Source organism: Hermetia illucens, chromosome 5, assembly GCF_905115235.1.
Source record: "Hermetia illucens chromosome 5, iHerIll2.2.curated.20191125, whole genome shotgun sequence".
In the NCBI taxonomy this organism is placed as follows: Eukaryota; Metazoa; Arthropoda; class Insecta; order Diptera; family Stratiomyidae; genus Hermetia; species Hermetia illucens.
Genome location: NC_051853.1, coordinates 93,585,038 through 93,657,126, shown reverse-complemented (window position 1 = coordinate 93,657,126; position 72,089 = coordinate 93,585,038). Strand labels below are relative to the sequence as shown.

The following is a 72,089-nucleotide window of genomic DNA, read 5'->3' as shown; positions in this document are numbered from 1 at the left end:
AGGACAGGTGGTGGGCTGCTATTGAGATTCCGTCAAAGATTCTTTTACGTGCTGGGAAGAGCGCAAGGCGTTAACCTCACCAACGAAACCCAACATCTGCCATAATATGGAAACCAATTAACCTCGCAAAATGGCCAAGAGTCTCGCAACTTTGTGCTTTCCACTGTGGCAGCTGCGTCACCGGCAGCTCCAAATTATTTGCGATTTCTGCGAGTGAGCTTGACGCCAACAAACTCAATTTTCGGTCCCCACTTGTTTAAGCGAATTTCTCAAGGGAGCGTGGCCAGGAACGCCTCTGGCACATTGAGCATAAACTAAAAACACAAGAAACGTTTTCCATCCGTTCCCTCAATTCCTTGCGCTAATCACGAACGGCGATGTGAAGACATTCTGTGTCTGCAACAAAAGTTATACTCCCGGAAAACAAAATATGACCGAAAATAAATACAAACTTGGGAAACGTAAGATTAGTGTATGAAATCTCCATTTCTTCCTTAAGTCTCAATTACCCATGCCCCATATCACCACTTTACCTCCATAAAAAGTGATGGCTCCTTAAAGCGTTGTTTTTAGATAATATCGTAATTAATTTTGAATTTTAAATCCATACCTCAGAGAATGAGACGATGGGAAGAATATGTGGGAAGAAGGAGAAGACCTCCTTCTCTAATTGCGTTGAAAAATTTGCGCGACCAGGTATGAAAGGTTTTGTGTATTTCTTTTATAAGGAGATTTGAGTATGCATTTGTCCCATTAGCATGTAGTACGTAAAATATGCATATATTATGTGAAAATAGCCACTTTCAAGTGACATTGACATTCATAGTCTTGAATTTGCAGAGGAGCGATAGCTTTGACCTAGTATAACTTTGTTAGTAATAGTGCGATTTTCACCAAATTTGGTAAGATCATGCTCTATACTGTAGCTTACATTGCTGCAAAATTTTGTGATTCTGAGGTGAACTTAAGGGGGTCTTCCTGTCAATTACTAAAATTTATAGTAATATACTATTATTAACTTTATTTGAATAGGTATCGGTATAGAGGGTATTTCGGAGCCTAGGCACCATATAGTAGCAGTCCTCTGATTTTTTTCAGATTTGTCGGTTTGGCAGTTCCTGAGAATGGGTTCGTTAAAAGAATGACCACTTTCAACCCCCCGCACTCCCCACCTTTTCAACGAAATTCAAAACTAAGGCCGCTTCAAAAAGTACTAACCGAGACCTTTAATTTGATACCCCACATGACTATATTTGATGAAAAAAAATGTACACCCCCCTTTTGCATGTATGGGGACCCCCCCTTAAATTCGTCGTAAAGGGATGTAACTCACTATATGCGTGAGCGTTCATAGTTCCCATCTTTCTACCAAATTTGGTGTCAATCGCTATAACCGTCTCCAGGAAAAATGCGTGTGACGGACAGACAGACAGAGAGACAGACAGACAGACAGACGGACGGACAGACAGACAGTAAACCGATTTTAATAAGGTTTACACAAAACCTTAAAAATGTATGATATTCAAAGTGGGGTTATTTTGATATCTTTACGGCACGAATTTTTTTCTCTTTCTCTTTTTAATATTCTTAAAAAACATGGGCTTTTTCTTTTCAATTACATAGTTCAGACCGGTTTTTTTGTTTACTGTCTATCAGTTAATTCTGATTTCGAGGATACCAGATGCTTCCTTAAGACTTTCCAGAGGTTCAGTACTGAATAAATGGATTGGTGGGTGACAGCTGACGAGCTTTCCCATGGTTGATCTTATTAGCTTTTCGACCTTTTTTATCTCTTATTTATTTGAGATACTTTCTGCGTTTTTAGTGCCCTTTGCACAAATGACTTGTTAAATTTTCCCAAAACGCTGTGATTTCGCAGCTTCATTTGCAATTTTAGCTTTGAACCAATATATCTTTGACTACTGGATTTTTTTTTTGCATTGCCACAAGAATAGGTTTTAGATATTTAAAGTACTTTTTTGATTCATAATATTCTTTGGGCCAGTTTTGCACCATACTGTATATGTATTTTCTTAGGTATGAAATCAGAAAATATATTACAACCCGTTGCTCGCATGTATGTATGTACAAGTCTCACAAATCAACCAGTGCGTCTGGTCTGGACTATATTATCAAAGCACTGTTGAAGTCAATAGGATAAAAGATTCTCTACCTTTTATTATACTGCTCCCTTGAAATGCTACGATTTTTCGATGGAAACTTATTATACTGACCGATATAATATCCTATATATAATTCTTTGGTATGGATCGTATGGATCCTTTGAATATGAAGGATAATTGGCAAAAAAATATTATTTTTCACCATAAATCGTTCTTTAGGAGGGATTACTTACAAAAAGGGTTAGAATTATGTGATTAGTGTAGTCGTAGTACTACATCAATCTAGCCATATCCATGAAAGGTTTGGTACGGAATTGAACAAGAGTTGAAAATGTGAAAAATTGGAAATATTTCTGAGAATATGTACAGTATTGTCAAATTCGTTCTGCTTTAATTAAAGATACTTGTTTATCAATATGTATGTGCCGCCTCGATTTCGTCTCGACTATACATTTAATTGTTTACCAATTTCTTTGAAGGGAATAACATTCAGGAGACTAAATTTCCGTCGTAGGCAGTCCCAAGCCCCATTGTGAAAGGAAGAGGGACAGTTAGCTTCAGTCAAATACTTGAGTTTCGCAGAATACTCACTGAGGAAACTTTCAAGACACATAGCAATTAGGTACAAAATTTGGTTTAATTTAATGACTTTAAATGAGGAGATGGAGGGGGAGTCCTACGACTCGGTGGAGCATGGCGTTGAAACCGCTAATCGTAAGGCGATTCAACCTCTAGGAACCACGATGACTGGAAGCATGGCTTCACCTGCTACAGATGTTTCGCCCCAATTTGTAGCCACCATTTCAGTAGGTTCGCGTAAGTAGCGGATGAGGGCGAACTGAGGAAATGAACCTTTTTATAATCCGCTCCTGCTACGAAATAACGATGGGAGTAGTTACAACACCTCACCGCCCCTTATTGCACCTAAGATTCGCCGGTGACTTCCCGCAATACGTGTACGTGATTGTGCTAATTGATGATGATGATAACCCAACGCCGCACTGAAGACAACAGTTTCTGTACTCGCTGAAATGCACTTCTTCACCGTCCAGCTGAAGTCGACGCTGAACTTCGGGACAAATTCCAAAGAGCGTATATAGAAATGTCGGAATAGGATCCTTTGCTTAGACTACGTATTTCCAGATTCTATGCATCTTCAGCAACTTCAAGAATTCTATCTCAAACCAATAATGAGATCGTATCTCGACTGTGTGTTGATATCTCTCTACTGCAACTACGATTACTTGTGTATTATGGGGCACGACGGTATGGCGAAAGTTACTCCAACCTGTTCAGAATGCAACGAACGCAACCTACTAGGGGAACTTTTTGGATCTTTCAACGAATTCGTGTCGGAAGCGAAAGGACATTACGGAGGACTTTGGGAGTTACCCGCCCAGCATGATGATTATGCTGAGTGGATTTCGATTGAAAGCACCCGCCATGTCACGACGACTGGCATGATTTTTTGGAAGTTACCGAAAAGGAGTTTCGACGACCTACAAGCAGTTCGAAGAACTGGAGGGGTTCTGGTCTGGAAGGGGTGCAGGAGTTTCTGGTATAAGTAAAATACCAGCATATACAGTCGGTTGGCACATAGCATAAATCAGGTCATTAGTCAGCCGGCGGAATTTCCACTTTTTTCACAGCGGGAATTACCAACCTTGTCCCTAGGAGGGGCAAAGTTCAGGATCTCGCAGACATAGGACTGATTACTTGCTTACCAACTATTTATGATAAAATTTTTGGCGACAGTCTTGAATGGATGGCATACCACCTTATCAGTGTGTTCATCTGAGGGTACCAACTCCTCCGAGCCCATCTGCATACAGAGGGGCATCTTCCAGGGGGATTCATTGCTATATGTAGTACTGATGGCCATTTGTGGAATCTCTTGCGAATAGTAGACATGTTCAGCCGTGATATTCGGATGCAATTTGGATTAGACAAGTGGCGAATCCAAGCCATCCGCAAAGGCTATCACGAGTTGCATGCCGCACATAGCATTGGTGACCTCCACATTCATGCTATGATTGAGACAGACTTCTACAAATACCTAGGAATTTTGCGAGGAATCCATGCTCGAATTGGTGATTTGGAAGATGCTCTGCAGACTGAATTCCTGCGACGTGTGGTGCTGAAATCGCATCTCTCGGGGAGAAATAAAGTAAGCACACTGAATGTGTTCACTCTCCCTTCACTGGCTTATGCATTAGAAATACTGCCGTGGGTGAAGATCGGCTTGAAAAACGTCTAGTTGCAGATCCGGACTCCAATGTCGAAATTTCGAATGCAAATTCCAAACTCTGCCGCGGAGCGGATGAACCTGCCTCGTGATATCGGAGGTTGGAGGGTGGTTGTCGTTGCGGAACTTGCTACGCGCTTGTCTTTACAGCAAAGAACAGTCGAGTCCCTTTCATGCAGCTGCTTGTAAGGCAGATTGCGGGGTGATTCTCCTTAACTCGAAAGGATCGATCTTTCAATCCTCTGGGTGGGATTGAGTCAGACTAACAGCGAATCGATGAATGGAAGTCGGAGGCAACAGCTTCATGTGTACCATTCAGGATGGCGTCGTTGCCACCCGAGCTTATAAAAAGGTCATAATGAAAACGCGGTGAAAAGTGGAAAGTGTAGAATTCGTGGTTCGAGAGAAGAACCCTACGAAGAATTTCTGGCCTCCTACATGAAACGAAACGATTCCGTAGCCTATATAAAGACAAAATCTATGAGTTACCATGGCCGCCTAGTTGTGAACAAAATTCGGTTTAACAGATTACAGTTGGCGGGTCATTTAATCCGTATGGATGAAGATGATCTAGCCTGAAAAGTCAATAAGTGCAATGCCTATGGTAGAAAAACCAGACGCGACAGACTCTGCCCCAGATGGAACGATGGCATAGGTCAGGTTGCCAGAAAGCTTTTAGGGAGTCGAATTGGTAGACCTTGACGCAAAATTCGTATGTCTGGAGTTCTTTATTAAGGCAAGTTTAGACCAGATATCGGTTGATTCGCCGTTGATGATGATGAGCTGGCTTGATGAGGTGGCGGAGCCCACAAATTACCACCCGCGAATCATCCATCATTGTTTCGGCAGACTTTTCAGTCATTTCTCATTAACTTTGTTTTAGATTACCTCTCATTGTCTTTTATGGCCGGCCAACACTTATTACAGAGGAAAATATTGCGGACGACACTACGGCCAGTTGCGTAACACCACTTCATACAAATCGCATCGATCTATGAAGCGAGACGTTCTTTTGGTCGCTCATCATCGACTTCGATGTTTAAATCAATCTTGGCAAGTGAATTCTCGTTGGCGCGAATTACGTGACCATACCATCGAAGACCCCTCTCTCGTAGTTTTTCCATGATCGGTGCATATATATATATGCGTATATCCTCATTTCGGTTGGGATTAAAGCGTATCACGCCACTAGTCCAACGGAACATCGTCTCTATTGCCGCAAGATGTTCTTTGCCTTTTATAGGCGGCCAGCGCTGAGAACCGTAGAGGACAACAAGGCAGACGATATTACGGTAAATTTTAGATTTGAGACGTTCGTTGATACGTCGATCACAAAAAACACCAGTTGTGATAGCATTGACCCGAGGTATTTAACTCGCTCAGTTCTGGACAGGTCACTGCTGCTGACAGTGATTGTGCCTGTTTCGTGGGGATTGAACCTTCAGTTTTATTCAGATTCAATCTGAGACCGTATTGCATGAGGCGATCATTCCAGTTTTGGACAAGTTGCCGGGCATCATTTTTGGTGTTAAACGCTGGGAAAACATCATTTGCATAGAGCAGTTTTTAGAGCATTGGACCACATCATAAAATAACTCACAAGTTGGACATAAAGTGGAACGGCCCCTGCGGAAACTGGCCATTCGAAAACAACGCGACTTTTAGCAATTCAGGGAAAAGTCCGATCGGAAGCCCCATGACATTGGAGGAAGACGTTACGATATCCACTGGCGGACAGCTTCACTTTATAGCAAAGTATTGCAGGTAGCGAAGTTTTCTCATCGCCCGGCAAGAACAAAACGGTTCATCTCGAAAATAACCAAGAATACAGCCTATTTAATACCAAAAATAATGAACTTTTTTCTTCAGAAGCAATATGGAGTCAGTTAATGCTCATCACACGTAAATTCGTAATGGTTTCGAACAAAAATTAATATTTTAACATCATTAAAGATGAAGTATAATAGAAGTCGGCAGGGAAATAATAACGAAACTATGATTAAAATAATGTAATTTCCTGAATTTTAGACATAAAAATCAATATAAACCAAACCTGGTTTTCTTATAGAAATTGAAAGTAAGCCGAATCCTTCGAAAATGTACTGTATCTCAGTCATCCCAATAAATTTTGAAAAACTGATGGATTCCTCGTGCGCAGTTTCGGGAAAAATGTGATTAACCGAAAAAAACTTTTTGTGGGCTTTTCGAGTGGTTATAACCAACTACGTGTCCGGATAGCTGAGTGGTTAGAGCGCAAGGCTGTCGTACGGAAGGTCGCGGTTCAAATCTCACTGGTGACAGTGGAATTTGTATCGTGATTTGACGTCGGATACCAGTCGACTCAGCTGTGAATGAGTACCTGAGTCAAATCAGGGTAATAATCTCGGGCAAGCGCAATGCTGACCACATTGGCTCCTAGTGTACCGTTACGGTCTTGAATGAAGTGCTCTAACACACTTCAAGGCCCTGATCCAACATGGATTGTTGCGCCAACGATTATTATTATTATTATTATAACCAACTAACTGAACATAGATATGGCCAGAATAGGAATTCTACAATATGGGACATGTCCATGTAAGAGTTTGAGTGCCTACGGGCGCATATGGCAGTGACGGAGTTCTGGTGCTATTGTACTTCAGTTGCAGAAGGTGGCATCACATCACCAACTGAGATCCTACAAAATATAAACGAATCTGGTATATTTCGATGAATTGTACCAACATGGTTTCAGTGATCAGAGGGTCGGCGCAGCAGAAGAGGGGGAAAACGGAAGTGGTAGGAAAAAGTTCAGACAAACTGTCAAAAAATTCTGCATACAGGTAAGACGGGAAACGCAGGGGAAGTAAAACAAAAGAAACAATTCGCAGTACATAGTTGGTCAAAGAAACACGTAAGGCAACATAATCGCAAAAAGAGCCAGAGGAGAAGAAGCTGGGCCTGGCGTAGACTTCTGTGATGCAGCCCGATCCATGTCACTGCGAGGAGTATTTTTCGTTGAATTTGAACTTGTGTATTTTATCATCAAGCCAGGTTTGTACGTTACGATTTATGAATCGTGATACTCGGTTTTAGAATGAATATGTAGAAATGAAGCATCGTGAAAAAAAGCCTTCACCACAAGTTTCTTCACCATAAAACGCTGGCCATTTGGAAAATTAACAAGAATACGAACCGGGAACCAAAAAAACGATCAGTGTTACCCGAGTGGTCCATTTTAAATATCTTTACGATAAACTGGACAATCGGAATGGCAAAAGAAATCTCTATCAACTTGTCAAAAGCCAACCCACACAGAAAGTTCAGAACTGGGACCCGATACTGTAGCTGAGTGAATTCTTCAATCGGGATATTGAGGAAGATAGAACACCCTCTGATTGACAAGAGAGCACCAATGTTCAAAGATGGAAAAACAAATCCAAATTACCATCCGACCCGGTTGCTGCCCCATATCATGAAAATTTCTGAACCCCTTTTTTGACAACCTTATTCGTGAAATCATTCAAAAAACCCAGCTTAATGGATTTGTCAAAAACTGCGGAACTACCGGCGCAATGTACGCTGCATGGTTACTCATGGAGAAACAGCGTGAGAGGCATCGCCTTTTCAATATTGAAGAACTCGTTCGTGGGTTTAATTCCTCTAGCACAATCTGAAAAGTAAAGTTCGAAGTGTGGCGGGTGTATCAAAACAGCTAGTCTCTGTTGATATTCATCAAGCAAACGCCCTCTCATCATTCCTTTTGGGTTTTGTTATGGACACTGTCACATGGGACATCCAGAGCGCCTGAACTGAATTGTTTACGACCGATCCTCATGAAACAGGTACTAGCATTCTCAGTGCCCAGAATTGGGCGATTTAAATATCTCTAGTCAAAGCTATCGGGCAATAGAGAATTGAGTTTTGAAATTGCTTCACGCAAAACCTCGATGAAGTGACATTTCAAAACTGGTGTTCTTTGTGATCAATGTATCAATGATCGTTTCAAATTTAAAATTTACCGTAGTGTCGTCTGCCCTGTAATGAACAACGTCTTGTGGTAATAGAGACGATGTTTCGCTGGACTAGTGGAGTGATGCGCCTTGATCCAAACCGAAATGAGGATATCCGTAATTGATTTAGGGTTGCACCGATCGTGGAAATATTGTGGAAAAGGCGTCTTCGGTGGTATAGTTACGTAATTCGCGCTAATGAGAGTATTCTTGCTAAGATTGGTCTGAACATCGAAGTCGATGGTGAGCGACCAAAAGATCGCCCGAAACAACGGTTGCTGGATGCTGATTTGGAAGCCAAAATGGAGGCAGATATGTATGTCCGAATGCTGATGGAATAGGCTCAGTTTATAAATTTTGACCATGATGGTTCTTTGCAAATCGTAGATTGGGGAGCAGGTTTAATCTTCACCAGAGAAAAATGGAGATGAGTGTATGCAAAAAAGGGATAATAAAAAATCCAGCGTAATAGTAATTGGAGTTCACTATTAGAGAAATTTGGGCAAAACGCACAGAATAATATACAAAGCCAGCAAGGGATAATGAATGGTTATCCAATAATGTCGACAATAAAATTAATAATATTATAGTTCACTAGTTCACTGCATACACTGGCTCATTGCTGAAAATGATTACATTTGAGTTGGCAGACTACAAGGATTATATTCCACCATATTGATTTCGTATGAAAAATTCGGGCGATAAGGATAAGGATTTAGAGGTAATATCTGTGGAAATCAATAATACTCTGCATACAGGCAACATAATATTTATAGCACTGAGAAGTTAAGAGATATGACACCTACTCAAAAATGTCTCCCTTGGCTGTGGGTCGGTAATGTGGTTACTTATTATTATCGCCAAGTCAAAGTACATTTATTATAAGTCTAGGTAATCTGCCCAGTGAACACGTATTGGAAATAAATGATATGGCTACACAACTTGGTTTCCAAACCTTTCTGTTTGGGAATTGAATTGACAGTAAGTGGAATACCAACTGCTGCTGAAGAATGAATATTCAAATCCAATGTACACTGGAAGAAGAAAATGATAGATGATGAGTATTTAACTGAAATCTCTGTGAAATTGGGCATAATATTATTTCTATATTGTATTATACATATGTTATGTATGTTCAAGGCTTTCATGGATGAAATTTTCAGAACAATAAAACACTTGAATGTTCACGATCTAAGGTAATCTGCGGTTTATCGAAAATGTAGCATGCGATATTACTTGTCCATTTTCATTTGTGGGGCCAGCAATAGGTATGTATCTCATATTCAGCAAAGGTTATGCGTACCTGACGATTGCTTGTGATATCCAAAGCTTACTAGAAGCTTTCAGTGGAAACACAAATTAGCGGTTTTTGAATACATTGCGTTTATAAATGACAGATAAAAGAACCCCCGGTTTTCTTTAATATTTCTTATAATTATTATTTGAAATGTTCAGTTACCTTGAAATTTCTTCTAAAAGTACTTGCAAATATAAGGCATGCATTCGAAATTTTCTTTTTAAATCTGTTAGTTTTTTATTTTTTTTTTAAGATTTGGAAATCTTCAAAAAACTAACCCCAGAGTTTACCATCCCTTAGAGTGTGGGATTTTCACGGACTAAAACCACTTCTCGCCAAGTTACGACTGAAAATATCCCATTCAGAACCTTTCCTTGCATGTCTAATTTTCGTTTTATTTGGAGAGGACCCTGTGGTCTACCCCAGTGCTTTTGTTCTTGTTATGGACGCCGTCACACCGGACATCCAACGTCCAGCGTCCTGCACACTGCATGATGATGTTTTCCTAGCATCTGATAACAAAAATGATCTCGAGCAACTTGTCCAAAAATGGAATGATCGCGTCAGGCAACACGGTCTCAGATTGAATTTAAACAAAACTGAATTTTTCACGACCGGTCCTCATGAAACAGTGATCTGCCCAGAACTGAGCGATTTAAATACCTCGGGTCAACGCTATCAGCCAATGGAGAACTGCGTTATGAAATTGCTTCACGCATTAACGCAATCTGGATGAAGTGGCATTCCACAACTGGTGTTCTTAATGATCGACGTATCAACGAATGTTTCAAATGGAAAATTTTATCGCAATGTGGTCCGTCCTGTCGCCCTCTATGATTCTGAGTGTTGGCCGCCTATAAAAGACAACGAGCGGCGATTTGCGGTAATGGAGACGAAGATGTTGCGTTGGACTAGTGGCGCGACACGTTTTGATCACATCCGAAATGAGGATATCCACGATTGTTATGGGGTTGCATCGATCGTGGAAAAATTGCGAAAGAGGTGTCTTCGAGATTGGTCACGTAATTCGCGCTAACGAGAATTCACTTACCAAGGTTGGTCTGAACATCGTAGTCGATGATAAACGACCAAAAGGCAGTCCGAAACAACGGTGGCTTGATACGCTGGATGGGAATTTAAAAGCCTCGAAATTTCACCCAGATCAGGCATTTGATAGAGTCAAATGGCGAAACCGATCACGACGAGATGACCCCGCTTGAGAACGGGTCAAAGGCTGAAGAAAAGAAGAAGATGTTAGCAAGTCATTTGGCTTTAGTGTTTTCAGTCGTCTCATTATATTAGAAGTATCACTCAATTTTTGGATTTCTTTATTTTCATGTAATCGTACTCATTGGCTATGGTTAATTGCTTGCTCTTTGATAAATCCATTAACCAACTAAACATTTACCAACCAACTCATTACGAACGAACCAGGGAGCGTCTACCATGCCTATAAGCACTTTATTTTGCAAAGTTTATATGACTTTCATGTTTGATTCTTTGGCATAGCCCCAGAGTTGGATGCCATAAGTCAGCTGAGAATTCCTTCCCACCAGCCAGTTCATCTGTCTACATCTGTATTTAGTTCGTCCTTCTTCCTTAGGACGTGTCTTTTCCAGCAGAGCTTAGTATCGAGAAACATATCTAAATATTTGATCTCAATCGCGTGTTTCACATCTCGTCCGTTTATAATGACTTTAGCTAGATGCTCTTTTTGATTGTGAAGTATATCTATTTGTGTATTGATTTACCTTCATTTAATTTAATTTTACATTTCTTGGTCCATTCTAGAATGTTGTCAACAGCTATTTGTAACTTTATTTTTGCTTTTTCCGTAGCTTTACTCGGTGAGGTTAGCAGTGTCATCCGCAAATGTCGCTATTTTGGCTTCTTCCCAGCAAGGTATATGATTAGTATATAAAAGAAACAGTGTTGGGCTCAACGATTTACTGTACACTAGCTGTCATTTTTTTCCGTTCAAAGTAGTTTCCTTAGGGTTGAATGGGTTTAGTTACACAAGGTAACGTTGAACTATAAAAGCAACCAATGAACCGAAAACACCTCAGGAAATGGAAAATGGCGAACTGCGCGAAAAACTTAGCAACTTAGAAAAGCTCACATAACTTACATAACACCTTAGTTCGCAAATTAAAGAATTACGGCAGGAAAACGAAACGCTGAAGTTCACTCCCAATGAAGTGTCCTAGCCTTAGCATAAATGAACCAAAAGGATACCACATAGATGGACAAGAATCGGCCAGAGAAACTAACTGGATCTTGCAACAAGAAGAGTGTCTAAGAAAGAAAGCAGACTTGTCACAGAAAGCACTAGAAAAAGTCCCGCGAAATGTTATTAAGGGAAAAATCTAACGAAATTGAAAATGAAACTTCCTCCGCTGATTAATATTAGCGGAATCGATAAGCATCCGAAAGTTAGAAGCCTCGTATCGGCAGCCATGATAAAGGAGTACTCAATAATTGCTCCTAACAACAATGTTTGGAAAGTATATACTGTAAACGCTGATGGCTACAGAGCCCTCTCAAAAAAAATGAACCTGAAAAAAATCCATATATGGAGATAAAGACAACAGGCCTGTCAAAGTTATGGATTGAGGACTCTACTCAACGTGCCAAAAAGACGACATTCTAGAACACTTAAAGGAAAAGGGTTTTAGGATCCTAGACGCTGTGAATATATTGCAAAAAAAAAATTCATGGAGAAAGAGAATCAACAATCAGTAAACGAGGACTCCAACTGTTCGTGCTTACTTTCGACAATAGCGAAGATCCAAACAAAATTTACAATTTAAGAGCTATCCTTAATATGAAGATCAAAATAGAAGCACTGAGAGAAGTCAGTGACCCAATACCCGAATGCGAAAGGTACCGAGGTTTTAATCACACTAAAAGGTATTGTAATCGAAATCCAAACTATGAAATGTGCTGGTGATCATGAATTTTCAAAATGTTGAATTGTAAGGGCCAACACCCAGCCAGTTACATAGACTGTGAAGTAGCGAAAGAATTACAGAATAATAATAATAATTGAAGAAGAATTGAAGTCTCCCAATAACCTACCACCGGCCACCACCACCAACGCCCCTTTAGTTTTTAATTAGGTCCCGAACCTAAATGCTTGGCACTTAGTCAAGTATTAGGTAAAATGATAACTCGTAAAATAATCTTTAGCGCAACAAACCATATTGGACCAGAGCTAATCATTCAAGACCGTAACGGTACACTACAGTACACTGTAGGAGGTATTGTTCTCGCTCGAGATTATTACCCTGATTTGACTCGAAAAACGACAAACCAACCCACGTAAAATCAACCCAACGCCTGTAGTTAGATCCGAGAAAATAGAATACTCGCAGGTGGTAAGGCACGGTCCACTAACCAAAAAAAACAAGTCGGAATACCGGAAGCTCGCGCTTCGGGTATAAAGGTTTTGTGTTATGTAAGAGACGCACATTTCTCTGTCCGTATATAGCTACAAATCCAACATAATCCTTCATATTTTTCCAAACTACGAGACATACGTACATATTAGAGCCATAGATATCATGCTCACCCTAAACAAACAAACTGCCTATTACCTGCTGTACACATATATGCACATATCTAAATTTATCGTACCCATATTTCCGATTTACGTCTTATATCTATCTGAATTAGGCACTAGCCGCAAAGTTCATTAGCACGCATATATTATATACCTACATATACACATGTCTGATTGACAAATAACTAAAAAACTAAAACAAAATAATTGTCTGCGACCCAATTCATAAAAATTCATTTCGTTGTGGTATTGACGAATTGATATGTGATGATGACGTCATGCGGGTTGTAGAGTGCACGAAATTCACAAAAAATTGTAAAGTTTCACCCCCCATAACTTTGTTAATAATAGTTGGATTTTCTTCAAACTTGACCAAACTGTGCATTATATTCTTCGTTACACTCATGCCAAATCTTGTATTTCTGAGATGAACATAAGGGGGGGTGCCGGGTAAATTTCTAAAATGTGGAAATATACTATTATTAACTTTATTTGTGCAGATATCGGAACCGGATATATTTTGAGGCCTAGATTTCGTAGAGATGCACCACTGTGATTTTTTCCAGATTTTTCGGTTGGATAGGTTCTGAGAACGAGACCTGTTACACTTTTTGTAGGTCATATTTTCAACCCTGACTCCCCTATGTTTCATCTAATATCAAATATTGAACCAGATTCGAAAAGTACTAATTGAGACCTTTCATTTGATACCCTACTTGGCTACATTCTGTGAAAAAAAAATTTGCACCCTCCATTCACATGTACGGAGACCCCCCCTTAAACTTAACGCTAGATGGCGCCACTTACTGCATGTAAAGGGATCACCAGATTACATACTCTCACCAATTTTCGTGACAATCGGTCTAGCCGTTTCCGAATAAATCGGGTGTGACAGACAGACAGACAGACAGACAGACAGACAGACAGACAGACAGACAGACGGACAGACGGACAGACAGACACCGTCACCATTCTAATAAGGTTTTGTTTCACACAAAACCTTAAAAATGATGATGGTAATCAAATACTGAAAACTATTTTAAATAGACTTGACATTTTAAATAGAAGACTTGACGAAAAACAAATGGTAAACAAACAAATGTTTGACAAAACTTAAGCAATATAACGTAAGGAGACAAAAATATAATAAGAAAATCAGATGAGAAATGTACTGAAAATCATAACGTGGAATGCAAATGAACTGCAAACAACTCAACTCACGAAGCCTATGAACGCTAAAGTCTGTGGCTTTTGCTCATATCATGCAACACAAGCCAGTCGACAAGCCACAACTACAATCTTCGTTAAAGAGAATATCATACAGAACGGTGAACAGAAAATTAAAGATTGAAGATGTAGCTTGTAACTATTGGTGTACAACTATTTAACAAAGTTGTGAAGATCTCCTCAATATACTGTCAGCCCCGTTCCGGTGTTAAAACAGAAGATTTCGATTGACTCTTCCAGTTCATCGGGAGCTCCTTCATTTTAGGAGGTGACTTTAACACAAAAAATAGATTCCGGAGATCTAGGTTAACAGCATCCAGAGGAGGGAGCATTGTTTGAAGCAAGAAGAGCACACAAGTGCAATTTCCACTCCAGGGACAAGCCTACATCATGGCCGACTGACGTAACAAAAACACCCGATGTCATTGATTTCTTCGCAACTAAGGGGAGTGGGTGAGGAGAAAGGACTGGCTGACTAATGGACAAAGAAAGTGGGCAGTATTCAAAAAGCAGATCCAAGAAAACGTTTGCATAAATGATCAAATCAACACTGCTTATCAACTCGTGGAGGAGGTCGATCTGCGAACAATGGCTATGAACTTATTAGAAAGATAATACTAAAAGTATTGTCAAACAAGTCGGGAAACCGGAAGCTAAACGCTTCAGGTATGAAAGGTTTTGTGCATTTCTTTTATAAAGAGATTTGGGTGTGCATTTGTCCCATTAGCATGTAGCACGTAAAATATGCATATATTATGTGAAAATAGCCACTTTCAAGTGATGTTGACATTCATAGTCTTGAATTTGCAGAGGAGTGCAGATTTGACCTAGTATAACTTTGTTAGTAATAGTGAGATTTTCACCAAATTTGGCAGGATCATGATTTATACAGTAGCCTACATTGCTGCAAAATTTTGTGATTCTAGGGTGAACTTAAGGGGGGTTTTCCTGTCAATTACTAAAAATTATAGTAATATACTATTGTTAACTTTATTTGAACAGGTATCGATATGGAGGGTATTTCGGAGCCTAGGCACCATATAGTGGCAGCCCCCGAATTTTTTTCAGATTTTTCGATATGGCAGTTTCTGAGAATGGGTTCGTTAAAAAAATGACCACTTTCAACCCCCCGCGATCCCCACCTTTTCAGCAAAAGTCAAAACTAATACCGGCTTCGGAAAGTACTAACCGAGACCTTTAATTTGATATTCCACATGACTATAGTTGATGAAAAAAAAATTTACACCCCCCTTTTGCATGTATGGGGACCCCCCCTTAAATTCGTCGTAAGAGGATGTAACTTACTATATGCGTGAGCGTTCACAGTTCCCACCTTTCTACCAAATTTGGCGTCAATCGCTATAACCGTCTCCGAGAAAAATGCGTGTGACGGACAGACAGACAGACAGACCGACAGACAGACAGACAGACGGACAGACAGTAAACCGATTTTAATAAGGTTTTGTTTTACAAACAAAACCTTAAAAAGGGTCTAGTCAAAGTATTATTATTAATTAATGCAGGAATTAATACGTCCCTCGACAAAGGAAAGTGGCCGAAGTTATAATGATCCCCAAATCAGGGAAGAAGCCAAGTAGAGTCGAATCATATTGAGCAATGTGGCTACTCCTTACTACAGCCAAAATATGTAAGAGGGTTCTCCTTAAGACGCTGAAGCAAATCATTGTGGATCGAAATCTAAACACCACTCCATAAATTCGGTTTCAGCGAAAAGCATTCCACAATCCAACAGGTGCACAGAATCACGAATCCGATTTAAATTGCATTGGAAAAGCAGGAATGCTCAGTGATTTTGTTGCATAAAGGTCCGTTGAATAAATTGCAGAAGAATCTTAAAATCATATGTATCAGAGCGCCTATTCAGAGTAATATACGAAGGAACCTACTCTGAACTGCAAGCTGGTGTACCGCAGAGCAATGTCTTGCGGTCAACACTGTTTCTCCTGTCTACCAATATTATACCTTGCTGGAAAGAAGCCAAAATAGCGGCATTTGCGAGCAACACTGCTATCCTTACCACGGGTAAAACTACGGAAAATGCAAAAATGAGGTCACAAACAGCTATTGACAACCTTGTAGAATGGGCCAAGAAATGTAAAATAAAATTAAATGAAAGCAAATCAATACAATGTGTCCGGATAGCTGAGTGGTTAGAGCACAAGGCTGTCGAACGGAAGGTTGCGGTTTAAATCTCACTGGTGGCAGTGGGATTTGTATCGTGATCGTCGGATACCAGCCGACTCAGCTGCAAATCAGCACCTGAATACAATCAGGATAAGAATTTCAGGCGAGCGCAATGCTGACCACATTGCCTCTTACAGTGTACTGTGGTGTACCGTTACGGTTTTGAATGAAGTGCTCTAATACACTTGGCCCTGATCCAATCGGATTGTTGGGCCTACGATTATTATTATTAGATCAATACATAATACAATATACTTCACAATCAAAAAGAGAATCCAGGTAGGGTCATTATAAACGAACAAAATGTGCCACAGGCGAGTGAGGTCAAATAATTAGGTATGATTCTCGATGCTTAGCTCAGCTGAAAACGAACCGTCAACAAAAATCTATTAGTTCATACGCAAATCCTAATCGGCCATATTGACGTACGGCATCCAGCCCTGGGACTGTGCCAAAGAATCAAATCTGAAGGTCATACAAACGTTCCAAAATAAAGTACTTATAAGCATGGTAGATGCTCCCTGGTTCATTCGTAATGAAAACCTGCATAGGGACCTGAAAGTAAAGTTGGTTAATGAATTCATCAAAGACCAAGAAATTAAACATAGGCAGCGACTGCGGTTCGTGAGAATTACGACTAAAAATATTGAAGCCAAAGGACTTTCATTGAAGCTAACCAAAGTGCTGGGATGCATCACAGGGTCTTCTCCCAATGAAAGCAAAACCTAAATATGTAAAGAAAGCTTCTTAATGGGAAAATCTAAGTCGTAGCTTAGCGAGAGGTGGTTTTAGTGCGTAAAAATCCCACACTCTCAGGGATCGTGAACCCTGAGGTTAGCCTTTTGAAGATTTCCACCTCTTATACAAAAAAGGGGTAGTTTTCTTCGTATTTCACTTTGAATAGGCGCTGGGATGCATATGATTTTAATATATCGAAAAATTCTTGTGAGAGGTCCCTATGCGATTTATACATCAGACCTTATCAAACGCTTGGGCAACATTGAGAAAATTGGCTGGGCATACCTGTTTTTTCCATTGCATTCCGAATTGGTGGTGGTATTAGGTTTCCGTCTACGATGACTCTGCTTCAGATATTAAGGAAAATATTTGGAGTTGTTCGAACGGATGGTCGACGGCAAATCACAGAAACTGGGAAATCTCTAAAGTGATAGAATTGCGAAAGTTCCAATGAGTTCGCCGCATTCGACAGATGGGCGACCCGAACGCCTCGTTATAAGTTTTTGAAGTTTTGTTTTTTTGTTTTTTTTTTTTTTATTCACTTTAAACACAAAAACATTCCTAGATTCATAATCAGTGACGTTTTTACATAAAAACAACTGAAATATTTTCATAGAGTTAATTTTTCTGGAGGAGCTTCGAAGAAGAAAATCCTATCCAAGTCGCTGAACACTTACTTTCCGATATTGCAAAGATGCTGATCCATGCCCTGATTCAATGTGGATTGTTGCGCCAACAATTATAATTATTGCATGATGAACTACATATTTCCACAGATAATGGTGAGAATTTTTTTGAAAAAATTCAAATCCAAGTTTTTTCAGGGAAAAACACGAAATTATAATTATAATCGTGTGTTGTTTACTAGCTAAGCTCTTGTAGTTCAAGGAAATGATGTTATCTTTCCAAAAGGTGATCAAGAGGATTTCTGTTGGTCGCCGTAAAAGCCCTTCGAGAATTTTTGTATTATTTATGTGGCGCAGCATCTGTTTCATTTAAAATCGTCAAGAATTTCTAACCCCAGAAGAATTACTTAGTCAATTGTTATCCCTATAACGGATTATCATTTAAAAATGCACTCACAAAAGAGACAGAGAGTGTCTGCACTGTTGAAGTCTGAGTTTATTTTACGTCCTTTAGAAATCCTTCGTAAAATAAAACAACACGCAATAAAATTTTGTTCAGTTAGTAGCGGACAAAATGGTTTGATATAAAATTGCCCATCAACGTTACATTAAGCAATTTCGAGTAGGTGATAATTCCTTATGACGTTTTGCGGTAATGCAAATTGACTACAATACATTGTAGTATAAAGAATCCCAGGAGAACTCAACAAACAATTTTTTTCTTGTTTTTTTTGGAGTAGAGTAGGTGAATGCGTTTACGCATAGAGTGTTAGACTCCCGCAATAATACGCTGTCGGGTGGCCAACTAACCACCTCTCTGTCATCAGAGAACTAGCCTGGAACCTTTTGAGACACTACTTCGGGCTTGTGGAGGAAGGAAGTTGTTAGTTCAGGGAGCCCTTTGCCGGTCCCTCCGCTAGTCGAGTTCAATCTTCTTTGCAATAAGAAGAACCCGAACATAATGCGCAAAACGAATCCAGCTGTCAGCGCTCTTCAGCATCACTCTGGCAATGTTGTATAGATAGAGCTCCCCTGGGTCTGCATAAAGCTGCTGACGAAAGCCGTCACACCTTTGGCAAGAAAAAAAGGTGTGTTGAGCGTTGACCGCCACTCCATTGAGGAACACGCAATCAATAAAGATTGAGAGATCGCGCCTTCCCAATCCAGTGCAGGTAAGACTGAAAACTTTCATGCCCCGTTAGAATTTGTGTAAGGAAGTAATCAATCTCACCGTGTGTTCAGTTCAGCCACGAGTCTAAATTGTCGATGAGCCCCGCAGTCCATCTGCTTCTTCGCATATTTTGCGAAGAGAGTTGTCGCTCGGTAAAGGTGCGTTGACGTTCTTCACGGGAAACCACCTCTCTCAAGTTTTCGACCTTAAGGTGGCGGCACTCCATGGCAAGAAAGGCAACGGGGTTCACTCCCACTCTCACAATCACGGCCGATTCGGAGACAGTGCAATAAGCAGACGCCACTTGCAAAGTTCCCCGTCACAGCACCTCCGCGCCATAGCGCAGAATTGGCTGCGTTGCTCCCATAAGGAGATATAGGGCCCCCAACATTAGTCATTAGTCGACTCAAGGTCGGGACTCCAGCTGCAGCCCTCTCCGCTGCTGCTTCGGTTTACTCGAAGAAGCTCATTTTCCAGTTGAGTATTAAACCAACGTATTTAACCGCTGGTTTTAACTCTATAGTCAACTCACCAGTCGATATGGGATGCAGGGTCGGGATTTTCTTTCGGTTTTCTTCTTCCGTTTTTCCAATGCAAGGCTGAAACCATGAGCATTCTTCCATCCGCTTACCCGTCGCATCAATATGATAAGCCTGGATTGCGCCTGTTCAACAGTGCATCCAGCAACAGGTGCTGCAACTTCGTCTGCATAACCAACTAGGTGCGACTCTTCGGGCATATCGAGTCTCAGCAGACTATTGTAGGAAGAGTTCCAGAATACCGGTTCTAGGATGGATCCCTGTGCCATTCCCCTCTCTCAAATAATACCTCAATATCCCCAAGAGATCGCTTGGCACCTGGAATGAGTTTTCTAATGTCCCTAACATATCTGTCCATTTTACGGAACTGAAGACATTTTTGACATCAAGCGTTATGATGAGCACTATCCGCCTAGATTAGCAGGTGCGCCTTGGCTCGATGAACCGTATCTTCTACTTCAATAATAGCATCCACTGTGGAGATAAGCCCCCGGGTGCGCGGATCGCTTCAGCGAGTTTGTTACTGATGAGCTTCTCAACCACTTTCCCGGCTGTGTCAAGCATGCACAGCGGTCAGTATACAGACGGGAGCTCCCGGTCTCCTTTACCCTTGCTGATCAATGCGAGTCTGGCCACTTTCTAGCGACAAGCAAAAATGCCTTCCTCTAAGTAAGCGTCGAACACCCCAAGCAGCAATTGTAACCTTTGGCCCGCCGCGGTGCATCGGAAGTTGGCGCCCTTTTGTTTTTCATAGTGAGAACCGCTTCTTCGAACTCTCTCATTGAGAAAAGGGGGCTTTCCGTACTATTGACATCCACCCGTACAGGATGTCTGCGGAATAATGCTTGTACAATGCAGTTCATTTGGTCGGTATTTAGTATGCAGGGCTTCCGAAGAGTCCCAATTTTCCGAGTGACAAGCTTATAGCCAAGTCCCCACGGGTCCTAATTCACCTCGTTGACTAGTTTCTGCCAGCCGCGAGCTTTGCTTTTATTTATCGCGCTGCGGAGTCTTTTTTTGCTGATATATACTCTGCTTTTATAGCGTATGCCTCCTCGTTCGCGTGTAAACGTTTGCCAAATGTTGGAGCTTATGACATTCCCTTCGCAGGCCAACAATTTCAGCCGTCCATCCGTACATAGAAGGCTTGTCGCGGCTGGGGTCCCTCCGGGGCATGGAAACCTCACACGTCGTCGGTATAAGGTTCATCACTGAATTTACGAAGGTGTCAGTTGCGACGCTTCCACTCCCTGGAGCGCACTACAGCGCGGCTCTGCTTGCTGCAAGAGCTTCGAAGGACTTCTCGATGATCAAATTCACGGCATTCCACAGGGAGAGGGAGCGTCGGGTTAGTTGCTCACCGGCAAGTAGCGTCAACCACTTCGCGATGTACTTGCCGATATCACTTGCCGAGAAGTCTAGCTGAGGCATGCCCCATTCAAGGGCCCTAGTATTAAAATCAACGCCTACCAGGATTCGCCCCTCCACGCCCGAAACGGCGTCCTACAGAGCATCAAGCCGCCGCCGAAAGTTCTGCATCGTCTCATTCGGTGTCAGGCAAACGCTGAAAAACGTTATCTCTAAACACTGAATCCAAACAAACCCATTCCCTCGGTCTAGGGCAACAACACGAAGTCGAACGTGATCTCGAACCCAGATGGTAGCAGTGCCCAATAAGTCGAGATGCCATGAAGCCGGGTCCCTGTTTCGTTATTGCTCGCTGATTAGAACTAGCTGCACTAGCTAGCAACTGGTGAGCGGTTACACTTCTTAAAGACATTATGGCTCTTCTACAGGTAGCCAGTAGTATCAGCAACGAAAAGGTGCTGAAATAGTGGAAGCAGATCTCAACAGCCATTGTCACATTCGGGGGCAATTGTCCATCTATCACAGTCATCTCATCAACGGATATTACCTGGTAGAAGAGGAACCTAGCAATAATGAGAACGGAGACCCGAAAACTCTTCAACCACGTGAAACAAACTGTTGGCTGGAAGCGGTACAAAAGAAAACTGACGATGTACAGCAACGTAAGGAAGCAAAATGAATTGGCTCGAGGGAACGAACGAGTAAGCATCTTGGCTGCGCAAAGCTGCAGCTAAAGACAAGGCAATACCTTTTGTTTGAAGAAAAAAGGACTTTTAGCTAGAGGGTACACAGGGTACATTTGTTTTTCAGAACTTATTAGGCGGGGTCCTAGTTCACTGCGGAAGGCAACAACATTCTGCCTGACACAACAGCAACGAATAGAATGGGAAAAAAGGGAAATTGGAAACAAGCAGAAAAGGTACGCTCTACGCTAGAATAAGATGAGCAACGGGAACCTTTTAATCCCTGAAAGTATCCGGAGTAAATGGCATTTTCCTAGTATTTCTTTAGAAAGGCTTAGAAACCATCTTAGGGTCTTTCCTAACGGCAGACGGGCTAAAGTGATCTTTATTCCGAAAGCGGGGAAAAAGGATCCTTTTCACACTAAATCTTTCAGACCAATCTGCCTGACATCATGTGTATTCAAAACAGTGCAGAAAATCATAGGGAACTATCTTAGAACTAAAGTTTTAATGCATAGTCCCCAATGTACATATCAACACGCCTACTGCCTTTCGGAGCGGCAATATGGGTTTCGGCGAGCCCGTTCTACGGTCGATGCAGTAGCAAAGGTCGTGAAATTGGCTCGAAATGCAATGGCCATGGGTAAATGCTGTGGTCTGGTGACGCTGGACGTCAAAAATGCTTTTAACTCAGCCAACTGGGGCTGGATTAAGGGCGCTTTGGCCAAACTGGGTGTTCCTAACTACTTGGCTCGGCTCATCGAGAGTTACTTTTCGGACAGACTTCTCCGGTACGAGACGGACGACGGACCGAAAGAGTACATTGTGACAGCAGGTGTGCCTCAAGGTTCTGTATTGGGACCGCTGCTGTGGAACATAATGTACGACGGAGTGCTTGACGCTGATTGGTTTTGCGGATGACCTGGCGGTAGTTGCAATTGCAAAGCATCCCGAGGACGTGGAGCTTTATGCAAATGAAGCTATTCATACCATCAAGTCATGGGTACGAATGGCCAAGCTGGACCTGGCGGACGAAAAGACGGAGGCGGTCGCCATTACCAACCGTAGGAAGAACAACACGGTTACCATCCAGGTTGGTAATCGTGAGGTCGTCTCAAAATCGGTTGTCAAATACCTGGGGATGATGATCGATGCCAAGCTGAGTTTCAAGGGACACTTGGATTATGCGCGAGAGAAGGCAGCAAATGCCAGCTCATCCCTTGCAAGGATGATGCCTAACGTGGGAGGGCCGAAGTATAGTCGCAGGCTACTCATCGCGGGAGTGGTGAGGTCGATCCTGCTATACGTGGCCCATGTCTGGGCGGGAGCGTTGAACCACGCTGTCAACCGGAGGAAGATATGTTCGGCATACCGGCCAATTGCGCTAAGGGTGTGCAGCGCATTTAGGACTGCGTCGACGGAGGCAGTATGTGTCATCGCAGGAATAGATCTTCTAGCGGGCGAGGCACACTGGCTCTACGAAAAACGGAAGGCAAATCCAGCCGAGGTGAATGCGGATTTCCGAAAAGCCATCAGGAGAGAGTTGTCTGGCAAGTGGGAACAACAATGGGATAACTCCGACAAGGGCCGGTGGACCCATACATTGATCCCGTGTATCGAGAAATGGGTCAACCGAAAGTACGGAGAGTTGAATTACCACCTGACACAGTTCCTTACGGGACACGGTGGCTATAGGAGTACTTGCATCGCTTCGAGTTGGACGAGTCTCCCAACTGTCCTGAATGCGGTGCTACACCCGACGACCCAGAGCACGTTATGTTCCATTGTCCCAGATTTCAGCAGCAGAAAAGGAGGTTGAATAGCATCTTAGGGGCGGACATCGAGCCCTCGAACCTGGTGGAAGAGATACTGAAGTCGGAGAAAAACTGGATGGCGGTAAATGAGGCAGTAGCCGTGGTGCAGACAAAACTCCTGGAGTTGGATCAAGCTCGGAAGGCGGCGCGACGGCGACGTGACATGGACGAGCTGGTATAGCGAACCAGAGCCTCCCCCGCGAAGCAATACTTCACGGTGGACCCGCAGAGAGGGGCGGAAGAGTGGGGGTGGTTTTAGTGGGTGCGAATCCCACACACTGCTGCAACCTGGTGCAGCAGCGTTTTTTTCAGATTTCCACCTCCACCCCAAAAAAAAAAACACGCCTACCGGGAGGACGGTTACCCGAAACTGCCATGTATCAGCTGGAGGATGTAGTAGGGATAACATAGTAACTAAAGAAATGGCACAGTGTGTGTTCTTGGGCATCGGAAGAGCTTTCGATAACATATCGCAGATAGAGATACGAGATGCTCTAATTCGCAAAGGAGTAGGATACATCCTGGCTTCCTGGATGGACAGGATGCTAAAGGGGAGCTGCGCATAAATCCAGCCAAAGCAACCATAGTACCATTCATTAGGAAGCGTAAGCTTGATCAGCTGAGACACATTAGGATACATGGTATGAAAATGTATGTATGTGTGAAGATGAAACGAGAAACTGAGGTAAAATATTTGGGAATTACGCTAGACCAAGAACTACTCAGGAAGAAACATATTGAAAACATATGTTGGAGAACTAGAAGGTCTTTGACGACTTGCAGATTCACAGCAGGGAAAAAAATCGGTATACACCCCGAATATTCTGCCCTGGAGAGAAACTGCAATAGTAAGGCCAGTGATTACCTACGAGGCTTCAAGCAGAATGAAACTCAGCAAAGCAGCCAGGATCTTAGGTCCGGCCAGGTGAATTCCAAACTAGTACGCGTATGCCTTGACAAACTAAACACGCTCGACTCGATCAACAATATCTAGACATTCTGGGTGCTAGACCACATTGGGTTAGAAGGCAATAAGGCCAGCTCGCCCGCCTGGCCAGAAAAGGAGCGGCCCTTCTGTAGAATCGGAAACAGATTCATTTCTACGTTGCTGAAAAACGGATACAAACGGCTGAGGAAACTGCACTGGGTGAACTTACCATGAATAAAAACGTCCAGGTCGCTCATGGCGGATACGAACTCAAACGGCCAAAAGACTGGTTATACTTGGCCGCAAAGCCTCCCGATCATAGTGGGAATACTCACTAGCCACTTCAGGTTAAATTATTACTCGGTAAGATTAAGGATTTACGGCCACTCTCTGCAGATTGTGTGAGGAGGGTGACTAGATCTAGGACAGTGTTCGACACTTGCGCAAAGTAGGTTGAGGCACCTGGGAGAACACCTAATATCAGATCGTACTTGGAAGTAGGGAATATATAAGCATTCCTGTCTGTAATTAATAGTGATACTTTAACCAGCAAAGAGGCACAATAATTCTTCTAGGACGCAGTGCGACTTCCCTTCACAAAAATTATTATTATTGTATAAGGGATCATAGGCATAGTAGAGAAAAGGACATAAAATCGGTTTTTAAAGTATTTACTAGAACCAGGTTTATTTTATTCATATTTGTACTGATTTGTACAGCACTCATGATTTAACAAATGTATGTCTGTAAATTAAATTAAATAGCCATTGAAGTCTAATTCTAGTCCTATCATAACTAAGAGTTATACGTTTTATCACATTTACGTTCGTAACCTAATCTAATTCCTAGCTGGGTATCATTGCGGTTTAGAATATTGCTTTTGTTGAAAACATGACGAGTCGTTGCATCTTTCTGCAACTCGTCCTCATCAAGGTTTCCATCTAGTTTTCAATATACAATGGACCAGCCATTGAGTTGGACGACACAATCTTATAATTATCCATAGATCTTGGATTTTAAGTGAAGTTAGTGAATGGAACACTTTTATTGGTTTCCCAATTTCATCCAAAGACTTGAGATCATTTCATGTCTTTTCGTTGAAGATTTTGTTGAGGACAAGTAGTAGAAATGTATTTCCTTTTTAGTTAGTGGATCCTGAAACTAACTCATCTGAACTTAAATTTAGTTGTTTGTTGAAAACTGGTTACGCCCAGTTGATTATATTTACGAAGTTTGCAATGTATCCTCGAAAAATGAGCCAATCTTCACGGGCAACCAATTCATTTCATTTATCGGTTACATATATCGTGTCAAGGATACTGGCCGATATCTTAATATTTTGTTGTGGATTCAAAATTCTCGGAATTGATTGAATAAGGATTAAGTGGAAAAATATGGAACAATTTACAATTTAAATCACAAACATGCTGGCACACAATTTTTGCATATAAGACAAATAAGTCAACTTTAGAAAAATACTCGTTGAATTTATACAAGTGGTTGGTAAATGCTAAGAGGCTAGATCAGAATTCGTCTCCTCAATCAGTACTAATGACTCCTTCACTTTCCGTCGGGAGCTCGCCGGCGTCGCCCACCCGTCGACACTACGCATTTGCAGCAGGATGGTAATTTGAATAAATCTCTAGTCACGCGTCCTTCAGGAGTTAGCGCTAACAGCCGACGAAAGATGTATTTTTGCTTGCATTGTGTCCTATACCCGATTGGAAAGCTGTCCGCCATCGCGCATGATGATCCGGCATTCCTAAAATTATCATAGTATATAGTACCATTGCGGATAAAGAAAAATTCGAAAGTACTTACACACACTCTTCTACACGAACTCCTTGGGTGTAGTTTGGTTGATTGACGATTATTGACCAACTATTGTCCCGTGTGAATCCAGCCTGGGGGTAAATCAAACGCTCCACACTAGCACACATAGGTTCCTCTCCAGGAGCATCTATCCTTTGGGTCAGGTTTATTGAGGGTGGTGGAACTAAGTCGTCTCCAAATATCTCCTCAAATTTGTTTTGCTGAGTCTCCAAATATGACTGAAGAAGTTCGGTTGGGTAATTCTCCACATACGTACAAAAATGTTTGTTGTTTTCGTTGCATATCGGCCTTATGCCAGATAATGATTCAATTTGTCCCTCGGCGGGTAAATCAACATCTATTAGGAGGAGAGCATTTGAAAAACGCATTTACATACGAGTATGTAGAATAGAAGAAATTGCTTTTGCTAATATTCTATTTAAGTATTCAAGGAATATCAAGATTTTAAAGGTCTTCTGAGTCAGATTGTTGCATTATTGGAAAAGTCATAAGTGTTACAACAACTGATATTACCCGCTTTCGTATCGACTATAATATTGGTCTTTATTATACTTCCCCTGGAGTTCGGTGTCACCAGATTCTAAGGAGGCAACGCATTCTTTGGTCACCCGGAGATAACTGAATTCACTACATGATACAGTCAGCATGGAGGTGTTGCTCGTTCTAAGTGGTAAACTGTCCACTATTATTTGCGAATTCTAAAAAGCTCATCTACCGGTTTCTAGTAAGGTTTTCGAAGCAGCTGTATGTTAGAGATTGGCAGTGGGTTGAGGAAACAAGCCATTGACGCAGGTGTGAAGCTTTCTAGGAGCATAGGCGATGACTCCCAGCGAAATCGATTAGCACTTTCTGAAACCTTCTGTTTAATATCCCACGTTGTTACTTACATTGAGTGGGAAACCCGCCTAAATCCCGCTATTTGTTTGCGCCACCTACCGCACTGCATGCATGACATTAATGTTCGCAGAAGACAGATTCGATGCTGAAGCTAGAGAAGTTTTTAGAATAACAAACTCAAGTAAGAGGTAAACAAGTCGGGAAACCAGAAGCTTGACGCTTTAGGTATGAAAGGTATTGTATATTTATTTTATAAAGAGCACGTAATATATGTATATATTATGTGGGAATATCCACTTTAGGGTGATATTGACATTTGAGTCTTAAATTTGCAAAGAAGCGACAAATTTGACTTATTGTAAATTTGTTAGTAATAGTGCGATTTTTACCAAATTTGGTACTTGCTAAAATTTCGTACCGCCAGGATGAACTTAAGGGAGGTTTTGTAGCCAGTTACTAAAGATTATATTATAGTAACATATTATCAACTTGATTATTAACTTTATTTGAATAGATACGGTGTGTAGAGTATTTCATAGCCTAGGCACCATATAGTGGTCGCCTTTTGACTTTTTTTAATGATTTTTCGATTGGGTAGTGCCGGATTAAAGAATTGATCAATTTCAATCCCCCGCACTCCCCACCTTTGAAACAAATGTCAAAAATAAGACCGATTTCGGAAGGTACTAACCGACACCTTTTAATTGACACCTCACATGACTATATTTGGTGAAAAAAAAAGTTTACACCCTCTCCCCTTTTGCATGCATGGGGATTGCACCTTAAATTCGATGTGGAATTATGTAACTCACAGTATACAAGAGGGTCTACGGTTCTCACCTTTCCACCAACGTCAATCGCCAAAACCATCCCCGAGAAAAATGCAGGCAGACAGACAAGTCGACAGACAGAGAGACGGACAGACAAATAGACAATAAACCGATTTTAACAATATTTTGTTTCACACAAAACCTTACAACCAGAAACTACCATACAATGAAAAGACGTTGCCAAAGTTTTTATAAATAAGAACTTTCGGCAACCCTCAGGTCGCAATGTTCGGGTTATAAGATTCAAAAATTGATGCAAACTTCAACCCTCAGGCAGGAATATTATTCATCTATATGGTTGCCATGAGCCGGTTCGTCAAAATGTGTTTCAGCTTTCACGATCTTTTCCCAGAGAGTACATCTCCTTAACTGCTTTACGCCACTTAATTCTAGATCAAACAACCCGTCGACCATCCCGGGGTAGTGTATTGTATAGAAGAACTAGCATTGTATTGGATTGTATAGGATAACCAGAGTAGTGGCTCCTCTTAAAGGGTGACCTATCCACTGCCAATGTCACCTTTTAATCAGAATGATAACTGCTTCATAAGCCGACCTAGCTTCGCGATCAAAATTATTTTAGGTTGGGGACCCCAGTGATACGAAGCACATAAATGTTACCGGGGGCTTAGAGCTATCGAGTTAGAATGGTGGTCACTTTCTTAGTGCTGCTTCCATGTAAACAGAGAGAACATCTTGATTGACATATCTGCATTTCAAGATTATAGACAAAACTGCGTCGAGCAAGATCGAGTTCAATGTCGCCACCAGCAGAAACCACACAATCAAGATAGACAAATTGATCGACACTTTCGCTGTTCTGTTCAAGGAAGATAGGTCGGACCGAGAGCCATTATTTTATTTGAGTTTATCTTTAGTCTACATCTGTTTGCCTGTTTCTCCAAATATGTTAGAAAGCTATTTGGCCAAAGTCGGAAACTCAATGTAAGACAACGAGATGTTGTCCGCAGTCAAAGAGTTTGAGAAAAGATGGTATCGCACACTGAACCCCCTAATTAGAAAGGAAAATTGTGGTAACAAATGCAACCATGGCGTATTCGTCTTTTGACTTTACTTTCCTCTAAGACTTTTCCTCAAGCGCTCTATTGATAACGGTTAGTTTACGGTTAGTTAGTTCTTATGTGTAGCCCTCTAGTTGCAATTTCTGTTTACGCTGTCCAAAACCTTCTCGAAATCGATGAAGGACAGGTGGAGCGTGATTTAGAATCTGCACACCATTGTGCAATGATAAGTGCAGACGTATCCAGTAATTTAATGGTTGTCCGTTTTTGGGATCTTTTGTGGTAAAGTGCTCCTTCTATCTCTTAAGCTGCTCGTTAAAAACTTGCAAGCAACTGAAAGTTTTCTTGTGATACGGTATATAATACTGAAATCGTTATTAGTTGTGCAGTTCTGCACTTCTGTCGTGGCAAAACACAACGTGGCACTTTTTATGTTGTTCGGTAATATCAAGTTTTGGCCACCAGCCAGATTTTAAGGCTTGCTTTAGTACTATTGATGACGGGAAATATTCAACAATATTTTCCAGCAAGTTTTCACAGTTCCACCGCCAAATGACATTTGGGTCATGACGTGAGAAAGCGCGGTTATGTCAAATGTAAATTGAGAAGCCACTTCGACACAGTAACTTTCGGAGTTACTGTAGAAAATGTCGTAATATCCGCACAGTTACGTGCGTCCGATGTAGGAACGTCCTGCTAACTGGGCTTTTGAACTCGATATTTTGGACATAAGGGCTTACACGTATTCCGGAGCCCACAACAGTAACAGAAGATTTTGAAATCCACCCAATAGTGTAGTACATATGTACAATCTGCCGACAATTTGAGCAGACTAAATGGAAAACACAATCGTGATTCTCACACTGAGGATTTCCTCAGATGCATTTCATGTTCACCTCCTCTCCAGATTCAGTAGGATAACGGTTCATCCTCTAAACCTTTGCTCTCCTCAACAACTTAGTCCCGCAAACCGTATTAGCGGGAAAGTAGAGAAGTTACTTCTGAACGTTGGATCTCAGTCAACAACGTAGACACTCCGTCAATTTATCTTGCGTTAAGGAATTTTCTAACCTATTGGCTAGCAAATACGTAGCTTTATAGTAGCTGCCAAAATCTTTGCATGGAACTTACATGCGGTTTTGCATCAGTTCAAGAATATCCCAGTCATCTACAGAGTCCTTAAACTGCTTGAAAAAAACCTCATAAAAAGACATCCATGTGATTCGTCCGGCAGACTGGTGATAGTCCTTGTATCTGCTGCTCTGTTTCTGAATAACTGAATTACTTCACAACTTACATAACTACACAACAGACTAAATCCCCTGTAGGGTTGAAGGTTTCAAAGCCTCTACACGGAAAAAGAACTGGTTGATTGACCAAGACGTTGGTATGCCATCAAAAACCAGTTCCGCGAATGCAATAATAATGGAATCCGTAAAGCAAGTTATCATCGTCAGAGTCATCAAATCGGTACATATGTATAGTCGAGTCCGAATATGTCGCTCGTGGATCTGAACCTATCGTCAAGTCTAATAAAACTATCGTGTCTATATAAATTATTTGTACTCCGTCCATCGCCATGTCCGTCGTTTAAAAGTACTGCACGAGTTGAAGCAGCAGATTTTGTGTGACCTGGTGCACTAAGTGCATGTCCAGATTTGAGTATTGAGGCATACCCATTCGCTCTCGGAGCAATCTTTCAACCTGTGAAGCGGTATATGCATCCCTCGCCCTTCGCCATCCTTTGTGGCAGGATTAACCCAACCCACAGGGTCTCCCTTAGTGGCCTCGTGCCACTGTCGCCGTGTGCTGAAAGGTCAAACTCAGCCGCGGCGCAATGAACTTTCTGGGAGGCGATAGGAAGGAAACGTTGATCATGATGGAGAAAGTGAAATGCGCTACACCGAAAAACGTAACAAAGGCAAAATATATAGGCAAATTGTCAAAAACTGAATAGCAACATTAAGGATATGCAGAAAGGTAACTTAATCAATTGAGGGAAACTCAACCGAAACTTAAATAAATAATTTGAAAAAATCAATCAAAATAGCACTTTTGAGAAGTATAAAAAGAAATTAAACTATCTCACGCAAGAACACAGACAAAAAAAATTGCGAAAATAACCGAAAAAGTGCAAAACATTAAAGTAAATCAGCAAATAATCAAAAATCAAAATCAACGCAAAGAAAACTAAAGATCATTCTCATAGTATTTTGAGTACTCCCCTGTTGCTAAGTTATTCGGCTCCCATAAAGCTTCCGCAAAACTCATGGATAAACAAAATGTCATCCCAACCTTAAAATTTGTATGCCTCACGCAGTGCATTGACAAACGGAGAAACATCTATCGAACTGCTCCCCGTTGCAGAGTATTAGATAACCAAATCAAAATAAAAAGGATTAAAAGAATTCTATCTCCAAGAGCAAAGTTAGGATGAATCATTGAGGACGGAAGACACAGTATTTATCCGACTGTCTCCGTATTCCATCAAAGACTCATCTCACCCGATGAAAGAGAAAGAATATGAAATTCTTCAATTAAACGGCAGTACCTTTTAGCATATAGCCGCAAGGGCTCGTAGATCCAGACACTTCTCGAAGGCAATCACCTACGAGACGCTAAATTTGAAAGATAAACACAAGAAGCGCCTAGCTCTTTAAGTATATAGTACTACCAAGGATAATATAGAAAAGTCTACGAGATGGGAAAACAAGTCGGAATACCGGAAGCTCGCGCTTCGGGTATAAAGGTTTTGTGTTCATCTTATGTAAAAAATCTCAACGCACATTTTTCTATCCGGATATAGCTACAAATCCAACATATTCCTTCAAATTTTTTCAAACTCGAGACATACGTACATATTACAGCCATAGATATTACGCTCACCCTAAACAAACAAACTGCCTATTTCCGAATACTGTACAAATACATGCACGTATATAAATTGATCGTATCCATATTTCCGATTTACTTCGTGTACAGAAGCATACATATGTACACATATAGTACGTATATTAGATATGGCTGGTTTAATGTGCAAATATATCTATCTGAATTAGGCACTACTCGTAAACTTCATTAGCACGCATATACTATATACCTACACACACGTCTGTTTGGAGTAATTGATATTCATATACAAATGATTAAAAAACTAAAACAAAATAATTCTTTGCGGCCCCATTCATAAGAACTCTTTTCGATGTGGTATTGATGCATTGCAATGTGAAGATGACGTCATCCAGGTTGTAGAGTGCACGAAATTCACAAAAATGGCAAAGTTTTATCCCCTATAACTTTGTGAATAATAGTTGGATTTTCTTCAAACTTGACCAAATTGTGCATTATGTTCTTCATTATACTATGCCAAATTTTGTGCTTCTGTGATGAACATAGGGGGGGAGGAGGGCCAGGTAAATTTCTAAAATGTGGAAATATACTATTATTAACTTTATTTCTACAGATATCGGAACCGGATATATTTTGAGGCCTAGATTTCCTAGAGATACATCACGGTGATTTTTTTCAGATTTTTCGGTTGGATAGGTTCCGAGAACGAGACATGTTTCACTTTTTAGGTGTCATATTTTGAGCCCTCACTCCCCTATGTTTCACCCAATATCAAATATGGTACCAGTTTCGAAAAGTACTAATTGAGTCCTTTCGTTTGATACCCCACATGGCCACATTTTATGAAAAAAAAATTTGCACCCTCCATTCACATGTATGGGGAGCCCCCCTCAAACTTAACACAAAATGTCGCCACTTGCTGCATGTAAAGGGAACACCAGATTACATACTCTTACCAATTTTCGTGACAATCGGTCCAGCCGTTTCTGAATAAATCGGCTGTGACAGACAGACAGACAGACGGACAGACAGACATCGACTCGATTCTAATAAGGTTTTGTTTCACACAAAACCTTAAAAATGAGAAACAGAAATACTTGTTTCTGGGGAAAAGGCGTAAAATCGAAAACTTGAAAGATGGAGTCAAGGGCACGTGGAGCGCAGTCGGGAACAATGTTGAGAAACTATTATATCCCTATCGGACACAGCAAAACGACGTTGGGAACCGGAATATTGGCCCATGAACATAGGAAATGTTGAACCCCGCGTTGAGTGCCATTTGTAATCGCCCAATCACATTATGCCATTTCAAGAATTGAGGCTCTCTACACTTACAAGTAGATGCGGAAGCAACAAGCAAGTGAAAGTAAGGAAACACCACCGTTTGAGGCATATGTCAGCCCCTCTCTTATTTCCCTGATCCTGAAAACCACTCCTAAGTCATTTGCCGATCATGATGTGATTGATCTGATTTGACATATCCTCCTTGTCAGTTGAAATCCAACTGGTCTTATAACAGGCTCTGTGTTCGAATAATGAGCCACCAATGAGCTCTATGTATTTTCGACGCCATCCGTTTCGATGAGGCGCTTTTCGATCTCGTCACTGCGTATTTCGACCGCCGAAAATATTTTTATTAGTCCCTATTTTTTCCAACGAAATGACATGACCCTAAATAACAGATGAGTTCATGCCGTTTCAACCATTCACATTCCAACCCAAGAATGGTGTTAATTGCATTTTCCAATTAGACTGTTAATTTTTTCAAAAGAATAATATTTGGAGTTGTATTTGAACATAATAAAAGGTAGAAAAAGCATTCATATATAAGCACATATGGGTGTGAAAAGGTAATGAACCGGAAAAAAATATTAATCGAAAACAAAGATGGACGAAACAGTAGGAAAAAATAATCAATAAGTCTGGTCGTATAAGTAACTGCCTGCTAGACATATTGCATGATAATTAAAAGTAAATATAACTCAACACTTGCCTCAGACGACACAAAAATGGCAAATTTGTTTAAAGAATTGGAAAACTTTTTACTTCGGAAACTGACAAAATTTTCGCGTGGTTTACACTTTTATTGAGGTTTCGTAAAAAAGAAACCCTGATTAAAATCAGTTCAGTTTGCCTGTCTGTCACACGCATCTTCTTCAGAAATGAAACGAAATTACGGGAAAATGTTAGGACTATGAACCCACATGCCTGCCTTTTCAACAAATATTACCATCTGGGACATCAGGTCTCGATTAGTACTTTTGAATTAATCAGTTGAAAAGCGGGACAAGGGGTGACTTACATTAAGGAACCATTTTCAGAAACTACCCAGTCAAAATCTGAAAAATCATGTTGGCGCCTCTATATGATATCTAGGTCTCAAAATACTATCTATTCTGGTATCTGCTTACTAATAGTGTGCTACATTCTCTCCAGAAACCGAAGAGAACCACTTTTAAGTTCACTTTAGAATAATACAAAGTTACATTAATGTAGACTATAACATGGAACATCATATTTGCAATTCAAAACTGTCTTTTATATATAAATTTATTACATCCTAACGCATCATCTTTCTTTTCATCTTTTCTTTAACCAATGTCCCGTTTACAAGCGAAGCCGGCTCGTCTTGATCTTTCTTTGTTCTGTTTCTGAGGCCTGATCTGGATGCAGTCGTGAAGCTTCCAAATTACCATCGCGGGTATCAAGCTACCGTTGTTTAGGCCGGTCTCTTGGTCGTATTCCATCGGCTTCGATGTTTAGATAAATCTTGATAAGTGAATTCTCGAGGCTATACGATCGAAAACCCCTGATATCGACCGCGGATACCCTCATTTCAGATGTGCTCAAAGCTGTTTTCGCCACCAGTCCAAAGAAATATCTTCGTCTCCAGGCGCCGTTCATTGTCTTTTATAGGCAGCCAACACTCAGGATCATAGAGAGTGACAATGCGGACGACATTGTGGTAAATTTTAAATTTGAAACGATCGTTGATACATCGATCGCAAAGAACACCACTGTAACGCCACTTCATCTAGGTTGCGCTAATGTGTGAAACAATTTCATAATGCAGTTCTCCATTGGCTGTTAGCATTGATCGGAGATATTTAAATCGCTCATTTCTAGGCAGGTAAGTTAACAGTGAAAATGCAAGTTTTATGGGGATCGGTCGATAAAAATTCAGTTCTATAAAAATTCAATCTGATTCAGTGTTGCCTGATGAGATCATTCATTTTTTAAGTTGCTCGATCATCTTTGCTTTGAGATGTTAAGAAAACAGGCGCTAGACGTTGAATGCTCCGTGTGACATTGTCCATAACAAGAACAAAGGGGAGTGGTGAGAGGGAGGTTCAATGATGGAAACCGACAAAGGCGAAGTGACTTTAATAAACCCGGAGTCACAAAGTTACTTACGAGGTTTATCGCTTATTGAATCAACTGATTTCGCCCTCTGGAAAGCTACTGAAAATTTGAAGAGACCTACTCAATGCGAATAGCCACTAAGATCAGTAGACGACATCTGGACAAAAAGTGATACCGAAACGGGTGGGATTTGCAAAACAAATGGAAAAGGTATTTCTCCCCTCCCCCCCCCCCCCCCCACTTGCCGGAGATGCAGTCAAGACTTTCAAAAAATTCCATTTCTACACTGAAGGCAAGCTTCTCACTTAGAGCTAAACAAGTTGCTTAAGTTATTTGAGAACAAGTGGACCCAAAGAGAGCTCGAGGATATGACCTAATCAGGGGAAAAATGTTGAAGGAACTTCAAGGTTTCAGAGGGTAAAGGAATTTCAAGGGTTCAGAAATTAAAATTATTCTTAAATATGGAAATGTCCAAACGCCGGTTGCATCATATAGGCCTATAAGTCTGTTACCCATCCCTTCAAAGGTGTTCGAAAAATTACTACTTTCAAAATTATCTAGTGGAAAACAAAGTAGTTTCTCAGAACCGGTTTGGCTTTCAAGAGATGCATGGTACAATCGAAAAAGTCCACAAAATCGTCTCTGAGATAAGGAGAATACTGCAGAATAGATAGTATTGCTCAGCAGTCTTTCTGGATGTGACGTAAGGCTTCGACAAGTGTGGCACGAAAGCCTGATTTTTAAAATAAAGAAGCTGCTTCCAGTACAGTTTCATGGAATTTTGAATTCTTTCCTCTTAAGGCGCAAATGCAGGGCAAAGTACAAAAGTTCTCGTCTGGCAAATACAACATGCAAACTGGAGTTCCTCAAGGCAGTGTCCTTGAACCAACACTACCTGATCCGTACCTCGGATCAACCAACTGATCCTAATCTGATAACTTCAACATTTGAAGATGATACTGCCATTACTGTGGATACTGCGGATGATCACCGGCGCATCTTGGTATATGAAAAACGAAAACATCCACAAGTACCTTCAAATTGCGACAGTGAGAGGGGAGATCTCATTCCAGGTGACAAAGTGCAAAGCAAGCTATAGACAGGTGTGCCTTTATTAAACTCCAAAGGAACTGTAGGGGCAGAAAATTGATATTCCGAATGACAGCCAAGCGTCGCTTACGTCCAACCAGGTGACCTCTAAACTGGTATGGGAATTCGTTGAGAGACTGAACATGCTCGGCTCGCACAATAAGGTCGGAATACTCAATAAGAAAGTAGGGACGCCTCTGCATGGACCAAAACCCTCCTATGGAATTGGGAATGGGCTTGCGGCTATGACATTAAAAAATCCAAACAAATGGCTGAGGGAACTATCCTGGGCGAACTTACCAGGAATGGAGCAGTCCGGGATACTTATAGGGGATACAAACCCAAACGCACAAAGAAATGCTCAAACCTCACCAAGAAGAGCCTTCAGATTATAGTAGAGAAGCTGGGGATATCTATGGACACTGCCTGGAGGTTCTGTGCGGAGTGTGTCGAAGCCTCCCAGCACGTACTTGTGTAAAGTAGGTCCAGAATAATTAATACCAGATGCCAAGTTGAAATACTTAGAAGTATGGAATGTATTCTAATTCTTGCCGATTATATGCCTGCTTGATATACTATAGGTACTAGGTACATTATAACCACCAAAAAGAGCACGGTAGTTCTTTTAAGAGTGGAATTTCCTTTAGCAGAATAATAATATCATAATACTTCAATGTTCTCTTAAAAATTCATCCTCCATGTATCGTTAGACTGTTTATAGTCTATAAAAGCATGAGGTAGCCTGTTCTTGGTTTTGTCTACCAATTTGCTTTAATTTTCTGATCGATTCATCAACTTTTTAGGGCCTACTCTATAAATTCATTCGTAAGATGTGCGCTGGAACACACGAAATTTTCCGAAATTATACTTTTACCTGAATTTCTCAACATTTTCCTTACCTCGAGTAGTCTGCGAATGATTCTGCGTAGTGTCTATCGATGCTGCTCCATTATCTTGTCCATTTTCACTGTCGGGGGGTATAACTGGCGTATTATTATAAACGACACTCAGTTTACCATCCGGATTCCGTTGTACTTTGAATATTTGCGTATCATCAATCTAGAAAAAACCAAATCTATTTGATACTATTTCAAAAGGCAGCGGGCGGTTGCGTTTAGTTTAAGAACGGAGATACTCACATTTCCTGGGACGTTTTTCGATTCATTACGTATTCCGAAAATTTCTCGAATTCTCTTTTCAATAAGGTCATTCTAGGAATGTGGAGAATTTATATCATTTTTCCTTCAATTAAAATTTTTCCAAATCGAATTAACACTCCCCGAAACGTGTTTTTCATTTTGTCCGTTTTAGTTTCAATTTGATTAAATGGTAATTAGACAACTTCGAAGTCTAAGTAGAAAATATTGCTTTGTTCTTTTAATCAACTACATAGACAAGAGGAGTGTCAACTTAATTTGAAGGCTCGTTGACCAAAAGAAATGTAGGATATAGCAATTGTGAAGAGTGAAAGACACACTTACCACTGGAAGTACTGTAGGCGGATCAATATGTCCTTGATATTGGCCTCGACTTTCTTTTGGGAGTGCGACGTACAGAGCTTGCGAAAGAAGCGCAGGTTTCTCATCATCGATGAAAGATTCTACGGCAGTCAGGTCCCCTTTTGGCTCTGCAGTAGCCTACAAAAAGATCAAAAGTGAGTGATTGGCCTGCTTGCGAATAGAATAAGACTATGTATTACAGATTTAAGTGTATTTACATGACGATATTTCAGATAGATATATCTATAAGAAGTTTTTAAAAATCATATGGTAACTTGACTATTGAACGTGACTGTGTCAATTTAGGAATAGTTTGAACTGAACCCATGCATACATACAAAAGGGGGGGGAGGGGATTTTTTACCTTTAATACAGTCATGTGGGACGAGTGCGGGGGAACACACCCTAGCGAAAAATCTAAAACATATCATGGTGGTGCGTACACATGGTATCTAGACCTCAAAATATTTCCCATTACGATATCTACTTTAATAAAGTAAATAATTGTATAGTATATTTTAAAAATTTATTCCGAATCCCCCTTAAGTGCATCCTAGATCCGCAAAATGCAGAGTTTGGTGGAAACCCTTCTATTGCCACAATTGCCTCTTTCGTGTTAGATTACCACTCCTCACCAGATAAAAGGTTAGTACCACATCGAATTGAACATCGGGTACATTCAACGTATATTCATTACGATCTATAAATGAGGAGAACCTTACCAAATATTCTTACATAAAAAATCAACAAAACTTTTCATACAAGAAGCACTGAGTTTCCGGTTTTCGACCTGTTTGTATCTGTTTTAGGTGAATTTCTTCTCACTTTTACAGTATTTTCCAGATAGAATTATGTAAGTAAACGGCTTTTTAAGAAGTAAATCGAATTTTTAACTATGTACACGTGCAACTGTCATGCACTTAAAGTTTCTCACATAAGGAAACAAGGAACTTTTCATACCTGAAGCGTCCAGCTTCCGGTTTCCCGATTTGTTTTATTTTACAGTGTAATTTCTTGATTAGCCTCCATCGCTGTTCATCCCTGATTTTTGAAAGGCCTACACTCCTACACTTGCTGGATATACTGGGATGCTTGGTTCTATTGCATGTATGCAGATGACGTGGTTGTAGGTCGGGATCCCGGAACGGTGTGTAGAAATTTGCAGCACGCAGTTGGTTTTATTGCCACTTGGTTCGTGGCTTCTCAGAAAAATTTAAAAAAATCACAGTGGTATTATTTATTAAAAGGGGGAAACTGAATGGTTTTTATTTTCCTGAAATGAGGGGAAGAAGCGAAATATCTGGGATTTATTCTCCACAAGAAGCTTCTTTGGAACACACAGATTGTGAACACCCCTCTCATAATGGAAGGTTTTCCTGTCAGAACCAAACAAAAACACTTCAAAGTTTGTCCTGTCGAAAAGAGGGAAGACTTCTATTATTGTATTATTCTGACTGGCCATAATCACTAGGTGGATATGTGTTCAGAATAACAGGTTCTCCAAGATGATACTTGTCCATCCTATAATGCTTGGAGTCAACGAAATATTTTCTAAGCTCCGGCGTAAGTGATGATCGATTTTCACATATCTAAAACATCATGAACCAAACTGAGGTATATATATCATAAACAAACCCCTTTAGTACTTTAGGGATTCTATTGTCATCATATACTTTTAGTTGTGTGAAAATGTCTGATTCTGTGCCAAATAGTCGTCATTTGCGGGAGTGTTAATTTTCTAGTTTCATTCAAAGGAAAGCTGCTGGAGTGCATCGAGACTAAAGAAAAGTTTGCGAAAATGTTGCTGTGACTGATTTCGGTCGAATACACATGCTGTAAAGGTTATTCTATATATTTGGTGGGACTAGGTTAGTGTTATGTATTATAAGCAGTTGAAGCCAAACGAAACTATTACTGCGCGGAAGTCCTAACCCACTTCATTCCCCAGATATTGCGCTGTCCGATCATTACTTATTCCGTTCGATATGGGGGGGATATGTGATCTTTAAATTGTAAGCGTCAAGATGCATTTTGCGATGGATTTAAGCGGACCGGACTGTCCATACTTGCGAAAGTGCGGTTGCATAATTTCTTTTCACAGAGTATAGTCATATGAGTTATCAGATGAAAGGCTTCATTTACACTTTTCAAAAGTGATATTACTTATGATATTGGGAGGAACATAGGGGCGAGAGCCTAAAAAAGGTCTCCAAAAATTGTAGCTGGTCTCATTCGCAGTCTCTATGCAATCGATAAATCTGAAAATTATCACGATAATAATAAAGATGACATCAAGCTGTATGCTAGTACTGCTAGTATCTTAGAAGTCTGTTGCGAACAGTAGAAATGTTCAGCCGTGATATTCGGATGGGGTTTGGATTAGACAAGTCTCGAATCCAAGCCATCCGCAAAGGTCATCACAAGCCGCATGCCGGACATAGCATTGGTGACCCCCACATCGAAGTTATGACCGAAACAGACTTCTACAAGTACTTAGGAATTCAGCAAGGAACCCATGCTCGAGTTGATGATCTAAAGGATGCTCTGCTGTCCGAATTCCTGCGACGTGTAAAGCTGGTGCTGAAGTCGCGTCTCTCGGAGAAGAATAAAATAAGCGCGTTGGGTGTATTCGCAATCCCTTCACTGGTTTATGCATTCGGAATATTGCCGTGGACGAAGACCGATCTGGAAAACGTCCAGCGGCGGATATGGACAACTATGTCCAAATTCCGAATACATCATACAAAGTCTGCCGTGGATGAATCTGCCTTGTGACATTGAAGGTAGGGGCGTGGTTGACGTGGCGACACAACATCATCGCCAAGTCGACTCGCTGCGCGCTTATTTTTACAGCAAAGAGCAATTGAGTCTCTTGCATGCGGCTGTTTGTAAGGCAGACTGTGGCTGACTCCACTTAACTTGAAGGATCGATCTCTCAAACCTCTAAGTGGGGTGAAGTCGGACCAAGAGCGGATCGATGAATGGTAGTCGAAGGCAACGCACGGTAAAAACGTGAATTGTCTTTGGCAGCCATTTGTCTATTTGCATTTGTCGAACAGATGGTTGTGTGCTAGGGAGCTCTTTACTGAGACCGTGGGGTTCATGTGTGCCATTCAAGACGGCGTGATCGCCACCCGAGTTTATAGAAAGCTCATCATAAAAGAACGGGTGGAGAACGACATGTGCAGAATGTGTGGTTCGGCGTTAGAGACGTTGGACCATCTCATTTCTGGCTGTACTGTTATGGCACCGGTGCAATACATCACCAGGCATAATGCAGTATGTAAAGTTATCCATCAAAACCTTGCATACAAGCATGGGCTGATCACGGGAACATGTCCGGTTTACCGATATGAGCCGCAAGCAGTACTTGATAGTTCTGCTTATAGCATGTATTGGGACCGGCAAGTTTTGATTGATCACCATACTGTACACAATAAGCCTGACGTATGTTAGTTGACAAGACAGGTCGTTCCGCGTATATTATTGATGCTGCTATCCCCCATAATAACAAAATTGAGCGGAAATACGTGGAGAAGAAGGTGAACTATGAGTCATTGGCTCGGGAAATCAAAGAAGTTTGACGTCCTGTAGTTCCCATAATATTGTCAGCTACAGGTATTGTACCTAAATCCCTGTCTGGTTCAAACCATGCAGAAGTACACCATTCTGCATACATGTTCGATGTTGCGGAGAGTTCTCGACGGATTCTCCCATTAACCTACCACCGGCCACCACCACCAGCGCCCCTTTAGTTTCTAAGTAGGTAGGATCGTCTGAGCCTAAATGCTTGACACCTATTGCTAGTATTAAGTGAAATCCGGTATCTGCCGAGATTGTGATAACTCGGAAATAAAATGTACGAAATCTAGGTCCCAAAATATATCCCACTGTTATTATATTATACTTAAGATAATTTAGATAATTTGTATAGTATATATCAGTTTTATGTTACCTATAAATATAAATATAAAAGGCTAGCGAGTTAAGAGAAATAAACCTATGTCGAATTAACTCTGAAGAAGAGCACATGTTGTGTCCGAAACTGGTGTTTGCAAATTGTAAATAATCAAATAAATCTGCAGTATAATTGGAAGCTAATTTTAGGGGTTTTTATTAATTAATTTTAGAAATTAAGAAATTCTGCTCTGTGCCTGTTGAGCCGCATTTTACCCATAATTAGGCAGGGTTTTAAATTGCATCGTTATTGAAGCTATGGCATCGTCAATCCTCATAAAGAGGCCAAAAATTCTTCAGAGAAGAAGAGTTCGCAGTTTTTATTGCTAAAAGTCAAGGTATCAGACGAATAAATAAGGACTGACAAGATCGTTGTCTTGTACAGTAAAAGCCTTGACCCTAAGGTGAGATGTTTCGACTGAAAGAGTTTTCGTAAGCTGAAATAGGCTCAGTTGGCTGACAACAATGGTGCTCGGATTTCGTCGTGGTTGTTATTATCGGTTGTTTTTTCGGCCCTGGATAGGAGAAATTATCAACGGTTTTAAAGTTGTAGTTTCCTGTCGTTATTGTTCTCGTTTGATTTGTGTGATTTGATATTGGTGGTTCTTTCGATTTTGACGCTGACGTTGCCACTATGTACTTCGGCTTGCCTTCATTAAGGTGAAGCCCAAGATCTCGCGCCGTCTGCTCGATCTGGAAGAAGGCAGTTTAAACATCTCGTGTTGTTCTTCCCATAATGTCGATATCGTCAGCACAGCCCAGTAGTTGGGTGAGTTTGAAGAGGATGTTACCTCTCGCATTAACATCTGCATCGCAAAACACTTTCTCCAGAGCGCGGTTAAAGAGGACGCAAAATAGCGCATCCCCTTGTCTTAGACCGTTGTTGATATTGAGTGGTCTCGAGTGTGATCCTAGCGTAGTCAGTCCGATCAATTTCGTCAGAATACAGAATTCTTCCATAAAAGGCTACAACTTTACCCTGGCTACGTTTTCATAGGTGGCTTTAAAGCCCATGAAAAGATGGTGCAACTGACGGGCATATTACAAGAGTTTTCCATCGCTGGATGTAGGGAGAAAAACTAATCTGTTTCTGATTTGCCTAGAGTGAAGCCTCTTTGGTATCGGTCGTTGATGTTGGGGCTATCCGGCCTAGAAAGTTACGGGAGAATATCTTATAGATGGTGCTAAGCAACGTCATCCAGTTTTAATTGCTGCACTGCGTGATATCTCTCTTTTTATATATGGGACAGATAATGTCTCGTTGCCAGTCGTCAGACATTGATTCGCTGTCCCACACTTTGAGCATCAGTTGATGAATCGCTTGGTCGCCTCCATATTTAACCAATTCGGTTGTAATTTCAATGGCTCCTGACGACTTATGATTTTTAAGCCGATAAATTGCATGGACTATTTTTTTGAGCGCCTGCGGTAGGAGTATTTTCCCGTCGCCTTTAGTTCGCGGGACCTTCAACTCGCCGATATTTTTGTTGGCAAGCAGATCATCAACCTTTTGCCCCAATATACTCATAGAGTCGGAAATCCGATTTCCCATTTTTTCTCGGCAGGGTGACCATCGAGCTATATAAAGCTTCATCCTGCGGACTTGCTTTTAAAAGCTGTGCGCCTAGTGCGCTTGCTCCCCATACCACTCCAGTTAACAGATTTGTTGGTTCTCCTTTTTCCGTCTGTGAAGTCGCTTCTCCACTCATTACCGAGTTTGTCGTTCTAAAATTCATCCATTCCGAGGCTCTTTTCGTGGCTTCGTAATGGTTTACCATGTAGGGTTCTCAACCCTGCCCAACCTCCAACCTGGAGGACCAGTTAGTGTAATTAGTCCCGGTTTCAGACGCGGGAGACTCGCCTTCTTTGTTCTCCGTCTACCGTTTTTCATTAAGAAAGAAGGGTTTGGTAGTAGAGCTTTTGGTGATGGTCCAGCAGGCGTTGCCCCCCTTTTATGCTCCATCGTGGGTACCAATCCGACCGCTAGGAAATACCATGGATAGACTAATTATAATTATAATAATTATTACGAATGTGTTTATTAGTAATTTTTTTAAATGAAACCTAGTAAACAAATATTTCCTTCTTAGTTAGATTTGCTTAGTTGTCGCATATGTAGTATTTAGGCAACCGTTTATTCCCTTTTAATGTATAAATGTCGCGCTGGAGGAGGAGGGAATGCCCCGAAATACTGTATACGTAATAGCGCAATTAAATTTAGCCAAAAAACGAAGAAATCTGCTTCTAAATCACATCCATCTGCAAGTAGGTAAATGCACCCATCGCAAATACACATTAGAGGTGAATATACATATGTCATTTTGGCCGCGGTTAGCCTGGTAACAAGAATCAAATAAAGGAAACGATTAAAAGTATTTTTCAGCTATTCTGTTATTCTATTCTAAATATGGTAAAGGGAAAAATTCGATTGACTTGTTCTCATTTCGCTAACAACCTCATGTTCTGAATAATTAAAAAAAATATTGGTCTCTAAATAACTCATTTCGAAAACAGATAACAGATAACATCAAAACAAATCTACAAATATCCAATTAATACTTTCTTCATGTAGAAATTCGTTATCAATATCGCTGTTGATTAAAAATTCGACAGTTTCTCTAGTATCGCGGGAGTGAATGGCAGTAGTTATTATAATAGCTGCTGAAACAAAACACCTTTTTCACTAAATTCTTGGCATATTCGAAATAATTTATTTGCTTTTGATGCAAATCATCTGTTCTAATAATGATATGCAAAAAGTGTATAATAGGATTCGATTCAAGCATTCATACATTCATATGTACATGAATTGCTCGCCTTTTTAAAAATATACATTTAAATGAGCAAATACGTGTGCTAAAATAAACTGCTGGATACACTTTTGAGATGTTAGTACTTAATATTTTTTGAAACACTCTTAGATAATTTATGTTTGTTTAACTATGTATGAGGAGTATGACGAAAACACAAATGAGCAGTGCTTATTAGTCATTGGTTTATAATTAGTTTAGTCTAAATAATAAATGTTTACAATTACACACAGAAATGCACTTTCTAGGTTGTTCAGAATCTGGGATCAATGGGTTTATTTACTAAGCCAATCTTGCCTGGGTTCACAACGTTCACGAAGCTTAGGTTTCTAGCTCTTCTTTCCCAAAACATGTATTTTGTTTATTAACCACATCAGCTCATGGGGAGCAGATTATTTCCAAAAAGCATGTTAGTAGCATCGGCAGTATTATTAGAGAGCAAATTATTTTAAAATGAACTGTATTGCTATTCGATTATACCCTCCTATTCAATGCTATTTTTCACGATATCTACTGACTAAATTAACAAATTCGAAAGATGTGATAAGAGTATCTCTTGGTGTTAGGTATCTTTATTGAAATAATTGCATGAATTTCAACATCTTTCCTCCTTTTCGCGTAGATAGATATGATATCATTCACCGTTTAAGACTGCCTGACCCACAATGCACTGTTTACTGTCTCGTATTTTTCCAAGTTGCCACAGTTTCAAAAATCAAAGGTAAAGAAATATTGAAAGTAAGAAACTGCTATGTAAATTGTTTTGGCGACTGCTTTAGATGTATTATAAAATATATATTTGCAATCTCTGAAGAACCCAAGCGATTGCAACCAAGCATTTGGACTATACCATTTTATAGTTTTAAGTAAAAAGGTGGATAGATAAAAATGGCATAGCAGTTAGAGATACACAATCGCAAAAGAAGTGCACAAAGGTTTTACCTTTCTCTGTGCAGCTTTAACAGGATTTATTATAAGGTATGCTGAATGAAAATTTGGTTTGTTAGTTCGTCGCCTTGCTTTTTGCCTTTAATTTTTCTATGTCCGGAAACCCAGAGAAGAATAATTTTGAACAAACTGCTTCATCAAGTTCATTTCAGTATTGTTTTACCAGCTTGAAGGGTGTTATTGCTGACTCTAGAGTTTTAATATCGACTTGGCTATCTTTCAAAATAATTTCTATATTACGCGTAGCAATTGAATTAGCTATTTGCGAACGTCACACATTGTATTGCCTCTTTCATCATACCCTACAAGACTATGTGTTATCTGCATTCAGGAAAAATCCGCCTTCAACTGCACAGCCATCCATGAAAAATGCAGAGTTGCAGCCTTCCAACAAATCGTTGCTCTTCCACTTAAGAAACACAACATTTGTTTTTTAGTTTTAGAAAATCGACTTTGTTTTCTTTTGCATTTTTTGAGAATTTCCTCATTTAAAAATAGGATATAAAATTTAGTTTATTTCAAATAGTTTTCGAGTAACAGTCTTTTATGAGTAGCTTCTCGTCGGTTAGAAATGTGTGCTACCTGCGCTACGCTCAAAAATAATCATAATAAACTTAACGACCATATACACAGAGCCGCATGAGTAGGTAATGATATTATATTTATCGTACACCTTTGGTACACCTTTCTCCATACAACTGGTACAACTTTCTCCATACAATAACGTTCCAGGTTTTTGATTGGATGAAAAATGTAATTTTGCCATACCGAAAACCATCAAATTTTTGGGCAAAATTCTAAATTTTTTTTTTCAACTTCGCCATTTTTTATGTCTCTTTTCACAATTGTGGGTCATTGTATAGACAAAATCTTCTGGTTTAATCAATTTTCCATTTTTTGATTTTACCCACTGTAGAAGTCACAAACACTGCAGCAGTGCGAAAACTTTTTTTGGGGGATCCGGAGATTGGTCATATTTTCTTTCCAAAATTCCACCATGTACACATTATTTATCCAAAAATATGCCCTGAAAATTTCAAAATATTCGTCCCATTCGTTTTTTTTAACTCTCCAAAACTACCTTTTTTAAAGCAAACACACTAGTTGGGCTCATTAAGAGGGTCATCTCGTGTTGTTTCTAGATATAGTGTAGAATATTTGGTCATTCGATTTTCGGAAGTATATACATTGGAAAATAAAACTTGTAGTTTGGAGGAAGCTACTGGTCTATCAATTTTAGCCTAGACTACAAACGATGTTAAAGCGACTTCACTAAAAGAGCGAAAATTGAGGCCAACGCTTCACATGTGCTTTTTAGGAAATCGAAAGTTTATTGACTTGGTGTAGCAGATTAATTGTCAGTTAACATTTTATGGTTAATAATCACATTCTAATTTTTAAATGCGTTTTTCTCGAAACTGGAAGTTGAAAATCAAGTGCTACCATAGCCCAAAATCTATCCAGCGAAATTCTTTGAAACTTTCACGACTTATTGAGAACATATCTCTATCTCTACGGTTCGCAAACTAGGATATTTGCAATTGATTGGGCCGCTTTTTTATTAAAGCCATGAAAAATAAAATTATAAAAATAGTTTAACTAGGCACAAAAAATTTACTTGGCAATATTTTTTAAAAATCCTAGTTTACGATCCGTGGTTAAGCCCACATATTATACTATAAAATGAGCACCTCTAGCGTGACAGCAGAAAAACTCCTTTTTTAGAGATAGGTGAATATGTTGCTCTGTAGTTCAATAAGTAACAAGAATATCGAACTGGAGAAATTATTACACATGCTCGAGATGCTAGTAAATATATGGTGGGAAATTGATATTTGTTTCTTCATTCAGTTCTTCACAAAAAATAGTAATAAACATAGACAATCGGATATTGGGCTGTTTGTTTTAGAGCTTTGGAGCCTGGATAAGTATGTAGTCAACTGAGGATTTAATTGTAATAATTAAGATTTAGCCCCTGAGAAGTGAGCGACCTATCTGCATGCAATGAAAAAAAGACATAGTCTCTAGTAAATTTCTTTCTTATTTCGATAATGGTTTCAATGGCTTGATGCAGTTGCTGGAAGTATGGTTCTGGATGTCATCGACATTATTGGGTGGTCAGTGAACACTCTTTACTTACAAGGAAACTTCTATGGGATTTTAACTTTCAAGCAAGTAGGATACTTTCTTAATACTGTATTATGACATTAACAGAAAATTTAACGGCCTGACACTTTCTAACAAAGCCTTGACGAGTAACTAACCAAAGAATATTAATTAAAACCAGGTTGCCTTTAAAACAAAATTTTTCCTCAGGTGAAATCGTTAATCCCATACATACTTTTAAGTAAAAACTAATATTGTCTGCAAGTAAAACAAATGAATTCTACAACTTTTATTCACTTTTTCCAAAGTTATTTATGAAAATCTGTTCAGTGGAAATTGGTGAACTGTTGAGTAAATTCGCCGCCTATTCAAAACCTTAGGATCTGTTCTAGATATTTCAAAGGCATTTCCTATTTAGAGTAAATCTATTTATTTCAGCTATTACTGACTTCTCGTCTTCTTTTTCTTTAGCCTTTGTCCCGTTTACAAACGGGGTCGGCTCGCCGTGATCGGTTTCGCCATTTGGCTCTATCGCATGCCTGATTGCACCCAGACAATCTCGAGGTTTTTAAATCCCCATCCAGCATATCAAGCCACCGTTGTTTCGGCCTGCCTTTTGGTCGTTTACCATCGACTTCGATGATCAGACCAATCTTAGCAAGTAAATTTTCGTTAGCACGAATTGTGTGACCATACAATCGACGACGCCTCTCTCGCAATTTTTCCGCGATCGCTGTTACGCCATGACGATCGCGGATATCCTCATTTCGGATGTGATCAAAACATTTCACACCACTATTCAACGCAACATCTTCGTCTCCATTACCGCAAGACGCCGTTCATTGTCTTTTATAGTTGGCCAACACTCAGAACCATAGAGAACGACAGGATGGACGACATTGAGGTAAATTTTAGATTTGATACGTTTATTGATACGTCGATCACAAAAACACCAGTTGTGGAACGCCACTTCATCCAGGTTTCGTTAATGCGTGAAGCAGTTTCATAAACCAGTTCTCCATTGGCTGATAACATTGACCCGAGGTATTTAAATCGCTCAGTTCTGGGCAGATCACAGCCGCTGACAGTGATTGTGCCTGTTTCATGGTGATCGGCCGTCAAAAATTCGGTTTTGTTTCGATTCAATCTGATACCGTGTTGCATGAGGCGATCATTCCATTTTTTGACAAGCTATTTCAGCTTTTACTGACTGCACAGCATATTCGGCCCCTGGAGTGATATCACGAGCATTCAAAAGTATTGAACAATGTTTAACACAATGGAAAACGAAAGTAAATAAAGTGAAGTCTTGTTATGTTAGTTTTATCCTGAAAGGCGCTCTTGACTCCTCCTCCCTCAAATTCAAAGGATATGTTCGTTTTTCAATCTAAAGAGGGAAACCACTTAGGAAAAGCATATTCTGTTTGGTCAAGAAGCTTTCCAAGCTACAAATGGAGTGTAAAGTGTTGGTCCACAAGGTCATCTTAACATTAATTTGAACTTAAGGGGATCATCCCGTGTGTCGTGTTGGAGAAATCGATTTTTTTTTGCATGAATTGTATCTATATATAGTGGAGAATATGTGGGCAAAGGGATTTTCCGATATTCCCAGTAGTTTAGAAATTATGGTATTAAACAGGTAAGCAGTTTGCAGCCGCGGCTAGAGTACTCGATGAGAAAGAGCATCGAATCTTTTTTTACCTGTTAGTTTTTTACCTGAGCCTTATAAATTCGAACACAGGTATAAATATAAAAAGATGGGAAATCAATCAATTGTCTAAACTTATTTGCTGTTTGGAATAAAAAGGATAATCCAGTCTAGAGTGAGCACTGAAAGGCTTTCAAGCTATACTCAGTTATAATTTGTTGTGAGTATTGTGCTGTTTCTGTGTTCAGTGATTTTTTGAAATGGATCGTACGAAGGGAGATCGCTTCAACGTTCAACGACATGCTCGCACTAAAAAACGAGTATTTCATGCGGATCGATACTTATCAGAGAAGAAAAAGGACTTCGCATCAACATCAGTAAAGAAACTTTTAGCAAGCATGAACATGGATGTTCCAATTGCGACAAGTTTTGTATATCGTATAATATATTGGATTTTGCTGGAGTTTTCTCCGGTATTTCTGGAAATTTCTGCAAATAATAAAATATAGTAGTAGTAAAAAAGGAATGCGCAGGACATATCGAGGAAAGAATGGGAACGCGGCTTAGAAATGCAAAGAAGAATCACAAAGGCATTGGTGGAAAAGGGGCTGGAAAAGTTACTGATAAGGACCTCACTACATTTTCTGGGCTAGCTATTCGTCGACACGCAAATTCGATAGAAGGAATGAAGCAAGCAATTTGGGCAACTTTCTTCCATAAATGTTCTACAGACGAAAATCCTCAGCATCAAAATTGTCCAGCAGGCGAGGACAGTTGGTGTAAATGGCGCAAAGCTAAAGGAGAACTGGATAGTTTCCACCACGAGAAGGCACCTTTGACTGAAGAAGTTCAAACAGTCATCAAATCAATCTACGAAGATTTGTCACGAGATGATCTCTTGTACAGATGTTTAGGAGCAGAGACCCAGAATAACAAGGAGTCGTTAAATGCATTGATTTGGACTTTCGCTCCTAAACCCAAGGATGTAGAAATAGTCACTTTTCTGGCTGTAATTATTTTCAATGAAGGATTCAATGGCATTTTCAAAATCCTAATGACAATGGGATGTCAAGTTGGTCACATATGTGAGGTTTATGCCGACCGCCTAAATGAAGCGCGAATTTGGCGGTTCGAACGACGATCGACTGATCTCTCTAAAAGAGCCAGAATTGAAACCAGAGAGCAACAATCGGCCTTACAAGACTTTTTTGAAGAAACGGAGGGTGCTGTCTATGGACCAGGTATAGCAGATTAATGCTGGGTTAAAATTTTACTGTTGATAATGACATTTAAATTTTCAAATGCGTTTTTCTCGAAACTGCATAGCTCAAAATCTATCCAACCAAATTCTTTGAAATTTTCACGACTCGTTTAATACATATTTCTACGGTCCGTAAACTAGGATAATTGTAATCGGACTGGTAGTTTTTTTTAATTCATAAAAAAGCCGTAAAAAACACCAAAATCCAAAAAATTAAGTTTAAAAGCCCACCAAGAATTTACCTTTCAATATTTTCTAATTATCCTAGTTTGCGGACCGTAGAATATTGTCCACATTAAAATGCCGTTTAGTTTTTTTTCTTCAGATGAACACAGCGCCCTCCAGCGTGGCAGCAGAAAAACACCTTTTTTTGGAGATGGGTACATAAATTGACACGAATTCCGAAAACTAGCTACCATATCAAACTGAAAAATTTATCACATGTACTAGAGATATCAGTAAATATATGGTGAAAAAATCACGTTTCTATCTTTATCCAGTCCTTCAAAATAATTTTTCAAAACAAGGCAAAAAAAACGGCCTTCACGCGGGATGACCCCCTTAATAAATCTAGTCCTACGGCCCAACCCAATACAGCAAACAATGCAGTCAAAACTATTAACAAGTCGAAACCAGAAGCTCCACGATGATGTATTGAGTTTCACTCCAATTCAGGCGAAGGATATTGTTTAGACCTACTATAACGTAGAACAGAATTCAACAAAGATTAGAAAACTATATTAACCCTTTGCATGTATGAGGACACTCCTTAAACTCAACATAGAACGATGTTATTCATTGGATATGGGGGAATTCACAGTTCCCAACAAATTTAGTGCCAATTGGTACAGCCTTCTCATAGAAAGTGCTTGCGAGAAACAGACAGTAAATCGACTTTAATAGAATTTTGTGTCAAACAAACCTATTATTTTGACACTTACTGAAGTGGAATTTTTGACATACTGATGTCAAAAATTCCGTATGAATTTTATTCATCAAAGCTAAGACTAGCAAGTGGGAATACCGGAAGCTCGGCGCTTCAGGTAAGTCATCTTATGTGAGCAAGTCTCAATGCACTTTTATCCATAGCTAATAATATAGAATGCTCCTTCATATTTTGACAAATTACAAGATGCACATGTATGTATAACACATATCAAAAGTATATGTAAATATTGTGTTCATCCTAAAGAAACAAACATTCCATTTAATTGATCTAACGCCTCTTGGCGCATTTCCACTTTACTCTATGCACGAAAGCATGTATTACATACGTACACACATGTCCAACTTATTAAACACCACCCGCAAACAGTAATTGATACTGATATTCTAATAACTAAAAACAGCTAAAAAAGAAAAACCAAAATGATCCCATGGACCCCGCCGTTCAGATGAGTTCACTTTATTTTATGATGACGTACAGAAGTGCAGAAATAGATTACGACCAGACTTACAGCAATTATGTCCTATATCCTATACTGTTTTATTTTATACTTCTGGAATGAACTGGTAATATGTTATTATTAATTTCATTTGTGCTGATATTGGAATGGGATGTATTTTGAGGGCTAGATTTTGTATATGAGCATCACTGTGGCTTTTTTCAGATTTTTCGGTTGGATAGGTTCTGAGAACCTTTTTTAAGGCAAACGCACTAGTTGGATAGGTTCTGAGAACGAGACTTGCTTCACTTTTTGGGGGTCAAATTTTGAGCCCACATTCCCCTATGTTTCACCCAATATCAAAAGTAAGAAGGTTTTTAAAAAGCTCTAATTGAGCCATTTCATTTCATTTTACCCACTCCTTCGCTTGTATGCGGAGCCTCCCTTCAAACCCAACACAAAGTGACACCACTTACTATATGTAAAAGGATTCACCACACGTTCTCATCAAATTTCGTGACAATCGGTTGTCGAGTAAATTGGATGTGACAGACAGACAGGCAAATATTGAATCGATTTTTATAAGGTTTTGCGTTCACACTGACGCTGGCGAAAACCACGTCTAAGCGCCATCGTTCACCGTTTGCTATAATGTGGTTCAGCCGATAGCGTTCCTCCTCTACAGTGCCCAAGTCATGTGCTCCTTGGGTGATTCAGTCGTCGACCAGCTTGGGTTTGTAGATGCCACTTCATGGTGCAGCCAGTAATATAATTGCACCTCATTAATATATGACCTAACCACAACCACTTTCGCATTCTCATCAAAATCTCCACTTGAGCTTATGCGCTGATGAACTTTATCAAGGCCAGCCTACTCGATGATACGTGGCAGATACGTGTTGACGAAGACTTGGAGCTTTTGAGTAACAATGATGGTTACTTTCATTGGTCCATTCGCTAGCAAATTACATTTCTAGGTTTTCTACAAAGCAGTGCGAGCGGATCTAACACTACCAATGCGTCGAGTGACACCAATTTCGATGCCACCGTCGGGAGGAACGATTTTTCCTAGATATACAAATTGATCAACCCGTTCGATATTCCCTCCGTTCAAATAAGAAGAATCAGGCTGAGAATTATAGTGGGAGTCCAACTTCAGATTTCTCAGAAATTGTACCTTGATGAAGCACAAGACGGGTGCCATATGTTACTATGCCACTCTGATAAAAAACAGTGATTTCTTCTGAATACCCATCCTGAGTAGAGCACGCGAGATGCACTCCATGTTCGCGATGTCGAAAGCCTTGATGAAATCAATGAAGAGCAGATGAAGCGGAGATCTGATCACCGTTGAACACTCCAGAATGCTCTGGCGGATGTTGACGTGGTTAATGCAGGAAGGTCAAGAGCCGTTCAAACGTCCGTGATATTTCATGATGTGTTCCAGGATTACTTAAGCTATTACCTTTTCGATGAAAATGCACCTCAAGTTGCCGCACTTAAAACTAGTCCCTTTCTGGAATCATTACGATTATCCTCTTCTCTTACTCTTTGAAAAAAGTCTTCGGATTCCCAGCATTTCCGTATAAGTGGAAGTAGTAGATATGAAGTAACAGCACAACCAGCGGTGAATGGCTCTCGGGGAAGACCATTAAGCCCACCGGCTTTCTTCCATTTGAACCTTCTCTCCAACTGAAATTTGAATCATTATTACTATCTGAAGTCAGAACAGTAGCAAATTTTCTTTTGTCATGGCGTCCGCTAATAAGAACTTCTCGTTTTTCACACGGTATCGGATTAAAGTGCATAACGTCCACGCTTCCTTTTATCAAATTGCTTTGATGATTACGCAATTAGCTAGATCTTGTGACTCCTCTATAAGATATGGAGGAGAATTTGGACCGTAAAGTCAAGAGAGCACACCTTGCAATACCCGTCAGGGATAACCAGAACAACCAGACACTGGATTCGCGCCTTGGATTTCCGGAATATAAAAACATATTACCACGAATGAGAGACAAGGACTCTCCAGAATCCCACCGCCTCAAATCGTTTAGGCCCAGAATGTCCTACTTATATTCCTGAAACTTTCGGTTTGGAGAAAAAGATCATTTTGGGGACTCTCGGTGGCGTTGTCGAGAAGTGTACGCACATTCCAGAAACCAATCATTGGGCAACAAATTAAAAGTTTTGATTAGTACTTTTTAAAGCTGGCCTCATTTTTGACATTTAATGGTACAAATCGAGCTTGCGAAAAATTATTTTTGAAACCGAAATACAGTAGTACCAAGCCTACTTTTCTGAACTTGACAAGCAACGTGTACGCATATTTCGAGAAGTAGAAGACCATTATATTTACGTATGGCTGAAATGACTGTCCGCGTCGACTGTCGTCAATCAGGCGGATAAACCTATCTCAAAATCTAACAAGTCCGGAAACCAGAAGCTATATGCTTCAGATATGAAAGGTTTTGAGAATTTCTTTGGACATTTGTCCTGTTATAACTTAGTAGGTAATGTATATGGACATATTACGTCAGAATATACAATCTCGTGGACAACCCACATTCAAGTTTTAGAATTTGCAAATTTGACTTATTGTAAATTGGTTAATCATAATGTCATTTCCATCAAACTTGGTAGGATTATATTTTATACGATAGTCTACATCACTGCCATTTCACCTGACCCCATTCCCACCAAATTTGGTGCCAACCGATATAACCGTTTCTGAGAAAAATGCTAGTAACAGACAGGCAGAAAACCGCTTTTAATAAGATTTTGCTTTAGACAAAACGATTAAAAGGTTGCAAAAAATTGTCATACTGCCCTACCGAAGTTTCCTTTTGACACGCACTGGCCGCCAAACAGGCTCCGGTAGATGGATCGGGTTCCACGGACACTTCAGTTAGGTGCTGGTGGATCTGGCCATGGTAAACTTTTCCGGCAGTTTAAGATTTTTTGCTAGCTTCGTGCACGTGACTGACTCTAGTCAACACGGATAGCCATTCTGGCCATAGCCAGTCATCATAATTACTACATTACTTTGGTGGAGTTTTACTTAGGTACAATGAACCTGAACGGCCTAAATTCGTTTCTATCTCGGTTTGGTTGGTATGTCGTTTGTAAGAGTCGTTTTAGTCAACCGTAAAGTATTCATTACCTTGAGAATCGAGTTAATCTTCCTAGCTTTTATGTAGAGCAGGCGATTGTACATGCGAGCGAACCAAACACCCAGCAAATTGTTGAAGTCCTTATAAGTAGGTGACATCTTACTTCAGATGCAAGTTTACCGACGAAGGCAATAAAAGGTAAGAATGATTATATGTATGTAAATATTTTCAATTTATATAGTCGTATGCTACTCTTAAAGATGTATCGCTTGTGGAGAGTTCTTTAGGAATACAGGTTCACTTGTTTATATATTTTCAAGACTTCAAAAACCAATCAAAGGGCATTACCTGAAAGGCTACAAATGTTACAAGACACTAAGGTAACCGCTTCAAAAGAAACCAATAAAACTTTGAAACACAATCAGTATCTTTGAGCCTTTAACCATTTGGAGCTAGGCTTACACAGTACGGATGTACGCTTGCATTGTGGAAAACTCTGTGCATAAACCAGCCTCGCGTTCCTAGCACTTTCGCGTTACAACTTGCAGTTATAAAGTTACAAGCTTAAGGGGTTCGGCCACAGTAGTGGCCTAATAAACCAGCTCATTTTAGAACTTTTTTCAGCGGAACAAGGAAGTAAATTAAAATTCTGGATCGGGACTTAATTATACCCATGAGAATCTGCGCACATTATTTTGTTGTAAGCAATGCAAAAGAAAATGGTGGCCACACAGGTTTTCTCCGATGACACTTTCTTTTTTAAAGGTCTCGCGACCGGTTAAATTTCATCTACAATTTTTAATTGTAGGGCATTCTTTCAGCAAAAAAAAGACGAAAGGTGGATTTAAAGTTTCTCCAGTGGCCTAAACGCCTTAAGACCTGCATCTGTATCTGCTGACCCCAAATACCTAAATTCAGTGAAAGCTCTTCCGATATAATTTTCTTTTGTAATAATGAATGGTCATATCGTGTTTAGGTAGCTTTGCATGTATATAAGTAGAATAGAAATTATACATCCGCTAATAGATAACACAATTCCAATAACATTTTGAATTTTGATTCATTCATTTCATTTCCATTGAGCTGAAGCTATGACATTCTATGACTGGATTATGCCTGTTAGCGAGATGTGGATGAGTGGAGCAAACTGCAAATAAGTGATAATATTCATTGGTACTACTGCAACGTTCCACACTGTTGCCTGTAAATTGTTTTATAGTGTGATGGCTGAAAACTTGATGCTAATGACATTCAGTAAAGCGTTCGACCTTGCCGTGATCCAAAGGAAAAATATAACCACCCGCAACAAATTGGAAAATTAAGTAATGAAAACCACCGAGAAGCAATATAACTTATCCTGGATTCAGATATCCAAAATTATGATTTATTGAAAATTATAGATTATTTGCCTCCAAATCCAATATTGCAATATATTTTCTTTCATGTTCGCAAATGCGCTTTATATATGTATCTCTTCTCCAATCAAATGCTGTGCGCTTTCTTCCAGTTTCTTGAAGCACTTCAAATATCTCTTCTCAGTGAAATTGATTCCCTCAGTGCTAGGAATTAATCCACTTTCAAATCGACCCCGACATTGACAATACATGCACGTGCTAATGACCCGCAGATAGAGAGCACTTATCAATCCACTGTGCATAAATTATCTATTTCAGACTCGTATGCTAATGCTACGCCAATATTTGTTTGTTATTCTGATGAGTGAATTACTGTAACAACACTGAGGCTTTTGCTGCAAATTTTGACTATCTGGCCCAGCCGCAAAATCCGGAAACTTTCTTTTCTTATCGAATAATTTACTTCAGAAACTGCTCGGAGAACTAATCCCAGTATTAAGGTCCTTAGATAACGAAAGCATAAAGAATCATGTGGGAGTATTTTTTGATAAAGTGTGCAAACGTATTTTTACTACAAGCAATGAATTTCCTTTTCCGCATTTCCATTGTTGGGAGTGAAACTCGAGTTGTACCTAACAATGCACTTGGAGCCAACAAGCGGGTGGTAATACAAAAAATAAATAACCAGTTTCTCTGCCGATTATTACGCCCGGGATGCCATTACCAACGGGTCTAGTGTCAACTTAGCTGAATAAATAATGAATAGGTCCAAGTATGTAGACATTTCTTACAACACAATTCTCGGAATCGCCACACTTACCAAGGACGGAGAAACTGATGTAAACACCAAAGCAGCGGTCAAGTAAATCATGTTCACCATCACTAGAAGCATAGTAACTGATGCAGCCACTTCCTCCGCTAAAAACTATATTTTTTTATACAGAAACAATTACACTGAACAATAATTGGCTTTGTTGCAACTGAATGCACTTGAACTTCACTCAGGTCGTGGGAGCGACTGTCGCACGCTGTGCACTGAATAACGATATGGAAAACCACAAGCGTCCGACTTCGGACCGGTGCGTTTTATAACCACTACTTCCGTTGGTCTTTCTTTTTTTCGTGGAATAAAGTGAACCAGTTGCGACGATTTGACGTTACACGGTATCTTAAAAACCGTCCATCGACGTGAGAACCCCGATTCCAACTGATAGCAGTAACCCAGCGACCGAGAAATTAAGGCTCGAGAAGGCCGTGAATAAATACATGGCTGCCACCAAGTAATTAGCTTTAACCGCCCGCCTGTATGTTAAATAGATATGCCGAGTTACACAGGTGACTGATAGATAGAAAGACAGATATCTAGATACGAAGCGAAGATATCGGAGTTAACTGACACTGGCAGTAAGTATCAAACCTGACCGGTAGCACACTCGCCAACTAGCGTGCAGATTGATGTGAACAGTGGAGCTCCACTTGAAGTAGTGTTGGAATACCTGGTTATAGTAGGGAGCAGCAGAAATTGGTTAAATAAATTACTTACGTATAATTTAGCATCGTAAGATGGTTTCATTACTGAAGCTTAAGTTTTCTACATATATGTATTTCTTTCATTTTTGTCATTGAAAGTGCTGCTTTATTTCTGCGGCATGGATAGCATGCACTGCTTTTGTTTCAAGCCAATGACGCTAGTAAAGTGTCATTGTGGAAGTGTTGCAACAACTTTTTTAGTATCCTCTGAATGACTATCAAAAGTGAATAAAAATTGGAAGAAGTTTGGAAGTTTTGAGAGTGTGCAATTTTTGAAAAATACAATTTTGAAGGAGAATATGATTGTTATATGTAACTTATTCAATCCTTTGTGGAACTAAGCGAATGGCATCAGTTGTGTCCCTTTAATGGTTATAATATACCTATTAGTTGCAATATGCCTATCAAGCCTATAACTGTCGTGCATTTTAAAATGTTTCCTACTTCGAGCTATTTCGGCCTAATATCTGATATTCAGTATTATCCCAAGTGCCTTAACCTGCTTCGCGTAGGTGTTACACATATACTATATATGTATATACTAAAATTTCATCAGATACTGCTCATACCTCTACCTTCTCTAGGTAGTTATCTTAGCCTGCCATGACCAGTAACTGTTCCTTTTATAATTTTATGGCTCTACATTGCGAGGTTCAAACAATCCTGCAATCAGCTTAAGTTAAAGTCAATACAAAAGAGAAATTAATAAATATCCAAAAATAACAAAATACGTCAAGGCCCTTGACGGCGTCTCATATACCTAGCTAATCGATGTCCTAGGTCTGCACTGCATTGATCTAAAGAAAATAAAGTCTTTGCTGGCAGTCGAAAGAGGTGGTATACCACCTTACCAATGCATTCATCTGAGGGTTCCACTTCAGCGCCCATCCGCACACGGGGAGACATCTTCCAGGGAGACTCATTGAGTACTCTGTGGTTCTGTACGACACTTGACACTGAACTTCGTTTCATGGGTATTGAATGATGCTCGAGAGCATAGTTTTGCAATCAAATATGGCCTACGTGCTAATTCTGTACTGGCACACTAAGATGACACTAAGTTGTATACTGGTACTGATGACCATCTGAAGTCGGGTGCGAATAGCAGATATGTTTAGCAGTGACATTGGGATGGAATTTGATTAGAAAGGCCTCGAATCCAAGCCATGCGCAAAGGTTATCACGAGTCGGATGCCGGACATAGTATCGGTTGCACCCACGCTATGTTGGAGACTGACTTCGAGAAATACCTAGGAATTCCGTCTGATTTCCTTCGACGTTTGAAAGTGATACTGAAATCGCATCCCTGCTATGTCCAAATTCAGAACGCAACATTCCAATTCTGTCGTGAAGCAGATGAACCTGCCTCGTGACATCGGAGGCGAGGGCGTGGTTCACGTTGTGGCAACACATCACCGCCGAGTAGACTCGCTATGTCCCTTGCATGGCCTGTCTGTAAGGCAAATTGCGGGCTTACTTCACTTAACTTGTAGGATCGCCCTTTCAATCCTCCGAGTGGGGTGAAGCCAGATCAAGAGCGTATCGATGAATAGAAGTCTATAGCAGTGTACATTAAACACGTCAATTGCCTTTGGCAATCATTTATCGATTAGCATTTGTTAAACACATGACTGCGTGTTCATAATATGTGGTTTTGTTTTATATACCTTCATTTCTGCTATACTGTTATGGACCTCTTTTCCACCCCCCTCTCATCAGGCCTGCCTGGATCTCTCACACAGTCTGGTTCAATTCATACAAAAGTACACCATTCTGCATACTTGCTCGAAGTTGCGGGGAGTTGTCAAGGGATTCTCCCATTAGCCTACTTTCGGTCACCACCACCAAATGCCCTTCTTCTTTTAAGTAGGTAGAGTCGTCCGGGCTTAAATGGGGGACAACTCGGAAAATATAATAGAAAAAAATTGCTAAGAAATCATAAAAAGAAAGAACCAAATAAAAATTGAACGAATCTACTCCTCAGGGGTTAGCTTAGAGAACCATGAATGCATATATAGAATATATATATAGAAGATAACAGCATACATTCTAAAATTTTAGGTGCTCTACTTTACCAGATTATAGTTGTAGTTTCAAAAATTATCATACAGAGAAAATGAAGCGAAACATAGATTTTTAATCTTGGGTGTTAAACTCAAAAAGTGGAGTCAGTGGACTATAAATAGTGAGAGCAAGTTGCTCTCCATTTGGTCCGGTCCGGCATCAAGTGGGTGCCGATAGGACTCCCAAATTCCTAAGAAAAAGGAATAAATATTCATTGAAGGTAGCGCCAAGAGCAGATATTCTCATTTTGCTTTTCTTCTACTTTACAACTCTAAAACATTCTATGAATTTCTTGTTATTCTCAAATATGAGCTAATCACTAGGCTTCCAGTTCTCGGGACGTAATTGAAAGTGTTTGAATATGAGCTGGAATGCTACAAGCTGAAAATTGGTCAATGAAAAACAGGCCAGAGAATGATATGCTGATTTTATCACCTGCAACGTCATATGGTGAAAAGATTGACACGGACTTGTCTTCAAACAACGGGAAGTCCGTTTTGCCGCATTCCCATGTAACCGATATAGGAGTATTATGCTCGGAATTAGCAGCAAGGTTTCCACAATGGCCTGCTTCTTTGATATCTGGAAAGCTTTCGACTCTGTATGGTAGTACGGGCTAATCTATAAACTCAATAATACCCTCAAATCCCACTTGCACATCTGCAAGCTAATCTTTAGCTTTCTAGATGGTCGACAATTCAAAGTGAAAATTCAGCAGCAGTTCTCCGCATTCTATACTAGTCCTGCTGGAATCCTACAAGAGTCCATTCTTTCCGCAACCTCATTCTTGCTCTTCGCAGCGGACATTTTGAAGATGACTTCTAATCACAATCCGATCAATATCCTGCAGTAAGCCAACGACCTCATGACTTACACCTTTATAGTATGGGCTTTCAAATCACTACATCGTATCCTTCGGTTCAACAGACACCGTCCGCAAAAGATCAAAGTTGTCTGCTATAAACTGTCAATTAGTCCTTTAATTCCCTTCGAATTCATCTTTTGTGCGGATACTTTCCCTAGAAATATGAAGGAAAGGCGAATTCTACGCCACCGTACCGGTATCTTTAAAAAAGACCATGGTATGAAGTAAATATTCAAAAAAATTCTCTATGGTTCATCATAAAGATAGATGCCCCTTCTCGGAATCTTAACAATTGATCACCTCCCGGCATAGGTGTCCTAATCCCTGCGGGACGTATGGATGCAGACCCTGGTGCGGAGCACAATAAAGCATTGGCCACGATAGATGTGTTGGTCTTACGCTTCTTGCGCGCATAACCACTGACAGAAGAGTCTGGTGCATCCAGTGTAGATCTCACCAGGGTTATCAGTTCATCCATCTTCCGCCGAATCTTTCGCTTCCTTGCGCCCGATATCTCGGAACTTTACCGCACCTAATGGTACAGCTACGTCCATGTCCTCATTCCCAAGGTGCTTCATCTTCCTTCGCAGTGCCTTCTTCTGCCGCCGGCTTGGGGCTTTTCCATGTTCACGGTGTTTGGGCTGCTTGGGTCCATTTTCACAAAGCGACGTTAAACCAGTAGTGTCCACGTCACCAACTTCCCTTTGTTCCACTCTTCCCGGTAAGGGTGACAGAGAAGGTTCTAACAGGCAGGATTCAAACTGTAGTCTCCCTCCTTAGCTCCTTCTTAGCTGTAGCTTTTAGATTAAAATACGTCCCTCGACAATGGAAAGTGGCGGAAGTTATAATGATCCCCAAACCAGAGAAGGAGCGAAATAGAATGGAATCGTATCGACCAATATCGCTATTCCCTACGACAACCAAGCTATTTGAAAGGCTTGGAAAAGAAGCAGGTGACCTCAGCCATTTTTCTCGATGTCGCTCAGGCATGAAGGTATGTTGTATACATTGCATAGCAATCTCCCTGGAGATCATATCTTCATATCATTTGATAGAATAAATTCATATGTATTAGAGCGCCTATTCAGAGTGAAATACGAAGAAACCTACTCTGCACTGAAAAAAATTACAGCTGGTGTACCGCAGGGTAGTGTCTTGCGCCCAACACTTTTTCCTTGTATACCAATAGCCAAAGCCAAAATAGCGACATTTGCAGACGATATTGCCATCCTTACCATCGGTAAAACTGCGGAAGAAGCAAAAATAAAGTTACAAACAGCTATTGGCAACATTGTAGAATGGACCAACAAATGGAAAATAATATTAAACGAAAGCAAATCAACCTAAATTAAGTTCACAAACAGAAAAGATCATCCAGCTGAAGTCATTATAATCGGGTAAGGTGTGCCACAGGCGATTGAGGTCAAATATTTATGTATGACTCGTATGACGCGATGCTAAGCTTAGCTGGAAAGGACACATCCTAAGAAAGAAGGACGAGATAAATGCCAAATATAGACAGATGTACTAGCTATTGGGGAGGAATTCCCAGCTGATAATCGACAACAATTTACTAATTTATAAGCAGATCCTAAGGCCCATATGGACGCACGGAATCCAGCTCTGGGGCTGTATCAAAGAATCAAACCTGAAGGTAATACAAACATTCCAAAATAAAGTACTTAGAAGCATAGTAGACGCTTCCTGGTTCATCCGTAACGAGGATCTGCGTAGGGACCTGAAAGTACGGTTGGTTAATGAAGACATCAAAGATCGCAGAATTAAACATAGCCAGCGTCTGCGATCACATGAGAAAAACATGGAGTGGACAACAAGGTCCTCTCTCAATAAAAACGAAACCTAAATATGCAAAGAAAACTGCTAAATGGGGAAATCTTTGTCGACGCTTCGCGAGAGGTGGTTTAGGTGGGTAAAAATCCCACCCGCTCAGGGATCGTCAATCTGGGGTTAGTCTTTTGAAGATTTCCACCTTTTAGAAGAAAAAAATTGTTACGTTTATGTTCTTTATGGAGCATAAACGTGCCTGATTGATTTTATTATTAATGAATTTTACAAATTTTTCTTTGAATTTCTGAAAGTGTGGAGTTTTGTTGTTTGTAATTGAATTCAACTTTCGATTTACTAACAATAAATTTTAGTAATGACTTCCTTTTTGGTTCCAGTATTAAAAAATCTGTGTTCATTTTACCAAATTAGAATTTTGAAATGGCATATATGTGAGACTTTTCAACCAATTTTCATGGATATGGACTTTATTCATAGATAGAAATGTTACTTACAAATTCTAATTCATAACTTTCCTTTAGCCATAATAGTTCCAGAGATATAACATGTTCATTAAATTTCACTATAATCACCACTATATTGGTCCAAGTGGGGTCATCATCAATCAGCATATTGCAGCTATCAGCAACAGTCCACCAAATACAAAAGCGCAAGATGAAGAGGAGTAGGATTCACCATATTACTTCACCTATTTCAAGAGTGTGCAGCTTACATCTTCGGAATTCCTAATCAAGGTGTTGAAAGGGACTATTTCGGGCCCTCGTTTCGTTGTTGAATGCGTGTGCAAATTTCGATAGCCAAAGGCAGAAGCCATGTGGTCGTTCCATATTTGAGGTGGTGTTCACATTTTGGCAGCGAAATAGTTTAGAGCACGAATTTCTATTCCTTTAAGTTACCTTTTACGATAAACAGAAAGTCCTTTTGATGTATTTTTAATTTCTTTAAATATACATAATATATGGTATGCACATGTATGGCGCATCCGTATAAACGTAACCAACTTGTTTAAACTACTGTTTACGACAAAATCTAATTTGAAAAAAAAATTTTCAATATGACGCAACAATTTTAGTAAAATAGCAAGAAACTTAAAAACTACGCTCATCCAAATAGTTGTAATCAAAAGTCAATTAACCGGCACTCTTCAAAGACTAATTGGAATAATTATAAGGGAGGGACTATCTTTATTATAGTGGTACAAATCAATCTTAAGTATACGCGCATTGTTACGCGTAAAAGTGTACATACCATACGTACATATGTGAAAACTTGTGCAAGTTTTTTCAATTCAATATGAAGTATTAATGAACCAAGATAATTTTGTAAATTGTTATCATCATCCAAATTTGTTTTTCCAAATTGATCTGGAAGCTACCCAAAAGACTCCAATGACGCATTCGGATTTTCCTAGGATATGTCGAAAATAGATATCGAAACCATTTAATAAATCATTGAACTGAACCTACTCTTAGTCATAATCAATTATATTTGAATGAATTCAGCTGTGCGCAGAAGAGGCATACTAATTAGTTTATCTGGGATGGCCTCCTGAGAAAGTATTAAAAAAAAGAAATAAAAAAATTAACATATAAATATTAGTGTATTGATCGGAGAACGCAGATTGCACTTTATGAAAACCATACCAACCGTCACGAGTGAAGTCTTTAAATACATATGTGTGAATTTGTTACCTCAAAGAATTTTAATTATTTTCTAGTAGGAGTTGAATTTACATATATTGCAAGATTTCGCTAAAAACTTCAGAGATGTCAAAATGCAGTGTTCACTGATTTTTCTTAGTGTCCCAGAGTTCGCTTCCTTGCTTAGCGTACTCTGAAAAGACATGCGGGAACTATTAACCCGTAACTACAGTCGGGACGTACTTATCCCGTTACAACAGATGTGATGTCTGTCAGACGCCCATTTATTTTCCCTTTTACAAACGAGTTTAGAGACTGGAACATTTTCTGTTAACTATGTTAGAAAATAATCCCAAAATAATGAAACAAACAACAGAGAATATGTGGCGAACTTTATTTATTTTAGAATGCTACGAAATAAATTGAAAAAAAAACATACTTCAACAAAAAATTAACTGGAAACAGAACTCTTTATTCAAAAGGAAATAAATAATACAACAATAAAAAACAGTGCTATGATATTTTTGCGAAAAACTTATTTTTTGGGCAAAACCACAACTCATTTTCAAAAGATACTTTTTCAACTACACTCTTTGCATATCTTTCTGGTATATTCTAAACATACTGGACGTCTGCATTCTATGCAAAAATAAGTTGCCCTCCTTTTTTGGAGGATATAAAATCTTATTTTCTGTTTTACCCCAATCGAATTCCTGTCGTATACTCAGGACGCGTCCTATGTACATTCTTACCTCGCGATTTATACGAGGATTCCTAAATCTTCGTTCTAACTCAGGCCTAATCAACTGCGGGTCTATTTTTTTTTATGTAGTTGTATCTTGTCAATTCAAGATTACCCCGGAAGGACTGATGAATAATGAAAAATTTTTCTGAAGCAATATCTACAAGCCTGAAAAATATTTCCATATGCCAACCCCTGGTCTTCCTACCGCTTGAATAGACAGAACATTTTTCATCGATTGAGTCAACTCCTCCTTTGGTCAAATTATAATGTGCTATTATTTCCAGTTTCTTAGTATCAACATCTGAAGTCTCGTTATCATGCATGGGTGGCGCCAAAATGACAGCTGTTTTTCATTGGAACGTGAGACAAAAGCGTCATATCCTTTGTGAAGGCATATAAAGAAGATAATTTATTTGGCAAAAAATTCGCAGGATTTTTTTTTTATTTTTTTTAAGGTTCCGACATAAGTCAGCTTCTAATTTTTCAGTGCGTTTACTAGTTCAATTGAGGAGACTCAATTACCTGCTATGACATTTCTAGTTGTTCCACAGATTGATTTCGCAACACACATTGCAGCCTAGGTAGGTTTCGAATATGTTCTGTATTCTTCTAAAAAATTGTAACTATCACTATCCTTGCTGCAATAGATGTACTCATTAAAAAGGTATCCCGTCCTAGCATTAGTCATTGCCGCAACTTACCATACTTACATAGCTTCTTTGGCATATACATTTTAAATTTACAACGTCAACGAAATGACGCTACCATTTCATCAATGAATGCATAGGCTCCAATGAATATACTGATTAACAATTTGAAGGATTTTTTGGAATATCTGAGAAACAGCTGCTAAGGGGATCTGACTTTTTCTTACTGCTCGTGTTTCTGGATCGTTAAAGCATAAGCAAAGGAGAATAATTTAAAATCTATTTAAATTTATAATACATCGAAAAATGTCTCGTCCTGAACCATCTGTAGCAAATATGGATCTTATATTTTCAGAGTTTGATTTATGTATTGATGTTAGTAAAGGAGCTCCCATGAACGCCCGCAATTTGATAATGTCTAAATCAGGAAGGACACTACTACTCTCCTTTCTAAAACGTCTTCTCAGTTTGGCGATACTTGCATTGCTATGAAGCGAAACCATTTCCAAAATATCATTACTAAAAAAGATACTCCAAGAATCTATAGGCTCTCAAATTGTTTCTACCATATTCTTGAGTGCCGGACATTTCCAAACAATGTTGTGCTGTAAAGTTCTATTATTTGACGGCACCATTTGAATCGATTTTTGCCATAAATGTTACTTGTATCGATTTCTCTATTCATCGGATCTGACTTATTTTCTTATTGTAATATCTCATTTTCATTATTTTTTTATTCAATTTCAGAATCACACTCATGTTCACTCGTATTCCTCGTCACTTTCGTGATCTGGGCTTTTCTCTTCCGTCCATTTTAGCAGAGTTTCTTCAAAGTTAGGGTCACAATATCTTACACCCTTTACCCTGCCTGAAAACTGCAGTTTAGCACTATTACCTACAAACCCAAAATAATAACATTTCTACAGACTTGACGTCTCACAGACTCCTTGTGATGTTTAGAATTTTGCATATAGGTCAAAGTATGACTAAACAACGCACGTTTCACAGACGTCACGTCAGTAGTCACGGGTTAAATTTCACGCATACAGTGAATGACGTAAATTTACGAGTAGTTTAAAGGGGGGCTCCTCATACATGCAAAAGGGGATGGTAACATATTTTTTTCACCTTTTATGCGCTTGTAGGACACAAAGTGGAAGGTCTCAATTAAGACTTTCACAAACAGATCTTTGAAATCGATCAGAAACCTTTCTAATGTTCATCCCACGGGTGCCATACAGCAGAATAGACGATAGTGTTGCGCATTATACCTCAAAATTTCGTTGAAATCCAGCTATTAGTGTCATAGTTAGAGCGGTTCGAATTTATCAATTTCGCGCGAATTTGCTGCCTCTTAATCAATGCAAATAAGATGCTGGAGTCATAATTAACAATATAGTGAAATTCTAAGTCCCATATACGAAGTAGCTACTTTAAATCCATTCAATTTGTTACAGCCTGTCTGTCTGCTTGTTTGCTTATCTGTCATACCCGACTCACCCGGAAACGGCTGAACCTACTGTCACGAAATTTGATGAAGACGTTTGGTCTTACATCAGTTCGCAGCGACACTCAAAATCTAGTAACACAGTGGAAACTAGAAGCTCGGGTCATTAACTATAAGAAGTTTTGAGTAATTTATATATGAAAATATTTCTCTACACGACGATTCCAATTGTGAAATCACTGTGTCATTGTATCTGCATTCAATATTTCAAACTATGCACTTTAGTATAATACACGCAAGTTTCGTTGTGGCCTTACGACTCGCGAAAAAAAAAGAAGTTGTCCAAATTTCACTTGTGATAATCCACCATTAAGAAAACAAACACTTTGTACTTTACACAATTTATTAATAAAACGATTTCAAAACTCCACGAACAGCATTACAGCTAATGGTATCGAGAACGGACTGCGAGAAACCACATATCAGTCGCTAATTTATTCAAAATAAAGTGCTGACTTGTCGTCTGCATTTTTGCCATATTCTGGAATTTTTATAAAGGGTCAAATTGCAAGCTGCTTACTCAGCTGCATGTGCAAGGTGTTGCATTGCATTTGCTAGTATTTCATTATACCTAGACTGATATGTGACTTCTCCCCCCTTTGGATTAGAATTCTCTTGAATTCTATTATCTAAAACTATTTTACACTGTTTTTCTTTCCTCAGGTAGGTAAAAATTCCGTATGCTAAAATTGTCAGGATCACTATAAAACTTATATTAAATATATATGAAATTCTTTTATGAAAATATAGTTCTTTAATTTGTTGGATATTATTTGTATGTTTTACAATGAGTTCATCCAGGGTGATTTTGTCGTTAAAGTTTGTAAAATTTTCGTTTGATGGATAGTAAAATCTTTCATTAAATATTTGTTTTGTATTTGAAAAGTAGAGATCCCGAATCTTAATTGAGCAATTACTAAAATGAATTAATGCATTCTGCTTAATTACTAAGCTTCTTTCATCACAATTTTGATGTAAGTTCAAATTGTATCCATTTTTAATCAACAGGGTTTCTTCATCAATTTCTACAATCTCTGTATTATTATTTCGTATTAATTCACAACTTTGACTATATATGCAATGTTTACTTACATCTAATTCGTTTAATGTTTTCAAATCTTCGTATCTATATACAATGGTTTTATATGTAAAGATTGTTTCAGATGGGTAGTCAATTTCTTTTTGGTTTTTATTCGGCAAAGCGACAATTCTTTTGTGTTGTACCGTTACAAAATTGGTAGGAATCTTTAATGCAAAAATTAAAAGGTTATTCACAGATTTCGTTACTCCCAACTTTATATATTGTAACTTGTGTACATCGATATTAATTTTTTTAATTTCCTCATCTGTCAGAATATTCGGGTGTAGGATGCCGTATCTAGCCGAAATAACGTTATCTTGAATGTGTTCTATTCTACTCTTCAATATTTGAACTTTAAAAAGTTGATCATAGTATATGTTGTTTGTGATTGTAAAATTCGACAAACTATTAAATCGAGATAAAATTATTTTTCGATCCGATTCTATTGTATTTTTTAGCTGGTGAATGGTTTCATTGAATACATTGTTTATTGTTATTTGATGGTTTATTGCGTTAATTGTATTATGGTTGTTTTTGTCAGTAGTCTGGAAGTGTTCTTCAATATCCCGTCTGTCTTGTTCGTCCATAGTCCCGAACAACCACTTTTGTACACTGCCTACTATATTAGCTAACCCTATTTTTCTTCTATTTACTTGGGGAACTAACGTATTAATTTTATTTCTTAGATGGTCAAGTTCTATAAACAGTGGTTTTTGGTGTTCTACGTCCAAACGTTTTATATTTTGAGAAAAGCTATTTATAAGATTTAAAATTTCTGTTGTATTTACGACATGTATAATTAAAGATGTTTCATTAGCTATATCGACTTTATTTAGTTGGATTTCGGCAAAACCTCATTGCTCCGATAACTCGAATATGTTCAGTGCCCCTCTTACTGGGGTGAAAAAGATGAGTATTAGGAACAATATCCTCATGAAAACCTGTAGAATTAAAAAATAATTTGCCTTGAATGATTTCAATTATCATTTTCTTTCTGAAATAGGGCATGTCCTCTTGTGTAAACGTGATTTTACGATCTTGACTGGCATATTCTGCAATCATGCAGCTGAAAACTCCACAGTCGCTACTATTACTTTGACGTGGTGCATCAGCAACATTCTCTATTGTATATTCCGACATATCCAGTATTTTACTATGTTTATCTAATGATTCTTGTTCTAAATATTCTTTCAAGGCTTTCAGAACTACTTGGTTAGTGTTACCTAGTGAATCATAGTATTTTATGGTTTTGTGCCTCAAGTCGATGATTGTGATGCACCAATGGTTATTGTTAACGTGCACAGGGACCAATATAATATCGTGAGAGAATATATCTACTTTGCGTGTCCATCTACGGACCGCTTGGTATCCTACTTCCAATAAACGTAAGATGAAAAATGTGTTCATGGAGTATATTTTTGGCAGATTTAAGTTGTCTTCCTGTTTACTTCGATCTTCTAAAAGTTTCAGATAGAAATTAATTATATTGTCGTTGAGCCATTCTCCTTCCATCAACGTTCTTATGTTTTCCCGTGTTATGTCTATTTTAAATTTTGATGCCAAAACCTCGTCTTGAGCGTCACCATTTATTGCTTTTTCAATTATTTTTTCTTCTTCGGTGGTTAAAATCCATTCTTTTTCTGGAGCGTCTTCATTGCAAAATTTCGGTTTCTTTTTTATGTTAACTGGGTGTACATTGTCCAGTTTTGATTTTCTGAATTTCGGCAGATGTTTTTACCGCGTAGCCTTGTAGTTTTTTATAAATCCCGTACTTCTATTCTCGGCATAGTCTTCTCGGTTTTTGTTACATTTTTCTAACCATTTGTTCTTTGATTCCTTTAAATTTCTGAATACCTTTTCAAAATCAATTTTATGTCGCCGTACTGCCGTAGGTGTACATTTAATTGACGAATGAAACCGCTCATTATAGTTCCTTACCGCTTGTTGGATAATTCGCCGCGGGGACAATCCATTCTTCAGGTTATAGATAATCCTGAATTTTTCTACTAAGGTCTCGTGGAACCTTTCTATATCTGCAAGTCCTGTATGGCTATGCGATTTAGTTAGATGCATTTCGACATCCTCCTTCTGTAGGAAATCTTTTATCAAGATTCCATTACACTCGTTTCCAGCGACTAACTTTTTAGGGTTTCCAAATTTTGTAAAATGTTCCTCTAATTTTTCTATAATCGTCATATGATTTTTATCTGACAGGTAGTAAACTGTTCCAAATTTTGAGAATTTGTCTATTACTGTTAAAAAGTTATGTTTCATGATGGTATATATGTCTATGTGTATAATTTCGTTTAGATCTTTTGGGGTTTCACTATATAGAAATTTGGGTTTTATTGGTCGGCGATCGTACTTTATTTCTTGACACACTTCACACTGGTTGATTACGATATTTATTAGCTCTAATAATTTAGGATAATAGATTTTATTTTTTATCGCATTGAACGTCTCCTGGATGCCAGAGTGCAGACTCTCTTTAATGTGATATAGGGAAATTTGCCTGACGGCCTCTACTTCGCTTCGCATATCCTCTGCTCTAAATGCGCATCTAACAAATTTTATTTGATTATCGTTTGAGTACATTTCCCTAAGTTTTTCTTGGACTAAATTGTATTTTCGATCCGATATTTCAGAGAAAATTCCAGTGGTACCCTTTTTAATGTAGCGTTTGAAGATGTCAGATAGATTATCGAAGTCATATTCTGCAATATATATTATCCGTTTGTTATGAATTGCCTCCATTTCTCTAGTTTTATCATTAGTAAGGATTATTTGAGTCTTGTACTTGTTGACTATCTCCTCTTTGATAGGGATGTGGTCAAGTAACTCTTCGTCTGCAGAGTGGACTGTTGCCATAGTGACGTCATCTTCGTCTTCCATGTTAAACAGCTCTGGTAACTCCGAATATGAGTTTGTACGGCTTAATAATTTGCTTGATGTTTCCTAATCTGCATCTGTTTGTTTAAGCCTGCTCAGAAAATCAGCGACATGATTTTCTTTTCCCTTTAAATATTGTATGCTAAATTGGTATTCCCCTAGTCTCAGGAGCCACCGTTGGCGCTGTGGGGATAATTCCTTTCCTTTATACTTTGCGTGTAAGAATTTTATTGGTTGGTGATCCGTAAATAATATGAATTTGTTACCGTAAAGGTAAGGCCTGAAGTAGTTCAGCTTCTACATAGTTTGGATCTTTGGTATTGATTTTAGCCTCTTTTTTAAGGTATTTTATGATTGGTTGTGCTACTTTGGCGTAGTCCCGAATGAACTTTCGATAAAATCCTGTAAGACACAAAAAGCTCTTAATTTGTTTCGTCGTTTTTGGTAGTTGTATGTTTCTAATGACCTCACTCTTAGCAGGATTAGGTTTAAAACCATCCTTTGTAACTATGTGCCCTAAAAAGGTTGTTTCGTGCTGCATGAAAGCACATTTGTCGACTTGGACTTTCAATTTGTGCTCCTTTAGAACCTTAAATATGTCTGTTAAATTTTTAATGTGTTCCTGTAACGTTGTGCTAAATATAAGCACATCGTCTAGGTACACAACACAGGTTTTATTTATAAAATTTCGTAAAATGTCGTTCATAAGCCTCTGAAAGGTGGCGGGCGCATTTTTTAGGCCGAACGGCATCCTAACGAACTCATATAGTCCGTGAGGAGTAACGAATGCCGTTTTATGCCGATCTTCTGGTTTTATTAAAATTTGATGATAGCCTTTCGCTAGGTCTATCGTGGAGAAATATTGCGCCCTCCCTAGTTTGTCCAAAATTG

At 39.5% G+C, this 72,089-nt stretch overlaps 1 protein-coding gene across 2 annotated transcripts; it reads right to left on the bottom strand.

Moving 5' to 3' along the window:
• Positions 1-25,183: 25,183 nt before the first annotated feature.
• LOC119658006 (protein spaetzle-like) lies at positions 25,184-58,122 on the bottom strand. Of its 2 annotated transcripts, XM_038065227.1 has the most exons (6): positions 57,245-58,122; positions 37,824-37,979; positions 37,482-37,553; positions 37,242-37,401; positions 26,340-26,688; positions 25,184-26,280 (listed from the first exon to the last, which is right to left on the bottom strand). In XM_038065227.1, exons 1-6 carry the CDS (start codon positions 57,314-57,316, stop codon positions 26,079-26,081), a joined length of 1,011 nt encoding a protein of 336 aa, XP_037921155.1. In that variant the 5' UTR covers positions 57,317-58,122; the 3' UTR covers positions 25,184-26,078. The 2 variants fall into 2 exon arrangements, with proteins under 2 accessions (XP_037921155.1, XP_037921156.1); XM_038065228.1 differs by lacking the exon at positions 37,482-37,553 and having other exon boundaries at positions 57,245-58,121.
• Between the last annotated feature and the right edge of the window lie 13,967 nt (positions 58,123-72,089).

What these genes read in the sequence shown, in the direction of transcription:
- LOC119658006 (XM_038065227.1), bottom strand. Translation starts at nt 57,316, where the DNA reads ATGCTTCTAGTGATGGTGAACATGATTTACTTGACCGCTGCTTTGGTG. An exon ending in CATCAGTTTCTCCGTCCTTG is followed by an intron (nt 37,980 to 57,244) that starts GTAAGTGTGGCG and finishes ATCTTTTTGTAG; the next exon opens with GCTACTGCAGAGCCAAAAGG. An exon ending in CGAAAAACGTCCCAGGAAAT is followed by an intron (nt 37,402 to 37,481) that starts GTGAGTATCTCC and finishes GGTTTTTTCTAG; the next exon opens with ATTGATGATACGCAAATATT.